Here is a 59567-nt window from a genome sequence, read left to right as displayed (position 1 = left end):
AGTGACGTGAAGAGTCTCTGGACCGGCAGAAGTGACGTGATCAGTTTCTGGACCGTCGTGGCTGACGTGAAGCTCTGGCTCGGCAGGCGTGACGTGAAAAGACTCAGGGTTACTGTGGGTTTGTGTTGTTCCTCTTCAGTAAAACCCACAGTAAAATTTGAGCCACTTAACACAAGAGCATAGTCAATGTATTCCTCTAGGGAAAAATGAATTTACCCCCCAGGCAGTTTATAGCACAACGGTTCATTTAATCCATGACGGAAAATGTTGTTTAACGCTACTTCATTAAAGTCCACTTGGTTGGAGATTTCCAGAAATTCAAAAACATAGTTCTCAATAGTTCTGTTACCTTGACGTAGACAAAGTAGGGTAACTGCCAGGTTCATAGTTGCGGGTCAAGTATTCTGTGAAGGATCCACTGGAGACAAGTGTAGATGAGAACCCAAGTGCAGTTTATTCAAAATAACAAGTAACAAGATCAAAACATAAACGATGGCATGGCCATACACTTACACAACTAGTGGTTACAGGAAACAATACTTGACAGAGACACATGGCAAACATGAGGGTTTAAATAGACAGACTAATGACAAGACAAGACAGGACACCTGTAAACAATGAACAGACAATTAACCAATGACAAGACACTTGGCAGGATCACATGACAAACAGGTAATCACATGACAGACATGAAACATGACATGAACAAACCAAAACATGACAGAGACAAGACTAAATTGTGACAACTCCACACCACATCTATAACAATAAAGGGAAAGAGAAACAAAATTGGACTCACTTTCAGAACGATTTTATTTCCAACTGATAAACAATATAAACATTGACAGCTAATCAGAATTCATCCTTCCGAGGGGTTGCTTGAATGATCAAAGTGATTAGGGTGGTGCTAGATGGCTGCTGGAATGTTCCCACGGTTGCTAGGGTGAAGCTTGGTCGTTTCGTGAATGTGCAGAGTGGTTGCTAGGGTAATTGCTAGTTGGTTGCTAGAATGTTCAGGGGTGCGTTTCCCATACAACAACGTAACTTGATGCTTCATAAACATAGTACGATGCATCGTTGAAGAAATCAACTAGCTAGTCACGACTGTTTCCCGAAACCATACTGTCGCAAAGTGGTGTTTAACCACATTGGTTGATGACGTCACACACGTGGTGGAGTAATGACTTATTTTAATGAAAGTGTTTAAGATCAAATTAATGCTAATGTTTTGATATAAATTACAGACATGTCATCAGAGGAATATTTAAAAATTTTCTCATGAGGTGTTTTTTAAGGCAAGTTGAAAGAGGAATATTTAGCAAAATTGCATTGGAAACTATTTTTGTGCATTTACAGGTCACCTGCTGTAGATGGTGCGGTATGTTTAGACAGAAGACTAGACAAAGTTCTTCATTAAACTCATAAAAGACATTTATGAGATTTATTACAGGAATACTAGAATCTAAACAACAAAGAAATGGAAAAATGTTTTTTCCCTTGCCATAAATGCTTGGATAACATGTCTCCTTCGATTAAAAATAATAGCTGGTGCGGTGGCTGCGATATACATAAACCTACCAACGTCAACGTTGCCATGGTTTTTGGAAGGACTTCCGTCCAAAATTCCGTTTTAGTCATACAACATCGGTTAATGGAAACGCTGTCATTTCGACATTTAGAAAATATCACAAAAGTTTTGCGCAAATCTGTAATGGAAACCTAGCTATTGAAATATCACGCCCTTGAAAATTCATAGTTTAGAAGTTTAAAAATTCATTCCTGTCTGAAAATTTTGTCCTTACCATATCCCTACCCCTAAACCTAATTTAAACCCTAAACCTACCCCTACCCATGACTAGGGTTGGGAACCGAGAACCGGTTCTTTTCCAGAACCGGTTGTGTTTTTGAAAAAATACCGGAACCGTGCAAAATTCCTAAGTTTCGGTTCCGAAAACGGTTCTGATGCCGATGCGATATCATCATGTGGGCGAAGTGCTGGGAGTAGAAGACGCCGTCTTATTCCTAAATGACAAAAACTTCACCACTAAAGTTGCGATTTGCTCTCACACGCGCTGCATTTGTCACACACACACACGCACGCTGCGCGCGCCGACCGCCGAGTCACTCTCTAGCCTACATTCAAATCTGTTTGCGCTGAGAGAGAGAGAGAGTTGTCGATATGAAACTGCTTTACAATCACACAGTCTCAATATTTATTTGTTTCACATATTCAAATGATTTCCGTTACAGAATTAGTGAGATTATAGTTTGAGTAAACATTGACGGTAGTGGTCAAAACAGATGCAGTCCGTATATTTTTTGTGTTCAGAATTTACAAAATATATACAATGAGCGAGTGCATCATAATGTTTTTTTTTTCAAACCGTGTTTTTGTCTTATCTTGAATCACTACGTAAAGCCTGTAATAAGCGTTAATACTCGGACTTCTTTAGACTGGCCGGCGGATCGCAGCTGCTGCTGAGTAGCCCAATGCCTGCGTGACTCGTCATGGACATAAACAGAGAGAAGTAGCTCCGGCAACAATGTTCTTCCGCAAGACGCATGCAGTTCTGTTTATTAACTGCTAGAGCGCCGATTTATCCAGTAATGAAATAAGTAAAGTCTTTATGAATCAATCATTCAAACCGTTTTAAAAAATAATCTGTTCTACACACATATGTGTGTTAAAGCATATACTATTTCTTCTGAGAGGGTATTCTTCACTGTTGGAGATACAATAAAGGAGAGGTCTAAATTATTATAGAGAATGCAGAATTTTTTAATTTCCTTTATATATAATTTTTTTTTTTTTGCAAAGATTGCTTAATAATATTTTGAGTTTGTTTACATTACCAGTCTGTTAAACTAATTTGTCATGTACTATAAGAAATAAACACAAAAAGGATTGTGGATTTTTCTCTTACTAATATTTTTAATTGAATGGGAACCGGAACCGGAATCGTTTGGCGGAACCGGAATCGGAACCGGAACCGGAAAATTTCTCACGATTCCCAACCCTACCCATGACCTATCCCTAAAATCAGAAGGAAATGATATCAATGAGGGAGAAGCAGTAAATGATTGCAAGCCTAAAACTGACAAATGTTGTTCCAGGAACATGCTGTGCATGGTGAAATCATGTTCACCAAAATGTCAGTATCAACTTCTTGTTTTCAGATCCCTTGATTTACTGAATCACCGTCAACATGAGAGTTCACACTTGTCTGAGGTGTTGTAAGTCAGCGTTTTCATGATGCGACAGTTAGATAGTGTGTAGTGTAGCGTGTCACTCTGTCCATGAGCAGCGAGAGAACTGGGAATGAGCGCTGATGTGTGTACGTTGAGGACTTGAGGTTCCATGTGCGGGGGTGAGGAAAGCCTGTCCCCTGGCGCTGCGGCTCTACGTGATTGATTTGAGGAGATGTGCAGGTCCACTGCAAGCGGTCGCAAGCATCAAGCCGAGTGTGACCTCTCTCTTAGAAAACAGTGTTGTGAATGTTGCATAACACCAGTCATGATGCCTGAGTCCATGCATCAGAGTTCTTTGGTGTGTGTGTGTGTGTGTGTGTGTGTGTGTGTGTGTGTGTGTGTGTGTGTGTGTACATGCACTTTTTATCCCCAAGTGAGAAAAAAAAAATTACATCTTGGAGGTAGGCTATATGTTTCTTTTTCATTCTAAGAATTCAGTTGTGCATGTTAATCTGTATTATTTTGTATAGGTTATATGAATGTCTCCATTAGATATTAGAAAATAAACCTGTGTATGTGATTCAGATTTAGATGTATTTTACACTGAATGTTACCAAATATTCCCACAAGGACAGTAAAACTTTACAATTAGCTACACTGTGTTGAGCAGCCAACGGTCCTTATGAGGAAACTCCTAAATAAACATATAAATAATGGAAATGTAAAAATGCAGACAGTTTTAGAGCGCAAGGACTAGTTATAGAACATATTAAAATCAATACATTTAAAAACCATAGTCTCTATCACAACTGCAAACTGTGTGTATGTAAACATACTGTATGAATGAAAGAATGTCCATACTGTTTTATGAATGACAAAACTCCCAAGTTTTAATGCTTATCTTTGAGATTTGCTAGAAAAATAATATTTCTTCTTGCCAATATTTACTTAATTCTAATGACCAACTGTTTAAACAGCTCTCACAGCCGCGTAAGAGTCACTTTTCATGAGCCAAATTAATATTTGCCCAACTCTGCCCAACAGAAAGCCGGTGTTTTGTAATATTCTGCGTGCTATTTGCATAATTCATGTTGGTTTTTAGTGTCGCTAATGCTGCTTTTGTGTGAGGCAAATTTAAATGGACTGTAATAACGGGAATGATCTGAATCATTCTCTTATTTTTCCATCCTCAGAATTGAAATTGAGTAATTAGTGTCCAGACCCATCTGTCTCTACCGCTCTCACTATTTTCATGAACTGGGTCATGTAAAAAGATTTCTGTGCTCTCTCTGCATTCCTTCAACTGGTGGTTTCCTATTTTTTAACGCAGATGCTCGGTTTATAGTTTGCAGTATTTATGCTGTGCATGTTAAGAATGAAATACAGGCATTAAGATAAATGTTTTAAACAGTACCATGCTACATTATAATATCCATCCATTCATTCATCAATCATGTAACCTATTTGCCTTTTAAATTCAGGAATCAAATTGGAATTCAAAAATGTAAATTGCATTTTCAATTAAACTCTTTGTCGCACATCCCTGTAACAGACGAGAGTCGTGATATTGCTTTGATATTAAACACAATAATATATAGTATCTTACATTTTAGATAATGCTGGCAGTTATGTCATCTATTTTTTCTTTTGGAATAGTTCCAAACAACGTCAAATCAGAATCAATGCAGTGAACAGTGAAGCGTCCCAGTACATACAGTAATAATGGTATAAATCAGATTTTGATTGAGGCTAATTGTTTTTTCTCTTTTTTTTAAATCTTAAAATTTGATTAAAAAAAACTGTAAAAACTGTTTAGCGTATAACGCTAGTAATGGGGGCATTTAATAAGTAAAAATAAATCGCTAGTTTATACCACTAACAAGACTCAAAATAGCCCCACACTAATACAGAATTGTAATGAGGGTCCCTACATGCAAAACCAAGCATTGAGAACTCTGTAAGTGTACAGATCGTTTAATAAGAAGCTATTTCATGAATACAGACAGGAGCCATCTTGGAAAACAGTCTTAACTAGTCAAACCACAAACGCCATTCATACAGTTCAGAAGTTCACTGAGCTTCATACAGTTCAGCTCACTTAACACGTCGTTCGTGGTTTTTGAGCTAATGCAGATGAGCTAATCAATGGTTAACATGGTAACTGAAAAATGGCGGGAAAACAAGACGTGACTGAGAAAGAAAACAAACTGAAGATCTAAACAGAAACACAAAGAGATATTTCCTCCCCGTTGGCCAGGCAAATCAACAGAAGCTCTGTGGCCGATGACATTTCGACCACGCCTTCTGCTTTTGGTCAGGTTGAAGCCAGCCTCATCCACATATACTGTATACTGTATGGAGTTGTGAGATGGTTCACTCTTCTCCAATTCCATTATACGCTGTATCCCAGAACAAAAATATGAATTTCATGAATTACATCTATTTTCATTTTGGACAAGATACAGTTACCTATTGCATGTATTTTTGTTCTTCTGCCATAAATGTGTACAGGTCATGCTTACATACTGTACTGGATAATATCACAAAAATGTTGCTGTAGTTAGTGTATTTACATAGATATTTTACCTGTACATACTGGTAGCTCCTTTACTCTGCCATTATGCCTTTCGAGTTTAGAAAATGTAATTTCTGATTTGAGAAATGCACCAAAGCAACTGAGACAAACTGTAACTTGTTGTTGGGTGTGTTTTGTTGCTTGGAAGCCATTTGAAACTCATTTTTGTGCTCAGGGATAAAGACATCACCACAGTGATGCTGCGTTAATTTCTTCTTAATAAAATGTCACCTGGATTGTAAAGAGTTGAGTGGGTTATTTCCACCTGGCTTAGGGGGGAAGATAGTCTGTCTGACAAACACACTGAAGGTCGACTGATTGATCGGGAACTAAGTATAAACATTGATTAAAAGCGCTGAAAATCTCTGATCTCTTTCCCCACAGGCTCAGAGAGGAGCTATCGGAAACCCGGCCTCATTTGTCCTGCTATGGATGCACTTTCCTCATCCAGGAGTCTGTCTGTCTGTCTGTCTGTCTATTTCCCTTATAATTTTTAAATCTGGAATCTGAATTACTTTTACACAAACACAAGGCAGTTTAAAATTTCTCGACCTGTCCTCGTTTATCTTGAGAGACTTTCTATCGCTATGTTTCCATTATTCCATGAGTTTGTTTTTTTACTTCTGAAAAAAACAATTCTCGGAACTGAACGAGTGAAAATCTTTGGTGAAAATCTGGCCGCAGCGAGATTTGAACACCGTCGTTTTCCTAGGGCTAGGACGACTTCGGGGCCTCGGGCTTGATCTCGATCTTTGGCCGGGGCCCGCGCGGAGGGGGGTGGTAGCGGTGGAGGCGGCCAGTAGAGCAAGAGCGCGGCCTCTGATCCCGGGCCTGTTGGCTCTGTGCAGCGTTGGTGGCTGTGGCTGTGAGCTGCGAGCAGACAGCTGTTTGGTGTGGTCTGCTACGGAGCTATAGCGGTCGGCCTGAAGTATCTGCAGGATGGCCATAGAGTGCAGAGCCGACATAGCTTGCCCAGCAGCGTTGTAAGCGCGGGTGTGCATAGCTGATGACGTTCGACAAGCCTTTGAAGGTAGTGCTAACTTAGCATGCCATCCGGCAGTTCACCGCGGCCTGTGAGAGTAGATGCATCAGTTCCGACTCGATGCTGGCTCTCTTACCAACTGACTCAGAAACAGTGGGGGGAAGGTCCAGAGAGCTTGCCCTGGCCTCCCCTGCAGATCCAGCGGGCTCGTCGTCATCAATGACAAAATCGGCGGCGGGCGGCCGTCGTTGACCGTCAGTGAGCGAGCCGAGAGAAGCTGGCAAAGCTAGCGGGCGAACTGGCGAGCTTTCTCGAGTTTGAGGATGCTCAGGACCCACTGAGTTAGGGTTGCCACCCGTCCCTTAAAATACGGAATCGTCCCGTATTTGTGAAGTAAACAGCGCGTCCCGTTTTGAATCAATACGGGACGCGGTTTGTCCCGTATTTCCGAATGCATGATCCCATGCAAATCATGCCACCCGCATTCTGTGAAGACGCGTCCTATTCTACCCTTGATTGGGTAATACTCGCTGCCATTGTTGGTTTGATTGGTTTGTTTAATATACCATCAGGTTCAGGGCCAATCAGAGTCAGAAGAGGGCGGGTCTTGCCTATGCGTCCACCTCTGAAACGAAAGTGTGTGCAAAAGTACCGACGAGAGTGGGAGGAAACCAATACTTGGCTGGAAAGTGTCAGTGGCAATGAGTAGCCTAAATAAGTTATAATAAGAAATAAGAGAGAGATATATTTAATACATATTTAATAATAAAAATGTACATGTTGTGGAGAAAATAACTTATGCTTAACAAACCTAGAGAATTTTATCCTTTAATAGGCTACTATGTCTGAATACATAAATAAATACATAAATAGATTTTCTTACCAATAATACGAATAGTCATATCAACGGACATAATTTTACATAGACCCACACATAGTTGAATAAATAAATGAGGATTTTACAGTAGCCTATAGATAATACTAATAGTAATTATAATAAAATCAATTTCAAAAGAAGTAGAGTAGTCAATTTGCGCAAGAATGCATTTTAGTGTCTTTTTTTCCATAGTGACGAGTCTAGAGAACATGCGGTATAGGCCTATTGTTTTGTTGTTGTTGTTGTTTTTTTCTTTGAAAAATAAATATATAATATTAATATATATTCCATACATTTGTCAGAGCTTGGTAGAAAGGTAACTATATTTGTTAATGTTATTAAACAGATTAATAAATACATTATAATTGGTATTATTAAATATTAATCATATATGCATACTAAATTATGGTCATATCTGTAATACACACTTTATGGCAATTAAAAGAAAGTTTTAAAAGTGCAATTTTTTAAAAAAAAAAATTAGACAAACAATTACATAATAAATTCAAAATCAATTTGAGTAAATAAAGTAAAATAATAAAATATAAAATAATAATATAAAATGTTTTTTGTTGCAAGCTCACATACTTGATGTCATGTTTTCTCGTGGTTTATTGTTGAGCTGTCAAGTCGTCATGTTGAAATAACCAGTTCCATACCCTTGACACATTTTTTATTTATTTAATTTAATTATTTATTTATCTCGTGTATGGGTGTCCCTTATTTTGCCTCACTGAAGGTGGCAACCCTACACTGAGTACCCTGTTTTTTTCGGCGCGGCATTGCAGCGGGCGATGTTGCGGACTCGGAGAAGAAAGCCAGGCAAGTCCTCAGAGTCACTAGAGGCAATAGCTTGTAGTTGCGGCAGCCGCCGTCAGCAAGCACGAGTGCTGCATGATCCTCTCCCAGGCAGGAAACACAGACGAGGGAACGCAGCCGGTTTTCTCCTAGCGTAAGATATTACACAGTACGAGAGAACCTCTCATAAGAAAACTCAAAGTTTCAGCTCCCTCCACAGATTTTCTTTAGGATTAAAGTCTGGAGACTGGCTAGGCCACTCCAAAACCTTTATGTTATTCTTCTTGAGCCACTCCTTTGTTGCCTTAGAGATATGTTTTGGGTCATTGTCATGCTAGAAGTCCCATCCACGACCCATTTTCAATGTTCTGCCTGAAGGAAGGAGGTTCTCGTCCAAGATTTTACGGTACATGGCCCTGTCCATTAGCCCCTTAATACGGTGAAGTCACCCTGTACTCTTATAAAGGGTACAGGCGAACTTCCAAAATCAGCAGGGGATCAAATAATTATTTCCCCCACTGTACATAACATGTTAGCAAAAAGTTGTTGTTTTTGTTTATTTTTTAAGTACACAGGTAGGACCAGTTAATCTTCTAGTAATGAAATATTGAGTAATGGAATTGTTGAGGAAACTAAATCATTTAATTGGAATCAGATCCTAAATCATTACCTCTCTTCTCACAATACATATTCCTATTAGTTTGCTGCCTTAGTAGACACCTTAATGTCGACAGCACAGGTTTTGTAACAGAGTAACACACACTAACAGACTGCAGTAAGTGGAACACGCATGCACTCACACATACTCCAGGGCAGATGGTCCATCTCTACTGTCTTCATGCACTGTGTGTCTGTGATCCAGTGTTGATTAATTACACGGATTGGTGTGACGCCATGGCAGGAAACTCACCGCAACACAAGCCACGAGAAACTGCGGTAACACACATAACTGGCCAGTTGCTGCTCGTATACACACACACACACACACACATTCATTATATAGAACAGCGTTTCATCTCTGCTTGGCTCTCGAGGTGCAAAAGAAGAGAAGAGATGTGGAACAGTGTACAGTTATTACCTGGGGGCTTCGCATTAGTGCTGCTGGAGCTTGACGCCTCATTATAGAGTGAACTGAGTCTCAAGAGCTTTGGCAGTATGACCATGCCTTATGTGTGTTGGTTCACAGCATTCGAGTACTATGTTAGACCTCAAACATCCTCTTTGCTAATATATGAATTTATGAAAGCTTGCTTTTTACCTATAAATGCATTTCAATTCGTGTCAGGCTTGTTTTAATCTGTATAAGTGGCAAATATTTGTTTTGACACCATGATAATCAGAAATCTTTGCTTTCTATTTTTCTCTTTTGTATAGCTACCTGAATTTGGTGGAATTTGGTGACATTTGGTTTAATATCACAGACATTTTGATTTCAATTAAATGTCATGTAAATGCTTTTACAGTCCAACTTTCCAACTAACAGATCTGGATAGTAGAGATAAAGCAAACAAAAAGATCAAGTCAAGTCAAGTCACCTGTATTAGATAGCGCTTTTTACAATACAGACTGTTTCAAATAAGCTTTAGAATGATAACAGGAAACAACAAAGTTTATTTGGGCTGTACAGCAGTCTAAGGCCTGCCCAATCGGCCCAACAAGTTTCCGATGAGTGAAGGATTCCTGCGCATTCTGTTTTTTCAGTGTGTGCCAAAGTTTAATTCCAATTTACTTTTAACTGACTCCATTTTACCGCGACCTCGAATTTAGGTTGGGATGCCAATTGGTTATTGGTTATTTATATGATACTTTATATAGACATTTGATTATTCTATTCAACTCTTTATATTTTACTCATTCATTAAGAATCTATGACAGAGAGCCTCACGCAGGCCGTTTAATGCTTGTCTCATGATCACAAACTCATCAGTCTTAGTCACTAGACAGAGGTAATTTACTATACTGTTTAGAAGGCCGCCTTCATGCTTGCTCTATCTAAAAGTATTTTGTTTAGTCCCCATAGATCTGTATACACTTGAATTAAAGTAACACTATCTCTAGTCAGAGGTCATTAACACCATAGATGTTATATAGAGACTAGATGCCCTATTGGCCGCTGGGCACTGAGAAATCCAGCCGCCATCTTGAACCGGTCGTATTCCTATTGTGTTGCATAGCAGCAGTAGATGCCAGAGCACTGTGCAGCATATTCCTGCTCAAATCGGTGGACTATGGCTCGGGAATTACTTTTCACAAGTAAGATTTAACATTACCGTACTATTGTTTGTATTTTGTGAATAAAATATTCCATTTGTCCTGTATCATAGCTACATGTATGACCTTATCATAGCTACATGTATGAATTAGTTTGGTATTCAGTGAGATATGATTAATTAAATGCGCTGACAGCTCATATCACCTGCCAAACAGATTACACTGAGTACAGCGGATGAGCGGTTTAAGATGGCGGCCCCACGGCTTGTCCGAGCCAATAGGCAGTAGCGGTCGATAGGGCATCTATCTATATGATGTTTATGATTACCACTACTACAAATATACATGCACCTAATGATTATTAGGAGCACCTGTTCAATTTCTCATTAATGCAATTATCTAATCAGTCAATCCCATGGCAGTTGCTTCAATGTATTTAGGTGTGTGGTCCAACTCCAAACGGAATGTCAGAATGGGAAAGAAGGGTGATTTAAGCAACTTTGAGTGTGACATGGTTGTTGGTGCCAGACAGGCCGGTCTGAGTATTTCACAATCTGCTCATTTTCACTCACAACCATTTCTAGGGTTTACAAAGAATGGAGTGAAACAGAGACTGTTAATGCTAGAGGCCTTGTTAATCCTAGAGGTCAGAGGAGAATGGGCTGAATTCAAGCTGATAGAAGAGCAACTTTGACTGAAATAAGCACTTGTTACAACCGAGGTATTGCAGCAAAGCATTTGTGAAGCCACAACACACGACCTTGAGGCGGATGGGCTATAACATCAGAAAACCCCACTGAGTACCACTTATTTCCACTACAAACAGGAAAAAGAGGCTACAATTTGCAAGAGCTTACCAAAATTGGACAGTTGATGACTGCAAAAATGTTGTCTGGTCTGATGAGTCTCGATTTCTGTTGAGACATTCAGATGGTAGAGCCAGAATTTCAGTGAACAGAATGAGAACATGGATCCATCATGCCTTGTTATCACTGTGCAGGCTGGTGGTGGAACTGTAATTGAGTGGGGGATGTTTTCTTGGCACACTTACTTTAGGCCTCTTAGTGCCAATTGGGCATTGTTTAAAGGGGGGGGGGGGGTTGATTGCGATTTAAGTTTTTCATTTTAAATAGTGTGTAATGTTGCTGTTGGTGCATGAACAGTATCTGCAAAGTTGCAGCACTGAAAGTTCAGTGTAAGCAGAGATATCGTCTTTTAATAATCAGGAAGTATATTGCCTACAAAAACGACTCGATTGGGACTACAGTCGGGTTTTAGACGTCACTAACCCACACATTTGTATCAACCCCTCCCTCTGGAAAATACAGAAAAGGGCATGCGCATATTTCTGCGGCTCGTCGAGTGTGTTTTGTTCACCAGCTGTCAGGTCATCTGTGTTCGAGCTTCCCAAGGACGCTGTACTTCGTGAACAATGGATACAATTTATGTTTGATTATGTTCCTGAAAATGACGATCGTAATTTAGCTCTCTGTGCTGCGCATTTTACAGAAGACAGCTTCCAGAATCTCCACAAATTCAATGTCGGATTCAACAAGAAACTGTTACTAAAACATGAAGCGGTTCCAACTTTAAAACCAGAGGCAGCAGTTGTTGGGCCACAACCTGTAAGTAGGCTAAGACTTAATCATTTAAAATGTATTAGCATGTATAATTCCAGATGTAGCCTTGTGTTTTTTTCAAATGCCAGCGATGGCTTTATAGCCACTAGGCTACTGGTTATGCTATTTTGTGTCTACGACAAACGCGTACAAACATTATGGACCTGAATTTTGTATAAGTACTAATGTTTTAAACGTATTTTTCTTGTATATATGCTTTATGACATTATTTTCGATTTGATCAACAACGTAAACTAATGCCAACGCTGTTTGAGTATAACATTAGTAGCCAGTCAGTTGCTATTGTTGCCAGTCAGATGCTATTGTGTTAAATAGACAGCTAAGGTGTTAATAACGTGATGCAGATTCGCAGTAGCATAAGCCTTCACTTAATCTACTTAATCTACTACCTCTGACACTTATACTACAGCCAGAACTCAACTTGTGTACAACCGTTACTGGAAGCCTGCGATTATGGCTTATAAAGTTATAACTATGGATATTTTTTTTTACAAAACTGCGCAAACCTCCATCTGGGAACAAGGACTACACTAGTAAAGGCAGGCATACACTGTGCGATTTTCATCCGATTTTGAGCCGAATTCTGACTCGTGCGACTCTTTTTCCTGTCGGACCGATTTTCAGCTTTGTCGTGCGTCGTTTGTCGTGCAATGTTCGTGCAGTGTACAGGGAGAAACGAGAGGCGATTAGCCTCTCACGATCGACAATCGGATGGTCGGATGAATTTCTGGCATGTCAGAAATTTTGGCCGCTCCTCGTGACTATATCGCACAGTTGAAGCTGTCACGGGGGTGGGTGCAGGCTGAAGAGGACGAGGAGTCAGGATTCAAATAACAATAATATTTATTCCAAATACAAGACGGAAGACAGGTTTCAGGAACACGCAGGGTAACATTCAACATCGACCGACAAAGACTGACTAAAACAGAGGGAACTAAATACACAGAAGAATCAAACATAATGAGGTGAAGACAGGTGAAACAGATGAACAGGACGCTGAACGGGAGGCTGATGAGGGAGTGAGTTCAGGTGTGCAGACAAGAGGATCATGGAAAGTGTAGTGCTGGAGACGCAGACAGGATGGTGCAGACGAAGGGCTGTGACAGAACTCCCCCCTCCCGGGAGGCGTGACCTCACGCCGCATAACAGAGGAAGGAGGGGGGACGAACTGGGGGCTGGGCGGGGCGTGGCCAGGGCGGAGCAGGCTGAGGGTGTGGCCAGGGCAGAGCAGGCTGAGGGCGTGGCCAGGGCGGAGCAGGCTGAGGGCGAGACCCGGGCGGAGCAGGCTGAGGGCGAGACCAGGGCGGAGCAGGCTGAGGGCGAGACCAGGGCGGAGCAGGCTGAGGGCGAGACCAGGGCGGAGCAGGCTGAGGGCGAGACCAGGGCGGAGCAGGCTGAGGGCGAGACCAGGGCGGATCAGGCTGAGGGCGAGACCAGGACGGAGCAGGCTGAGGGTGAGACCAGGGCGGAGCAGGCTGAGGGCGAGACGGAGCAGGCTGAAGGCGTGGCCAGGGCGGAGCAGACCCTTCAGACGGCCACGGCGGTGAAGAGCCTTCCGGCGGCCACGGCGGAGATGACGGAGGGAGGAGCCATGGAGGGGGCAGGACTGACGACTCCAGGGAGCCGACTGATGGAGGCGGAGCAGGTGATCGAGGAGACCCGGGTGAGGCCATCGAGCCAGCGAGACCGGGCGATGTAGACGGGCTGGCGGGACATGGCGACACCAACGGCTCCGGCGACTGAGGCCGAGACGAGGATCCTGAAGACCGCGGCGCAGCCAGAGCGACCGAGGACCAAGGTGGACCCGGAGGGAGAGAAGAGCCCAACTGAACCAGAAGGACGCAGCGACGAGGCGAAGCAAGAGGAGGGTAGTCCCAGGGTGAGGGCGGGTCGATGAAGGACCAAGGGGAAACCGGGGGGACGAGGAAGCCTGGAGGAGCTGGTGGGCTGAAGGGCCACGGCGGAGGTGAGGGAGGTAAGAGCCATGGTGGAGGTAATGGACCAGAGGGCTGCGGCAGAGACCAGGTCGAGGAGGTTCGAGGAGGAGACCGGGGATCCCCTGACCCAGATGGAGTTGGTGGCCGGCAGACCCACGACGATTCTACCTCCTCGAAGCACTCCGGGGAAGCAGTGGGGCTGCCAAGCAGTGGTGGAGAGACGGTGAAAACATGATGGATAGGAGGAGGTGGGAGAGGGAGGCTGGGTGGGATCACGGTCTCGGGCTCTGGCTGGACGGTCTCGGGCTCTGGCTGGACGGTCTCGGGCTCTGGCTGGACGGTCTCGGGCTCTGGCTGGACGGTCTCGGGCTCTGGCTGGACGGTCTCGGGCTCAGGCTGGACGGTCTCGGGCTCAGGCTGGACGGTCTCGGGCTCAGGCTGGACGGTCTCGGGCTCAGGCTGGACGGTCTCGGGCTCAGGCTGGACGGTCTCGGGCTCAGGCTGGACGGTCTCGGGCTCTGGCTGGACGGTCTCGGGCTCTGGCTGGACGGTCTCGGGCTCTGGCTGGACGGTCTCTGACGCAGGCTGGACGGTCTCTGGCGCAGGCTGGACGGGGCTGGACGGGACCAGCGAAGAAGAGAGATCGGGCGTTGGAGTGGGGCTGGTGCCGTCATCGATGGTGAAAGGTGATCCGCAGGACACCAGCACCCACTCAACATACGCCGCAAGGCTCCCCTGGGGACCGTTCCCGGACAACTGCTCTCTGGTGGCGGTGTTTAGGCCAGCATATAGGAAGCTGCAGAGGCTGTCGTCCGGGAAGGTTGTGGCTGGAACAAGGGAGAGGAAGTCCATGAGGTGATCCTCCAGAGACCGGTCCGTTTGCTCTAAACAGAGCAATTGGACCCCTACGAAAGGGTCCATATTTTTTCCCTTTTTTGATGGTCGGTCGATCTGTCACGGGCGTGGGTGCAGGCTGAAGAGGACGAGGAGTCAGGATTCAAATAACAATAATATTTATTCCAAATACAAGACGGAAGACAGGTTTCAGGAACACGCAGGGTAACATTCAACATCGACCGACAAAGACTGACTAAAACAGAGGGAACTAAATACACAGAAGAATCAAACATAATGAGGTGAAGACAGGTGAAACAGATGAACAGGACGCTGAACGGGAGGCTGATGAGGGAGTGAGTTCAGGTGTGCAGACAAGAGGATCATGGGAAGTGTAGTGCTGGAGACGCAGACAGGATGGTGCAGACGAAGGGCTGTGACAGAAGCAAAGCTACGAACCGATTGCCCTAAACTCAGTGTTTTTTCCCTCACTGCACCTGCGCGAAAACAGAAGTTTAACCATTTCATCTGCAGCAAAAATAAAATTAAAATAAAAACGAAAAGAGGGAGATCTTTAAGTTCTGTAGTTCAAACTAGCTACAAATTACTGTTGCTTACCTCCGTTCGTGCTGCAAAATGGATAATATTTCCCACTGTCTTCCAAGCCACCTGCGATGTAACGCCTCTTTTATTAGTTTGTCAAACAATGTTTTTGAAATAAACCTGTTTTTAATTTTCATTGATGATTAATTATGTCAATGTTCGGACATATTATAGACTGTTAATAGTTATTTTATATGCCTATAATTCATTGTAATCGACCTAAATGTTTTAGACCATTTTTAATGAGGAGTAAGATTATGTAATATTTTATTATCCTCACAGCACGTTGTGCTGTGAAAATATTGCGTGGCAAATTAATTATAATAGCGGATCAATTTAATAGTAAAATTAGCCTATAGGCCTCCCCTAATAATGATAATACAATAATACCAATAATAATTAAATGTATACATTGAAAATGCTAAATCATTTTGATACTAGCAGATGCTTGTTTTGACAATATCCCTGGGTACATACACGTAAATAGGCGCAATCCAGGGGGTTATCGCAGATATTACACGTATAGTGTGAGCAGTGAAGTCGCAGCTCGACGATCGGACCGTACAGTGTGAGCACATAAATCCTGAACTTTGGCTTTGCATCGCATGCGATTTACTCGTTCAGTGTGAGTAGGTACCTTGCTGAAATCGCACAGACATCGCACAGTGTATGCCCGCCTTAACCGAGACGTTTCCTTTCTGGTCGCTGTAGGTTAGAACATTGCATGTGAATTCTTGCGCTTGCAATGTAATGTAAGAATGATGCTGTTTGAGTCGTAATCTGATAACAATATCAATCAGCAGGCCTCACAAATTCTTAGGCCTATGCATATTGTATGGATGAGTATTGAGTTTGAATCTTATGAGTGTAATTGAGTGCATGAGTTTGTTTGTACTGTAAAAATGATGCTGTTTGAGTCGTAATACAGTACCTGTGAGTGATATACGGGTGCACATGCTTTAAAGCTAGTAAATACTTATCACAGTTGTCTTCTGTAATTTCTCACGAGATGCAAGATGATGATAAAAAATGAGCAAATGGTTTGAAGTGAAGTCCAGATGACCCAATGTTATATATGTTTTTTTACTAATTGACCAAAACCTCAATTAAAATATCTGCATGCAGTGCAGCTTTATATCCTTTGAGGCAGTTTGGATCTGCATGCTGTGTTTCTAGACAATAAAGTCTTCCAGCCATTTAAAGCAGATAATAAACTCCATCCTCGGCCCTCTGTCCAGCAAAACCTAAAGAAGCCCCCAGAATCTAAAGCAATTAAAGTTGTGATGTGTTCTTGGACCATAACAAAATCATATTCATAGTTCCAATAAAAACACAGCATAAAACCCCCAGTGGAACATGATCTGGTCTGAAGGGTCCAAGGCCTTGGTTGCAGCGTGTTCGTTCAGCCTGAGCCATCTGAAGCTTTTATCTTTAAGACTCACTCGAGCTGAGGATATGGCATGCTTTTCATTTAGACATGTTCTGGGGCTTTGGATTTCTAGCCATCTGTCTTTGGCTGAAAGATTAATTCTTCCAACTTGATCATTTTGGGGAACTGATAAAACAGGTTTGGAATAGTTGATGTGGTTTACAGTAACATTTTTATTTTTTTTTTTTTACCAAGAAATGAAAATAGTCATCATATACACTCCTTTATGCTGTTGCATTAGGCGATTAGCAGACTTTTATATAGAACCTTAAAGGGTTCCTTTCAGGCGCTTCATATACAAAAACCTTTTAGGTGTTCCCAACCTGGGATCATTTTATGGATTTAGTGATCCTGTATAAAATGTGATCCTGAATTTATTTTTGTACTTTACCTTATTTTCCCTTATTATTTATCATTTGTATTCATTTTAGCTTTTATTTATGTTTATTTTTTCATTTATTTTTATATTTAATAATTTCAACATGGATTTTTTCCGAATGTATATTTATGTTTATTTTTAATTTCTGCAGGTTTGGTCATCCATAAACATAAACATACTTTTTAATTAGAAAACCCATTTTTAATTAGATGTAACCCATTATTCATTTACTGTAAGTATTATGCAATCGTTAATACATTTCTCCTTATATAGAACCTTTTTGGCATTAAGGTTCTTTAAAAGTCAAGAATCCTATGGATTTATGTAGAACTTTTTTTCTGAGAGTGATACAGTAACCATGTGCAATCAAGCTCCAAAAAACACCATAAAAAAGATTTGGTGAAAAAAGAAATTGCCTTGTGTGCCTTATTCACAAGTCATACTAAATGATAAATCAAGGTTTGGCATTGAAGTTGATATTCACGGTGTAAAGGCCATTGCACACCGAGCACGAAATATTCGTATGCGTATTTTCGTGTTCGTCAGCTTAAAAATTCGTCACGCATAGAAACCTTGCACACCGAGTCCGTTGCGTATTTCTTAAACCTTTGCGGGAAAAAACGCAAAAATACCAAATGGATTCGTCAAGCAGTGAGGATGATTTTTGCCCTCTCTCTTATTGAAAAGGGAAGAAAGAGAAAATATTACGTCCATCCAATCCTGAAATTGCGCCGAGAGGAAGGAGAGTTCCTTATCAAGGAGTTGCGAATTTATCCTGAGCGATTCAAAATTTACCTCAGAATGTCAGTGGGACAGTTCGATGCTTTGCTAGCGATTCTGGAGCCACATATTAAAAACAAGACCACCAATTTCCGTGAACCAATCGATTCTGAACGGAGACTGGCAGTGTGTCTGAAATGGACCAGGTATGGACACACACACACGGACAAACACACACCCGCGCGCGGCCCGTTGGAAGTGCTGGGCAGACAGAACAGCTGTTATTGTGTGTTGTGCCCAAATAATACATTAGTTATCGAATAGGCTGCTCAATCACACCTTATTGGATCCTAAATTTCAATCCGATTGAAAGGGGAGGTTTATTAATTTCATAATCCAATATAGAGAAGAGAACATAACTTGATCGAATTGAAAGCCGAAACTGAAAGCACGGCGCATATGTGCAATGATTTGAGGACGAGCTCCCCCCGGCCCTGAATTGTCAAAAGACCTCTCAAAATGCTGGCTCTGGATGCGAAAAACGCAGAAAATCGAACCCGATCCGATTAATTTTATGACTGACGAAAGTTCCGGAGGCGGTGTGCAAGCGTGACTGACATAACGTGAGGTCGAATTTTTTTTTTAACGTGCGAAAATTTCGGATGCGAATTTCGGACTCGGTGTGCAATGGCCTTAACCCCTCACACCCGGGTCCCACTCAACCCGCTCCGAGCAGGCCTCGAACCCGGGTCTCCGGCATGAGAGTCAGGCGCGCTAACAAGGAGGCTAAAGACTGCAGCCTCTAGCATCTGTCACTAGAGCGCCTATTGAGATTGGGAAGTGAGGTTTACTCGCACAGCAACTACTAGCTGGCCTCCGTTACACTCACCCCCCTAAACCTCACTCTCATCCGGGTCACGGCACCAATGTAACCTCTCACACCAGGGTCCAACTCGACCCGCTTCGAGCGGGCCTCGAACCCGAGTCTCCGGCAGGAGAGTCAGGCGCGCTAACAAGGAGGCTAAAGACTGCAGCCTCTAGCGTCTGTCGCTAGAGCGCCTATTGAGATCGGGAAGTGAGGTTTACTCGCACAGCAACTACTAGCTGGCCTCCGTTACAACGGCATGTGCATGAATATTATTGTTTCTTATGAGTCACATGACCAATTTTCTTTTCTTATACTGCATCCCTGTGTTTTAGGCCTCTTCTTCCACCATATTCATCCTAGGTTTCCACTGTCAAACATATAACACACAAACACACTAATGGGTCATCATCAAATGAACACTATTAAACAGAAAGGAAGAGAAAGATGAAGGATGATGTTGATGGAGGAAGTGGATTGTAGAGAGAGCTGCATCACTGTATATATTATACAAGATCTTCAACCCCCTATTTTTATGAAAATCATAGACTGTCGGCCTCAGTGATTGACACGATATTAATGATGTATATTTGGATAACCTTTTGAAGTCTTTAAGTTTACCCAAGAGAGATGCAAGTTGTTTATTGATGCCATTGTTAATAGCAGCGTGTCTTTCTTTAATCTACCACATGATTCCCAAGAGATCTGTATTTTTTTTTTAAATCTTATTATAAATTAAATACATGACATGCACGTCAGTGCTTAGTGTTTCATGTCGATGTCATAGATGGTCACTAATCTGAGCTCAACAACATTTTACTTGATGTACCAACCATTTTCAATGGAAATTTTAATTTTTAGCAATGAATTTTTATACTAAGTATTTATATTTTATATTCAATTTTAAGTTTTGTTTGCAAAAAAATTTTTTTGTGTGTGTTTCAGTTTTGTGCAGGAAATCTAGTTGTTGTTTAGTTTTTAAAAGAAGGTGCTTTCACTGAAAGACCTTCACTGAAGAACAATGTAAATCTCTGGTGCTTTGATATCGTGAGACTCAGTAAACTTCAACTCCGTGATTGGAATAGCAATGATTGTCTGTGTTTCTCTTGCTGATCTCACTTCAAAGCACCACAGAGTCATGTTACTATATTGTTTGGCATCGCAGGCCTCGTCCCAAAGACGTGTGTGATTATTATGGATTATTTAAAGGGATACTCCACCATTTTTTTCATAATAAACTATGTTATTCCCTTAACTAAGACGACTTGATACATACCTCTCTCATCTCAATGCATGCACTCAATTGCTCTGGCACACGAGAAACTTTGATTGCATTTAACTTAGCCCAGTTCATTTAAAGGAGAACTCCGGCGCAAAATGAACCTTTGGTCTAATTACACATTGTTACCTAGTCAACCGTTATCTGAGATTTGTTTTCATGATTGCCGGATGTAAATAGTTTTATCTCTAAAAACAGTTTAGCCTATAACGCTAGTATAATGTTAGTATATAGGGCATAGAGTAATGACAAATAAAAATCGCTTGTTATTACCACTAACAAGGCTCAAAATAGCCCCACAGTAACACATTAGCATAATAAGGGTCCCTACATTCAAACCGAAGCATTGAGAACTTTGTCAATGTCCAAACAGTTTAATAAGAAGATATTTTATACACACAATCAACTTCACGAATACAGGAAGAAGCCATCTTTGAAAAATAGTCTCTACCAGTCGATCTACGAACGCTGATCCAAGTGCCGGGACAGGATGTGTCGAATGGCCTCCGTCTGCTTCTGGGCGGCCGAGAACTGTTGACACACGGAGCTCCCGGAGGAGCTCTGGGTCGGGACCAGCCTCGTTCATGTCCATGAGCGCCTGGGCCTGGTGGACCTGCAGGAGCGCCATGGCATAAGGGTTGGAAGCAGCCTGTCCACAGGCCTTGTAAGCCCTCACCGCTAGAGAACTTACAGGCCTTGGATGGGAGGTATGGGTCACCCCACCAGGAGGAAGCGGACACCGGGCACAACTGCATCGCGACAGCCCGTTCCACTGGGGGGATCGCCACATACCCCTTAGCTGCTCCACCGTCGAGGGTGGCAAGGGGACTATACGGCGCCTCCGGAAAGAAAGGTACCGGGTAGAGATGCACGGTTGGCGGTTACAGCCGCAGAATCTGTGGATAAACCGCGGATTGGGTGGATTACGTGATTTAAAAATTATTTTAAATTAAATTCAGGCGGGTGGCAGGTGGTTGAACCAAATTATGTGCCAAAATGCATTTTCTATTAGGCTACAATGAAAATATTGTACAGTAGCCAATCAGATAAGGTCAGTGTGAAGAGGTTCAGTGTGTGTGGAAGGAAGAAGACAGGGTCGGCGTGACTAGGACTCGCGTTTATTCAGAAAAACAAAAAGAAACGAGGCGCAGAGTAGCGCATTCGACAAAATACGCAATCCAACACTTGCTTCTCAGTCTCGGTTGCAGTGCGAAGTCCCAGTCCAACTCTCTCTCTCGCTCTCTATTCCCGCCGGTTATATGCGGTCTCTCCACGCCAATTACTGCAATCAGACACAGGTGTTCATCATCTGCACTTGACCTACTTACTCACCGCACGGCTCCGTCCTTTCTCTCCCGCTACAGACTTCGCAAAATCACGCCCCCCTCCGGAGAAGGACCACTAATGGCTCTTTCAGACTGCACGATTTTCAAAGTAGTCAGGTCGCTGCTCTTTTCACACTGCATGACTATCTTGGCCAGCATTCAGTCACTGCTGTGTTCACACTGGACGATGGATCGGCGACAGAAGGTTTCATACTGCATGACTTTAGAAAAATCGCCGACAGACTCTGTCTAGCACGCTGCACGCAAACTACATTTCACAACAAACACGCGTGAGATATGACAAGGAAACAACGCGCGACACCACACGTGCAAGACCGGAGTTCTCACGTGAGACTTTTTTTTTCGACCCGGTTGTGGTACAGCTGGTGAAACAGACACGAGTGCTCCTGCCAAATTTCTACTAATTTTTCTTCCATTTATTGTGTCCAAATAGACCGAGAAGAAGCTTTTTTTGTTGAAACAATGCCATATCATGTTGATATGTGATCTATAACTCCTCCCCGAACTCCCTGCTGCTCTGTATCTTGCTCTCTCACTGGCTGCCGGTGATCGCCGATGTAGTTTTCAGTCAAAACACTTTTCACACAGCAGGATTTTGAATCGCCGACAGGTCCAGATATTTAGCATGCCAAATATCTCACGGGCGTCGGCGACTCGTCGGTGATTCTCTCAGTTCGCGTCTTTGTTCATTCACACTGCGTGATTGTCACTCGCGTGAACGAGCGCCGATTTGCCTGTGATTTCGGGCATTTGTCGGCGATTTCTCAAAACCTGTCGGCGAGCCAAAATCGTGGCTAAAATCATGCAGTCTGAACTCGGCATAAGGGGTGCTGATGGCAACAGCACTTGTGAGGCGTGAGGGGCCCATGGAGATTGCCTCGGCGGGGAAGCCCTCACGGTGACCCACACACAGAAATGACACACACAGACAATGCTGTGAGAAAAGCAGTTGCAGAAAAAAGCAGAAAAGAATACTCGAAGTTGATAGGGCTCCCTAAAGTGGTCCCCAAACGTTGTCATGTCGACGTCACGTCGAACATGAGTGACTGAAAGGGAACTTGAAGGTGTTTGCTTGCTTCTCTGCTTGGCCCCCAATGAATGAACTGGGCTAAATTAAGAGCGATCAAAGTTTCTCGCACGCCAGAGCGATTGAGTGCACGCACTGACACGAGAAAGGTATGCATCAACTCATCTTATTTAAGGGAATAAAATAGTTTAATATGAAAAAACGGTGGAGTATCCCTTTAAAAGTCAACCTATAGTTTTTTTAATATTTCTAGCTTTACTTTACAATAAGGTCGCATTTATTAACATTAGTTAATGCATTATGATCATGCTGCATGAACTTTCAATTAATATACAATATTTACATTATATTATATATTTTAATAAATAGCTCTTTAAAAATGCAACGGTTCATTTTGTTTCATGTTCATTCACATTTAATTATCTAATTTTAACAGATAGACAGTTAAAATAAATATTAAGATTAATAAATGCTGTGTCAATCTGTCATGATTCCTGTCTTGTGTTCCCCTTGTCTTGTGTGGGCTTTTGTTATTTCCTGTCCTGTGCCATGTTTTGTAGTCCCTTGTAGTTTTTCTTGTTGATTAGATTGTTCCCAGGTGTGTCTTGTTAGCCAATCTTCCCTTGAGTTTACAAATACCCAAGTGTTTCTAATGTTCTTTTTCTTGTGTCCTTCTATGGATATTAAGTGTGTGCTTGTTGTCAGTTTTTTTTGCCCTCCTTGCCCGTGTCTGCATTTATCAGTTTTGCCTGGATTTACTTTTATTATGCTTGTTTGAATAAATGTTTGCTGCATCTGGATCCCACTCTCGTCCCTCTGAAATAGCCACCATAGGGGATTATCACGCTTCCGGGTTTCATGGGCGGGATTTGTCAACTTTGTGCATGTCCACTTCCGACGCAGTTCAACAATGGCTGAGACGAAGGCTATATATGTCACTGCTCTGTTCCACTTTGTAAATCTAACCAACAACGCCAACCCTATGTAAGTTTTCATGGATTCCCGACTGAATTGAGTATAAGGAAGAACTGGATTAAAACTTTAAAATAAAATAAGGTAACAAGTTTGTTTGCAGCCGGCACTTTAGTGAATCAGACTAATTTACCAGGGATGCCTTATAAATAAACTTAGTGTAGTCCGTCATCAGTTCGCCAGCGAGATCGTAATTCAACGGAAGTGGCAGTGCACAAAGATCACTGAATCCGGAAGTCCTACGTATCAGCGTGATAATCCCCTATTACGCATTCATTATTAGTTCATGTTAACAAATAAAATGTAAGTGTTCCTTATATTTATCACTCAGCATTAAGAAGTTCGTTTGGATGAATAATTTTGTTGAATGTATTACTTTTCTTTTGAGTATTTCATTCCACTTTTGATAATTGTGTAAATTAAGTTTCATCTTGTTTGTTCACATCTTCCTGCTCCTTAAAAATATTTTATGCCCATTACATGAAGTGAATACTGAATAGCATCATGGTTTTGAAGCAGAAACGCCAATACGCTGCTGCAGCTTTCACATGCTGCAAATGCAAGTAGTGTTGAAACCGACTAAAAACTTAAGGCAGATTTAAACCAGTTAACATGAGACATTTAGGAGTGCTTTTCTTCCAAAACGAGATTTTCAAGGAACAGCACAGATAAATTCAGGAGTCTGTCATGGTAAAACAGCTCAGACTGTCAGAAGTTTTTGACTGGTAAAAGGATGTTTCCTGCGCATTAAAACATTGTCTTCTCCCTGTGGGAAAGCCCAGGTTTGGATTTTTGAGTCCGAGATGTTGGCGTGCTGCCATTCCTGGCAGTCTCCGCTCTGGGAGCTGCTTTCAGTGCGGAAAAAGCCCAGGAGGGCATATCGCTGGCAGAGGGAAAGGAGCAGAGCAGATTCTTGTTAGGCACACTCCTCTCTGACACTGTTCCTCTACCTCCAGGGAGGCCCGTATCAATCCCATCATGCTATGGCCCTGCTCTCTGAGGCGTGACCAGGTGCTGCTGACATTCGGCAGGATGAAACCTCGCCGTGGAATACTAATCATGTTCTCCACACACACTTTATGGCCTTTTGCCATCTTTCATTCTCTAATTCATTTTGGTGAGAAAGTATTTTCCAGTACGATAAAGAATAAATATAATTTTTAAAGCACTGGATTTCAAGTGGGACATTGCAGAACATCTTTTGAATGCTGTAATATTGTGTGTTTTTTTCTCACAGACAGATATTTTTTCTTGTTTTAAACAAAAATTCACTTAATTTTGAGGCTTTTTTCCCCCAAAAAAGCAAGACTTACTGACTGGTAATATCTTAAATCATTATACCTGTACGTCTCAAGTAAATGTATCTTGCTTTAAAGTGCCCTTATTTTGCTATTTTAAAGGTTCCTGACGTTGTTTTGGGGGTCTCCTACAACAAGTTTATGTGAATCCGAGGTCAAAAAAGCACTTTCCTTTTCTCATAATACACATTTAATTTCACTTCTCAAAGAGTCTGAAATGATTCATTCCATGCAGTTCGAAGATTGAAGGTGTGTTCGACATCGCCTGCGGCTGGATGCAACCGATCGGCGACAACAGCCGCGTGCAGGCGGGGAGGAGCTGCAAACGGAGACGTGAAGTCGGACAATTTCTGGTTCCCGTAGTGACGGCTCACGTGGTGTTTGCATGGTTATACCACAGCTGAAGTGAAATAAATGCAACATTTGCGAAATAAACAGATATTTCAGACTCATTTTCATTCAATACTTTACTGCTTCATACAGCATCTGTTTGAACTAGAATAAAGTTCAAAATAAGCCTATAATCAATGAAGTGGAGTCAACGTTTTTTAATCAGTTTTATTTTGATAAACATGACACAATATAACATTGCGACTACATGAAAAGAGTGTTTACTGTTATAAAATACTGATTTGTGAGCTTTAGTGGAACTAAAGGTGTGAGAATAAACACGAAACGCACGTGACCGTTGTCATGCGGTGAATCCGGCGAATCGTGGAACAGCTGTGACATCATCAGAGCTCGTGCAGCCGCTCTTGAGAAGCTGCGCTGGCTGAGTCCTCCGGCTTCTCTCGTATCGCTCTCGCGGTACTTTGATGGCATACAAATCAGGTATTCTAATCAGGTAAAGCAAGTAAAATTCTCTGTCTTTATATGTGTGTGTGTGTGTGTGTTTGTATGTATATATATTTTGCAGAGCCCTCACTGATGCAAGCGCTTCTCTTCGACAGTAAAAGCGGGGGTTAAGTTTTTGCACGTCTTGCAGAATAACCCTCTCTCTCTCTCTATATATGAAGAGTTCAGATGCAAAAGCCTCTAAATGCCATTTGAAATTTTCTTCTTTAATGATGATCAAACTTGTATATTTAAGTTTAGTAATTTCACTTAAATGACAATTAATAGGTAATCTTCATTGCCATTTAAGTGAAATCACTGAACTTAAATATACAAGCTTGATAAAAATGATCATTCTAGAAGAAAATTTCAAATGACACTTAGAGGCTTTTGCATCTGAACTCTTCATATATATATATATATATATATATATATACTTAAAAAACGGGGTTAAGTTTTTGCACATCGTGCAGAATAACCCTAAAGGCACCAGCCGGCGGCGATGCCACTTTTGCAAATTTCTTCACAATATTTTCTACAACTGCTTGCAGAGACAATCTAATGCATACAGGATGTCTTTATTTTGTCTGAATATAAAGTGACATGGTCAGTGCTAAATAGGCTGTTCTGAGTGACTGGCTGAGAGTGTGTTCCACCATTACACAGATGTTCTAGACCTGGATGAGATGAGAAACCCTTCTTGTAAAGAGACATGGACAAACCAGATGAGTGGATGTAGTCGATTAGAGAAGGCTGACTGGGCTGGACATTTGATTATGGTTGAGTGATGGTGGAATTGCACTGACCATCCTGAACTGAGACAGGGCTGCGGAGAAGTTTAGAAGAAGATAAGAGAACAGAGTGACACGCAGGATCAATAACAGGTGAGATAAACTTATATATTTTATTTTTCATTCCCCCTTCTCTGCCCAGCAGGCACACAACGTCATATGACGTTGATATTTGGTTTAATTTTGGTTGCGACGTCGGTGACCAAAATCCAACATCAACTCAACGTCTATGGCCAATGTTAAGTTGACGTCAAATAATGACGTCAGCTGACGTTGTTATTTTGTTGTTTTTAGGTTGTGTTGTTATGTTACCAAAATCCAACGTCTTTTTGACGTCATAATGGTAACGTCCACACAACGTCCAAATTCCAACATCATTAGATGTTGATATTTTGTTGGTTTTAGGTTGTGGTATTAACTAACCAAAATACAACGTCATGCCAACGTCTCCTGACAACGTCATATTTACGTCAAAAACTGACATTTAGTCGTGAGGTATGGTGACCAAAACCCAACATGTTCTTAACGTGATAATGCATCGTCCACACAACGTCAAATTCTAACATCATTAGACGTTGATATTTTGTTGGTTTCAGGTTGTGGTATTAACTTACCAAAATACAACGTCAAGCCAACGTCTCCTGAGAACGTCATATTCACGTCAAAAACTGACATTTAGTCGTGAGGTATGGTGTCCAAAACCCAACATGTTCTTAACGTCATAATGGTAACGTCCACACAACGTCAAATTTTAACATCATTAGACGTTGATATTTTGTTGGTTTTAGGTTTTGGTATTAACTAACCAAAATACAACGTCATGCCAACGTCTCCTGACAACGTCATATTTACGTCAAAAACTGACATTTAGTCGTGAGGTATGGTGACCAAAACCCAACATGTTCTTAACGTCATAATGGTAACGTCCACACAACGTCAAATTTTAACATCATTAGACGTTGATATTTTGTTGGTTTTAGGTTGTGGTATTAACTAACCAAAATACAACGTCATGCCAACGTCTCCTGACAACGTCATATTTACGTCAAAAACTGACATTTAGTCGTGAGGTATGGTGACCAAAACCCAACATGTTCTTAATGCATCGTCCACACAACGTCAAATTCTAACATCATTAGACGTTGATATTTTGTTGGTTTCAGGTTGTGGTATTAACTTACCAAAATACAACGTCAAGCCAACGTCTCCTGAGAACGTCATATTTACGTCAAAAACTGACATTTAGTCGTGAGGTATGGTGACCAAAACCCAACATGTTCTTAACGTCATAATGGTTACGTCCACACAACGTCAAATTTTAACATCATTAGACGTTGATATTTTGTTGGTTTTAGGTTGTGGTATTAACTAACCAAAATACAACGTCAAGCCAACGTCTCCTGACAACGTCATATTTACGTCAAAAACTGACATTTAGTCGTGAGGTATGGTGACCAAAACCCAACATGTTCTTAACGTCATAATGGTAACGTCCACACAACGTCAAATTTTAACATCATTAGACGTTGATATTTTGTTGGTTTCAGGTTGTGGTATTAACTTACCAAAATACAACGTCAAGCCAACGTCTCCTGAGAACGTCATATTTACGTCAAAAACTGACATTTAGTCGTGACGTATGGTGACCAAAACCCAACATGTTCTTAACGTCATAATGGTAACGTCCACACAACGTCAAATTTTAACATCATTAGACGTTGATATTTTGTTGGTTTTAGGTTGTGGTATTAACTAACCAAAATACAACGTCATGCCAACGTCTCCTGACAACGTCATATTTACGTCAAAAACTGACATTTAGTCGTGAGGTATGGTGACCAAAACCCAACATGTTCTTAATGCATCGTCCACACAACGTCAAATTCTAACATCATTAGACGTTGATATTTTGTTGGTTTCAGGTTGTGGTATTAACTTACCAAAATACAACGTCAAGCCAACGTCTCCTGAGAACGTCATATTTACGTCAAAAACTGACATTTAGTCGTGAGGTATGGTGACCAAAACCCAACATGTTCTTAACGTCATAATGGTTACGTCCACACAACGTCAAATTTTAACATCATTAGACGTTGATATTTTGTTGGTTTTAGGTTGTGGTATTAACTTACCAAAATACAACGTCAAGCCGTCTCCTGAGAACGTCATATTTACGTCAAAAACTGACATTTAGTCGTGAGGTATGGTGACCAAAACCCAACATGTTCTTAACGTCATAATGGTAACGTCCAAACAACGTCAAATTTTAACATCATTAGACGTTGATATTTTATTGGTTTCAGGTTGTGGTATTAACTTACCAAAATACAACGTTAAGCCAACATCTCCTGAGAACGTCATATTTACGTCAAAAACTGACATTTAGTCGTGAGGTATGGTGACCAAAACCCAACATGTTCTTAACGTGATAATGCATCGTCCACACAACGTCAAATTCTAATATCATTAGACGTTGATATTTTGTTGGTTTCAGGTTGTGGTATTAACTTACCAAAATACAACGTCAAGCCAACGTCTCCTGAGAACGTCATATTTACGTCAAAAACTGACATTTAGTCGTGACGTATGGTGACCCAAACCCAACATGTTCTTAACGTCATAATGGTAACGTCCACACAACGTCAAATTTTTAACATCATTAGACGTTGATATTTTGTTGGTTTCAGGTTGTGGTATTAACTAACCAAAATACAATGTCATGCCAACGTCTCCTAACAAAGTCATATTTATGTCAAAAACTGACATTTAGTCGTGAGGTATGGTGACCAAAACCCAACATGTTCTTAACGTGATAATGCATTGTCCACACAACGTCAAATTCTAACATCATTAGACGTTGATATTTTGTTGGATTCAGGTTGTGGTATTAACTAACCAAACTACAACGTCAAGCCAACGTCTCCTGACAACGTCATATTTACGTCAAAAACTGACATTTAGTCGTGAGGTATGGTGACCAAAACCCAACATGTTCTTAACGTCATAATGGTAACGTCCACACAACGTCAAATTTTAACATCATTAGACGTTGATATTTTGTTGGTTTCAGGCTGTGGTATTAACTAACCAAAATACAATGTCATGCCAACGTCTCCTGAGAACGTCATACGTCAAAAACTGACATTTAGTCGTGAGGTATGGTGACCAAAACCCAACATGTTCTTAATGCATCGTCCACACAACGTCAAATTCTAACATCATTAGACGTTGATATTTTGTTGGTTTCAGGTTGTGGTATTAACTTACCAAAATACAACGTCAAGCCAACGTCTCCTGAGAACGTCATATTTACGTCAAAAACTGACATTTAGTCGTGAGGTATGGTGACCAAAACCCAACATGTTCTTAACGTGATAATGCATCGTCCACACAACGTCAAATTTTAACATCATTAGACGTTGATATTTTGTTGGTTTCAGGCTGTGGTATTAACTAACCAAAATACAATGTCATGCCAACGTCTCCTGAGAACGTCATACGTCAAAAACTGACATTTAGTCGTGAGGTATGGTGACCAAAACCCAACATGTTCTTAATGCATCGTCCACACAACGTCAAATTTTAACATCATTAGACGTTGATATTTTGTTGGTTTCAGGTTGTGGTATTAACTTACCAAAATACAACGTCAAGCCAACGTCTCCTGAGAACGTCATATTTACGTCAAAAACTGACATTTAGTCGTGAGGTATGGTGACCAAAACCCAACATGTTCTTAACGTGATAATGCATCGTCCACACAACGTCAAATTCTAACATCATTAGACGTTGTTATTTTGTTAGTTTCAGGTTGTGGTATTTACTAACCAAAATACAACATCAAGCCAACGTCTCAACACAACGTCCTATGACAAACATTTATTTTTGATGTGTGGTGACCAAACCCCAACATCATGTTGACGTCATAATGTTGATGTCCGCACAATGTCAAATTCTGAAAACATTAGATGTTGTTATTTTATTGGTTTTAGGTTGTGGTATTAACTAACCAAAATACAACGTCAAGCCAACATCTTGAGACAATGTCATATTTACGTCAAACATTGACATTTAATCGTTAGGTATGGTGACCTTAAAAATCTTAAAAATCTCCTTAACGTCATAATGATAACTTCAACACAATGTCAAATTCTAACATCATTAGACGTTGATCTTTTGTTATTTTTAGGTTGTGTTGTAAAGTAACTAAAATCCAACGTTGAGCCAATGTTTCAAACCAATATCACATTGACGTCAAATACTGACATTTAGTGGTGAGGTATGGTGACCAAAATCAAACGCCACCTTGATGTCATTATGGTAACGTCCATATAACGTCAATTCTAACATCATTAGACGTTAATATTTTGTTGGTTTTAGGTTGTGATTTAACTAACCAAAATACAATATCAAACCAACATCTCCAGACAATGTCATATTTAAGTCAAACATTGACATTTAGTCGTTATGTATGGTGACCACAACCTAACATCTCCTTAACGTCATAACATCCACACAATGTCAAATTCTAACATCATTAGACGTTGATCTTTTATTATTTTAAGGTTGTGTTGTAAAGTAACTAAAATCCAATGTTGAGCCAACGTCTCAAACCAACATCATATTGTTGTCAAATACTGACATTTAGTCATGAGGTATAGTGACCAAAAATCCACGTCTCTTCAACGTCATTATGATAACGTTAAATTCTAACATCATTAGACGTTGTTCTTTTGTTATTTTTAGGTTGAGTTGTAAAGTATCTAAAATCCAACATTGAGCCAACGTTTCAAGCTAACGTCATAATGATGTCAAATACTATGTTTTGTTGGGTCACAATCTCACTTCTTAATTGTCATGAGGTACAGTATGGTGGTCTAAACCCAGCAATGTCACTATGTTAACATCTAGGCAACACAACATTCCATTATTAGATGTTTTTGTTTTGTTGACTGCACATCATGGTTAGCCTACTAAACAAAACACAAATGTCAGCATGCTAATGTACATATACATCTTAAATAGGATACATCAACATTAGACATATTTGGTATGATTTCAGTTGTGGTCTTGGGTAAGAGAAATTCAATGTCTAAAATACACTAACTTCATACTTATGAATAATTCAGACTGAAGTCTTTGTGACCTAAACGTCAAACTTACTGTAAGCATTGCTCTTTATTGGTGATAGTTTGGATTATCCATAGATTTTCTTGTTCATGCAAGTGTAATAGATCAAGTTGACCCAGTGTGTTCCCTGTCAGAAGAACAAGCTCTTCACCAGGAGTGTGCTGATCTAAAAATGAATGAAGTACTACATGCAAGCATGCAACTGAAAGACTGAAGGTGTGCCCAACACACATTGGTTTGGGATTTATTAATGGTTTATTCTTATGTCTACAATAATGAATCATGAACCACCCTGTGTTATTTTGCATATTTACAAAAAAAATCAGCTGGGTTGATGCTCAAAATTATGTTGTTTGCAGGTGTATACAGTACACTTTATTCAATTTGGAGAAGCACATTCCCGGCAAGATTTACATTCTCACAAGAGGGAAAGACTTTATGGTTCAAAATTGGATGATCTACATTATGGAACAGCAAATAAGTTGTGCATTTGGGTAATCAAAATCTCGGTAACACTTTACAATAAGGTTCATTAGTAACTACATACATTAACTAAGAATAAAAAATACTTCTTCAGCATTTGTTAATTTCAACATTTACTAATATTTTATTAAAATCTTGTTAACATTAGTTAGTGCACTGTGAACTAACATGAACAAGCAATGAACAACTGGATTTAAATGTATTGCTCATGGTTAGTTCATGTTAGTTAATACATTAACTAATGTTTAATAAATGAACCTTATTGTAAAGTGTTTCCAAAATCTCCAAAGTCACAATACAGCAGTTTATTGGAGACTAATGAATTCAGAATTCAGGCAGTGACAGGGTAACAGTATGAGTAATCATCTGTATAGCATATGTCCAACAACCTGACAGTTTTATCTTTTTAATTAGGGCTACTTATCAGGTGAGTTGGACCTCATGGACCTGAAATTTTAGTTATAGCGTATATAACACATATGGCCTTCATTTGGATTCCATGAGAAACAGACATACATTGCACCCAATTTCTTTATCAAGTTGTGCTTAACAGTGCAGCTGTCAGACAAACGCAGTAGTTATTTTTAATAATGATAATAATATGAATAACAATAATAATAAAATCAATTTAGCCTATTGAAGTGTGCAACAGTTTTTAGAATGTTGCAGGTAACCCAAGAAATTTTAAATGAATCCCTAACCAATCACAGTTAGGCATCAATTTGAAATTAATTCCTAACCAATCACAGTTAGGCATCAATTTCCTCCGCTCTACCCTCTTGTGGGAAAGACGAAGACCTCCCACCCGTTCCACTCCACTCCAGCAGCCATTATACTGTCTGCGCGGGCACTGGCCTGCACAACTTTCAACATCTGGATATACCTGCTGTGGAAGGTGAGTGAACAGAGGTAACGAAAATTTAAATAAATATTGGTGTTTATTAGTTTTATTTTATTTTATGTGGACTGGGCTGCGCGAGAATTTCTACCTGGCCTACTATTTAACTACCAAAGCAGTTACCTAGTTGATGTAGTTAAAAGTGACTTTTATATAATAACTAACTACTAGTACAAGTAGTGATATAGGAATGATCCCTCAGCGCACATTTGTCAGACTGAAATGCACGTGCGCCGGCTGTCCGGTTCGCTGGGGGTATGGCCGCTGTTGTTGGAGGAGTCGGGAAACGACTAGCATGTGAATGCATTAATTTATATTAATTTTACAGAGCCCTTCACATGACACGCAAAATATATACACAGTATATATTTTTTTACATAGTGGCTATAACGTTACTTGTCCTTATTTGTCGTGGATTCTAGATCACTGTTGTAAAATGTGCTTGTGGGACGTCAATGTAAGTTATAAGGATTTTCGACAGCCAATTTTAAAATACAAAGAAATAAGCTTAATAATGATATGATTAAATGTTTATTTATCTAGATGAATTGGCAGTAGCCTTAAAAAATGTCATGTGGTCCGAATGTGATTTATTTTATTTTATTTCCTGCTTAACCATTTTATTTTTTACAAGTTCTGGTAACGCTTTACAATACGGGTGCACTTAAGCATTAATTCATACTACTTAACTAATGCACAGATAATCACGAGTCAATGTATGACACAATTATACTGCATCTGCAACTAATAACGTCTATATTAATATTTTAAGTAATATATTAATTAATTGATTAAATGTGCCATAATGTATTAATTCATGAATAATATATTTTATTAACAGTGTAAATAAATGTGTAAATTACCACAATGTATGTACTTCAGTTGTTGGCTTTAATTAATCATTAGCTTATGATTTGCAAGGGTATCATTATTTAAATATTACTAATTGTTAAGTAATATGTCATAGTACAATAATGTGGAAGTCAAAACCAAAATGACATAGCCTATTGCAATTAGTTAATAGTCAATACATTACATATGGCATACATTATCTGTGCAATGTGCATTGTTACCACAGTTCTCCGAAATTAAAGTTTGCCTTTCTTTTGAGTTTTTGTAAATAATGATCTCATGTTTTTGTTTTATAAGGGCAGGCATCAACAGTTGAGGAAATGTCCTTGATAAATCTCTCAACTGCCTGGAGGAAAAGCAGATACCGGTAAGGACATACAGTCATATACTGTATAATGCAATTTTTATAATGTGCAGTGTTTCAATCCCCGTGCGACTTGCAACCGTCATGGGGATACACTGTTAACCTTTTTTGTGTTTAAACTAAAATACTGTTCCTCTAATTTCAGATTAATAGCTTGTCCAATGATGGAGAAATACATTTAAAGGACAATGGGAAAAGGATCATGGAGAAGTAAGTTTTTATATTAGCAGTTCTTGGCAGAATCATGTGTTATTTTATCTGGATGTTGTCACAGACAAGTTGATGAAGTTGACTATCCATCCGTCTGTCTGTTTAATTAGAGATGTGTGTGATGACTAATTTTAAAGTCATTTAAACAGAGGTTTAGTAAGCGACTAGGCTTGCTACGATAGTCGGTGTTGAGGCAGGCATACACGGTGCAAGTTCGGACACTCGTAATGGAGGTCGTAAGATATTGCATTTCAGGAGTCAGTTAACTTGATAATCACGTCAAAACAGCCGGTACACGGCACGACTGTCCTGCACAAATCTTATCTAATATTAATTTCTGTCACTGCTGTGAACTGACCACTGCATAGAATATGAAAAATATGAATATCTTCGTGAATCAGCTGTCAACAACAGGCCTAAACCAGCCATGGTACCAGCACAAAAACACAATCATTAAAATATCGAGACATATTTTTGTCAATATTGCGCACCCCTAATGTAAGGTATTTTTTTATTTTTTTTATTTCTTCAGGTCTTAACAATCCTTAAATTTGCCTTTTAAAAAAGTGTGCATAAACCCTACTGGTGAAAAACAGGCAGACTCCCCGAATTGTTTAAACATTTTTTAAAATTATCGGGAAGTGCTCGGCTTGGCTCGTAATTCCTCTCACACGTTGCGAACATGTGAGCACCATCGATATCCATGCGATCATCGGCGAGCGCGTAAATCTTGAGCCGAACAAGAGTCGACACACAGATCAGCAACATGAGTCAGTTTCTTTCATCACAAGAGTGAGGAGCTGACTGACAAGGTGACTGCGGAATAATGTGTCACAGCGAAATGTAAAAGCACCTATTTAAGTGAATTTGTCATTGCACTGTTTTGTTGTTGTGTAATTTAAAAATGAAACTAACATGTGCACGGCCACACGTGTCAACGTGCACGGACTGAGCAGAACAGAAATGTACAGAACTCCCTTTGACATGTGTGGCCGTGCACATGTTAGTTTTGTTTTCAAATTAGCACCAATTCACCTTTGGCTAAGCCCCGCCCCCCTAAGTTACTGTTGTTACATCTGTCAAACTTCATCTGCACTCTGCATGGCTTATGCTGTAACAGCTCTTCCTGCTGAAATGTTATCAAACTTTTATAAAGCAGCAAATAAAGTGTCCGATAAAAGTAGGCAAAAGGGGCTGCAATATGCGTTCAAAGGCTATATTCAAGACATACAGGTGAAATGCAAGAAACAACAAGGCATCCAAATACGTTTACATTTGCCTTTAAATTAGCTTTTTAAAAGCCCCGCCAGTGATACCGGTATTGCTGGTGTTGTCCACACGTTGATTAGCCGGTGGGAAAATATCCTCGCCGTCACATACCTATAACTGACTAGTCTAAAATTAACAAACCCGTGCAGTTAAAATAGGAACACTGTGTACATCTGATTCAATTAAAACACTCAATTTACCATTCCAATATGCAATATCCAAATGTGATATTAAATATTTAGATTTTTCTATATGTTTAAATCCTTCCTGACCTTTGGAATCAACACCAGGCCAACAGTGGAACCAGTGTGACATCTAGATATGACAAACTTACTAAACTATAACAATCGTTATATAATGTGTTGTATATAATTAATTATTTGGACATTTCAATTCTCTTCCTTTTGTATCCACAGGTTGATGACAAAGGAGGTAATGGCCAGTTTCAATATGAAGGGCGGGAAAGGAACATCTTTACAATGTTGTCACAGGTAAAAAAAACTATATATATATATATATATATATATATATACAGTATATATATATATTGACGATCATGTGTCCCCAGTGAAGCTGACTTTTAATTTTACGGGCGGCCCTGAGCACACAGCGCTCCTATTCTTCGTCTTCATTAGTTTATGCTCTCTGTTTAACAGTTTAATACGTTACTGGATATAACCTGTTGTTGGATAGAACAAAGAAATTAAACTGTATAAGAAGAAGTATTATAGTTTTTGCTTTTATATTATTAGTAACAAACAGGCAAACACTATTAATAGTTTCTCATATTCAGCAAATATACGCATTTATATAATTTAAACAAATCTTTGAATATTAAAAAAAAAACATTTAATTTCACAATCCTTGCAGACTTTGTCGAATCCAGCTGTCAGATATTCTGAAGTGTACACAGACGTTCAATCCCGGTCAGTCCGTGTGAATAAGTTCAGCTTCACTGGGGACACATGATCGACAAACTTTAAACCTTTGATTTCAAACTATGCTGGCGCTATATTCAGTTGCCCTCTGCCATATTCATGTCATTTACACTGTGTGCTAAATGTAAAATGAGTGTCACGTTGTCTTTATTTGAAAAAAAAAAAAATGTGGTTCCTAGTGCGCACAAACTTACTGAGTGCCAGGTTGATTGCATTATCTTTTTATTCATATTTTTTTCAAACAATTTCTTTATATGTGAAAAATACTGTAATAGCATATAATTACAGAATCAAGAAGTTACAGAATCAAGAAGTTACAATCTAAAATAAGGATGTTAAGGATGTTTAATTTATAGATGTTTTTAATTCATTTGCAGATTATTTATTTAAATATCAATTCATATCTTAGTATATCAGACATGTATCGTTCGTTGCCAGTCTTAATTTTCTTGATAGTGCAAGTGCATCTCAAAATTGGGAAGATCACGATTATGATCATGTATCGTGATTGTTTCTTAAAAGATTGTGATATGAAATTTTGGTAAGAATGCCCACACCTACTCTAACTGTTGTTTTTACATTCAATCTGATGTCTTTTAAATGTTCATTAAGCTTAAGATTAACATTTTTGCTTGGAATGTCTGATCGCCATTTGTGAACAGCATCAAAAGAAATATCTCTCTTTTGATGAGTTACAGCATGTACATGCAAGAATGTTACATGTGTATGGCCCTTAAAGCTAGGGTAGAATTTTTTTTCCAAAAACTTGTTGAAAGTGTGTTCCTATCCTGGTAGCTACTGTATATACATATATAGGATGTCCTACCTGTTTGTCAATATATATATTTGCATACCTCTACGCAACTTGTTTGCAAAGTGAAACGTCATCAACGTGTTCAATATATGCATAGAAATTGAGAATAGAAGCCAAACATTAGCGATTTCTCTTGAACCAACATTTGAAAAGGGTTTTATTTAAAAAAAAATAAAAATAATTATGAAATTGTATTTTTGCTAAATGTTTTTTTTTAACCTTTTTTTTTCATTATTCACATTCATTATTATTGTAATGTCTCACCAGTGAATGAGACACGAGTTAATCTAAAAGCATTGCACTCTCTTCCACCAACTCTTTGGTTATTTGGCTTTTGAGATGCTCTGAATCATATCGATTGCTTTCCAAGCTAGCTTGCTATTGCTAGCCCCTCTGAAATGTCCTACCCTAGCTTTAAGACTGTTTGGAATTCAATGTTTTAATGCTTAATGTAGTGCATCATATCTTATATTCCCTATAAATTTTATTTTTCAAATATTTCTTACAGAGTGTCTAGAGGACTTCAAAGGAGACGGAGGCAAACATTGGAGCGGCTGTCGCCGTATGTTTAAAATATGCCCCAGACAGGCAGGGGCGGAGGTTGCAGGAAAAAAAAATTGTACGATTTTAGAATAAGGATAATAATGTTAAGTATAAATGGTTGAAAACCTTCTGTTAAAATAATGTAAAAAAAAAAAAGAATAAAATAAAAGGTTATTTTATAATCCATTTAATTTCTTTGTCATTTATCTAATAAACATCATTTGTGGATTACAGTTCACTAAAAATTAAATTACTTTTCTGTTTGCTCTTGTCTTAAGATAAATACTTTTGGGTTGTCTTGCATTGGATCTTGACCTCTGTTCGAACCTTGTTGTTACATGAAGTTTCTTTTGATGAAACTTCATGTAGTTTTATGTCATGCCAACAAAATTACCATATATTTCTTTAAAGTTGGAATTTGACAGCTTAATGTTGTGTTTTGACAGATATCTGACATCAAAAATTCATTGTCTGTCCACGGTTGGACGTCAGCCCAACATGTGAGTTTGATGTTTAGCTTAACATTGGGGTCTGACACTTAAAACTGATTCATTTTCAACCAAAAGGCAATGTCCAACGATGGAGGTTTACCCAGCACCGGGTTGATAACTCAACATCAGACTGACGTTTATCGTCAATGTTGGACAGACGTTGCAATTTGGTTGAAAATGGAAATCGGGTTGATGTAAAAACCCAATGTCAGACTGACGTCAACATCCAATGTTGGACAGACGTTGCATTTTGGTTGAAAATGAAAATCGGGTTGACATCATAACCCAACGTCAGTTTGTCGTCAATATCCAACGTTGGACAGATGTTGCATTTTGGTTGGAAATGAAAATCAGGTTGACGTCATAACCCAACGTCAGTCTGTCGTCAACATCCAATGTTGGACAGACGTTGCATTTTGGTTGAAAATGAAAATCGGGTTGACGTCATAACCCAACGTCAGTCTGTCGTCAATATCCAACGTTGGACAGACGTTGCATTTTGATTGGATATGAAAATCGGGTTGACGTCATAACCCGACGTCATAACCCAACGTCAGTCTGTCGTCAATATCCAACGTTGGACAGACGTTGCATTTTGATTGGATATGAAAATCGGGTTGACGTCATAACCCGACGTCATAACCCAACGTCAGTCTGTCGTCAATATCCAACGTTGGACAGACGTTGCATTTTGATTGGATATGAAAATCGGGTTGACGTCATAACCCGACGTCATAACCCAACGTCAGTCTGTCGTCAATATCCAACGTTGGACAGACGTTGCATTTTGATTGGATATGAAAATCGGGTTGACGTCATAACCCGACGTCATAACCCAACGTCAGTCTGTCGTCAATATCCAACGTTGGACAGACGTTGCATTTTGATTGGATATGAAAATCGGGTTGACGTCATAACCCAACGTCAGTCTGTCGTCAATATCCAACGTTGGACAGACGTTGCATTTTAATTGGATATGACAATCGGGTTGACGTCATAACCCAACGTCAGAGTAACGTTGGATTCTGACGTCAACCCGATTTTCATATCCAATCAAATTGCAACGTCTACCCAACGTTAGGGTCCAACGTCAATATAACGTCATATTGACGTCCAGTGCCTGCTGGGTGATTTGTCCTGGCATCAATGCACCCTATTGTTTTGGCATCTTTAAGTGAGAACCAGAAATATAAAATTTAATTTGATGTTAATTCATTATTTTGATTATTTTATTCCAGGGATGAAAAACTGAATTTTCAGCATCATTACTCCAGTCTTGAGTGTCAAATGATCCTTCAGAAATCTTTTTGCTGCTCAAGAAACATTCCTTTTAATTATAAGTGTTTAAAAAAAAAAAAACAGTTGTGCTGCTTCATACTTTTGTGCTTTTTTGGAATGTTAAACTTGCAAGTTGATCACTAAATAAGATTTAACCCTGGGAAATCTACTGGCATAAATAAAGTTATTTAAGGTTTACAGAAATTAAAACAAGGTCAAAATTATGGTTTAAATGCAAACTGATGATGTTTTAAAAGTTTAATGAATTGGACTAAATTAATAGATAAAACTTAATTAGTAATTAACCATTTAGTTTTGTAAATAGTTATTATGTGTCACTGTATTGAATAAAGTCCACTGGAGGCAAGCTGGTTGAGAACCCAAATGCAACTTTACTTCAAAACATAATCAAACATAAAACAAAGGCATGGCAAGCAATGAAACCGAAACAAGAACAACAGGAAACTTGGAAACTTAAAACAAAACAAGAACCTGGACAAGAAACATTCAATACTAGACAAAGACACAGGGCAAACATGAGGGCTTAAATACACAGACTAATTACAAGACAAGGAACACCTGTGAACAATATCAGACAATTAACAAATGACAAGGCAGGACCACATGACAATCAGGGAATTACATGACAGACAAGAACAAGGAACAAGACACAAAACTCACAACTGCCCCTTTTCCACCAAAGCATTTTGAGAGCCGGTTCAGAGCCAGTGCCTACTGGCGAACCAGTTCTTTGAGTTTCGACAGCCACATTTGAAAATTGGTTCCAAAGCGGCACCAACTCTTTGCTGGACTAGAACCAGAGAACCGTTCTTTTACCACGTCACCCTTATGTCGCGCAATTCACCTTTGGCTAAGCCCCGCCTCCCTTAGTTACTGTTGCTACATCCATCAAACTTCATCTGCGCTCTGCATAACTTATGCTGTAACAGCTCTTCCCGCTGAAATGTTATCAAACTTTTATAAAGCAGCAAATAAAGTGTCTGATAGAAGTAGGCAAAAGGGGCTGCAATATGCATTCGAAGGCTATGTTCAAGACATACAGGTGAAACGCAATCAACAACAAGGCATCCAAAATAGAGGAAAAAGCATAACGTTAACGTTACCGGTCACAGTCAAAAAATGAACCACCGCATTTCCTACTAATTGAGACGGAGGCTGGGACTAACAATATCAGGGAGCAACACTGTTCATGCAAAGCTGGGTTGGTCTCTATTCACTTCTATAATCGTTATTACAAAGCAAACGGACTACACGAGTACTGTATAACGTTGTATTTATTAGCAGCGTGTGCTAGTGTATCAACAACCGGTATGAGAACCGAAATCATAACCTAAAACATTATAAAATGGTCTAACTAGTATAACTTCACACTCACAGCAAGGTTAGAAGTAAAAAAGATGTGCTTGTTGATCTTTGCTGGGTTTAGCTGACTGAGGACATCCATACAGTTTAATCCAAACACGACACTTGTCACTGTCAGGATTTTACTTCGGTTTTGGGAAGGGAAAAAATGGACACCCCCCTACAACCTCTCTGGGAAACGCGTATCTGTGTTACCATTGCCCGAGGCACAACGTTTAACCATATTTTGGATAAAACTACTGTACGACGGTAATAGCCTGCCGAGACCAAAAATATGAGACTCCTACACACACACACACACACACACACACACACACACACACACACACACTATTATTTATATATATATATATATATATATATATATAGTGTGTGTGTGTGTGTGTATGTATATATATATATATATATACTAGGGGTGGGAATCTCTAGGCACCTCACGATTCGATTACGATTCAGAGGGCTTGCGATTCGATGCGATTATCTGAATCTTTTTTTATGTGTGTGTGTGACTATAAATACTTTGCTTTAAAAGTAAAAAGTAATGACCCATGAAGAATTAATATAAAATGTATTTTATTAAAATTGCAAAGAACCAACAGGAAAATAAATGTGTGCTTATATATGAAGAGTTCAGATGCAAAAGCCTCTAAATGCCATTTGAAATTTTCTTCTTTAATGATGATTTTTATCAAACTTGTATATTTAAGTTCAGTAATTTCACTTAAATAACAATTAATAGGTAATTATCATTGCCATTTAAGTGAAATTACTGAACTTAAATATACAAGCTTGATAAAAATTATCATTAAAGAAGAAAATTTCAAATGGCATTTAGAGGCTTTTGCATCTGAACTCATCATATATAACAACGACCAGTACAGCCAAGTGTTTTTCCTCCTCTGGCTGAAAACGTGTCATATGGCTTCTCATATTTGTTGTGTTTCCGAAATATTTTACTTTTATTCTACAAAGCTTACAACTAGTGTGGCTCTTGTCCAGCTCCTTTCCAGCTTTCTTTCTTCTGTTGAAAATAAAAGTTATTTTGAATAATGTGTTAACCGAACAGTTGCTGGTCCCCAGTGTAGGCCTATAGTTTTTTTTTCTCTCTCTCCTGGAAGTTGATTGGGACCAGCAACTAACCACATTCAAAAAAGAAAATCTTCTTTTGTGTTCAGCACAAGAAAGAAATTAATACAGGTTTGGAACAACATTAGAATGAGTAAATAATGATTTTTTGTTGTTGTTGTGAACTATCCCTTTAAGAACGAGCGGCATGTAGTATTTACTCCTGTCGCTTTTAGACCAGCACGCGACGTGTTTAATATAGACGCATATTACACTATATTTTTTCTCAAATGTTTGCTTTCACTTTAGACATAGCCAATTCTGTTAATGTAAACATTGTGTGTATTTAACAGTATTAGCATAATAAGACATGAAAGATAACTTAGTCCAGTATTCAGGAGCTGTTTGACAGGCTTCTGGTGCCTGTGAGCGTCGGGGGTATGCGCTCAGGAAAGCGCACGTTAGAACAGCGCATCAGCACGTGAATTAAATGTTTAACTGGCAAGGCTTATGCAAATAATGAACTTTAATGAATTGCCGTGTCTCATACCTATTCATTAACGTGTGATGTGTAGGCTATGTCGCGTTGTACAGTTGAGACAGAGGCGACTGAACTGATAGAATGCACTGTAACACGATACTATGATATTTCTTCAAAAGCAGATCGTAGAGACATTTGAATCGTCCACGGTCAAAAATCATGATATCGCACACCCCTTCACACGTCAGCTTTTAATGAGGAGGGTGTATGGATTCGGTGCTCAGTCATCACGTCTGCGTCTCTGTTATGTTCACGCCACAGACGGGACCGTCCTGAAGAGGCTAAGGCTGGGCACTTGGATCGGCGTTCGTAGATCGATTGGTAGAGACTATTTTTCAAAGATGGCTTCTTCCTGTATTCGCGAAGTTGACTGTATGTATAAAATATCTTCTTATTAAACTGTATGGACACTGACAAAGTTCTCAATGCTTCGGTTTGAATGTAGGGACCCTTATTATGCTATCGTGTTACTGTGGGGCTATTTTGAGCCTTGTTAGTGGTAATAACAAGCGATTTTTATTTGTCATTACTCTATACCCTATATACTAGCGTTATACTAGCGTTATAGGCTAAACTGTTTTTAGAGATAAAACTATTTACATTCGGCAATCATGAAAACAAATCTCAGATAACGGTTGACTAGGTAGCAATGTGTAATTAGACCAAAGGTTCATTTTTTGCCGGAGTTGTCCTTTAACAGAGCATTACTGACAAAAGAAAGAAAGGTGGGAAGAACCACCTTTGGGAAGAAAGGTGCAGTAATGTCAAATATGTGAAAAAAAAAATCAGTCTCTATAAAGCCCCTCCTTCTGAAAAGCACAATTTGCTCTGACTGGTCAGCTGGACCAGTGTGATGTGATTGGTCAACTATTTCCAGTGTGTTTGGGAAATATCACGCCCCTTCAACACCAGTTTCAACACAGGTATAACGCAACTCAACTAGGCCTCCCCCATTTATTTTCCGTATGCCTTGGGTGGGAATTATTTAAATATGTTGTGACTTTTTCGGCATTCTGAAAAGTTGAGATGTTTTTCTTCATGCGGCGCTGACGCGCTTGGAAAAAAATGAGCACGTCGCTTCCATGAGCGCGCCTACATTTGAATTAACGAACCTGAGCGTGCAAAAGACTCAATATGTGAACAGGCCTAGACATTAATTAACCAACTCCATCCTTTGATGGCTTTGAACATTTCTGAAGGAAGAACATGTACAACGGACACTCAGTGATGCTTTTCCTTAACTTTCTGGTATGAATCACTCATTGCAAAAACTGCTTCCCTGTCTCTGTTTAGAGAGTTTTTCTTTTAGCGTGATTGATAGCAGGATCAGCACACACCACTGACCTCTACAGAAGGATCCCTAGAGACACGGCATGGACTGAGGAAGGACACACACATTTATTTACACACAAACACTGAGACACTCACTGTTACACACTCATGTAGAGAATCGAGGCGAATCAAACACAACTTAATCAAATTAATCTCTCATGGGATTAATTCACATGGATTCAACACTCCAAAAGTTCTGGAGCCCACATTCCAGAGTCACGGAACAGCACCAAGGGTCTGCTTTGGGGGGACAATAAACCCGAAGACTTTTTATGGTCCTGCAGATAGCAACAGAATGCCACAGGAAGAAACGTGTCAATATGTTAATGTTTTACCAAGACAAATCGGCTCAGGAATGATGGAACCAGAGGCCTGACCACCAAAAGCCTGACCACCTTTGACCTCCCTCAACATCATCTCTGTTGAGCGGGACAGAGACGTAACACAGACCCCTACTCCTTGAACATACCACGACCTCACTGTTGAGATCTCTCCAAGATCTCACGCAAAATCATATAAACTCACCACAGAACAATTCTGGGACGCATAATCAAACCTCACAATTCTTATTGCTTCCTGCAATTCATGTGTTGTGTTTGTTAATGCTTAGATTGCATATTAATCATGTAATTGTTGTTAACTATTAACTCTTGTAATTGTTATACAACCATTAGAAGTGTGAATGCCTCGTGTACTCTTAAACAAACCGTATTCTCGTAATTCAAAAGATGGCTTGATTGAAATCTGCGTAAAAGGTTTTGTTTTATGATTATAATAATCATAAGGTTTAAACTATGGTCTTTTGTCCATAGACAAGCTCACAGACCATGCATAAATTATGATAAGCAAGAAGTAGATCCACCTCTAAAATCATGCCATTACCCCATTGGCCTGAAGTTTCTAGGAGGTTGGACTAGAGTTTAAGTTAAAGATCCAAACAAAGGAACAAGACCTCATGTTATGTTCAGTCTCATGTTGTTTTCATGTTTATGTTTTGTGTTCAGTTCAGTTCGTTCAGTTCTGTAACTGTTAAGTTCGTGCCTCTCTCTAAAACCAGCAAGAGAGTGTTCTGTTCGTGCTTATCTCTGAAACAAAGAACATGTCCGCATGCTTCTACATCGACTAGACCAAATTCGACCAGCAGACGAATAACCCATCAAGATCAGGGTTACAATTCAGCTCAGTCAAGCCATCCGACTCGTCTTACTTTCATTTCTTTCCTTTATTTCCTTTTTGTAAAAGTCTCGTTTCAAAGTTAAGTTTGCTGCAAAGCTTCGTTTTGAACGGCTCTCCGCAACGCGCTTCGAAATCGTAAAGACTTTTCATTCGGCTGCTAGTCACACGTGACCGGCAAACTCAGGAACTTCCATCCCTGCACTTCAAAGACAACAAACCACGCAACGGACCCGGCCGGGAAACCCCCCTTCGACGCGACGCAGACAAAGGGAATTCCCTCAGCCACTACAAAGCGCAAGTACTCCAGGCTCTAACAGAACTGGTGCTTTAATGTTAATTGAATAACCTCTCTAAGAAATGAAGGTTCAAATTAATGCTTGGTGGTCCTTTCAGGTCATGTCTTACGTGCATATATAGAAAGTTGAAACTTTCTCTCACTCTTTCCAACACCCTTTTTTCTCTTTTGCGACTGTATGAATGTGTGTGTGTGTGTGCGTGATTATGTTTAGACCTTAGTTGTGTTTAGAATAGCTAATAAAGGCTTCCATATATTTGAAAAGATAATTGCCTTGTGTCGTGTTTGCACATTTAATGTCTTGTACTGTTCGATCTAAAGTTACCTTGCTAAGACATAGTGTTTCACTATAGATTTGGAATTTATATCCTTGCAAATTACGGCCCGTTCAAATGAACTCCAAACGAGTCATTTGCTCGGTTCAGTGATTTGGTTCCATAGATTCATTGCAAATCAATGAATCATTTCCCTTTGAGCTAAATTGGCCTTCGGCCCCTTTAATACATTTTATGTATATTATTATACAGTATGTTGCATTTGCTACACTCATATACTCGGGATAGCACATGCTGGATCCTCTAAATTAATTTTGAGATACTCAGGGACTTTAACATCTTGTGTTGGTCTTTTTCACAGGGTGTAGGCTAGCCTCAGACCTGTTGTATAACACACACTTATAAGCAGAATTTTAGCACCCATTGACCGATTGTACTATTGTAAAATTCACGCCCATATAGAAAATGCTGCTTACCAGAAGCAAACTAAGAACTTAGTGGATGAAGAAAACACATTGAAAGTGAAATATAAAACCTGTTTATTGCTGCTTAAGAATGGAGTGAACTACTCAAACTATTTTTGTTTAAAGGCACACTATGCAAGATTTGTACCTTAATATAACAGCTTTAAAGTCGTTTCGGTGGTAAACAAACTCATAGTAGGGCGAATCATTGTGGTAGTAAAGCTTTGGGGGACGCTGCCGGAAAAAACAGCAATGCAAGTTTGAGAGCAACAAATCTCAAAATGCTTTACGGCAACGACGCCTTACACATCAACAGCAACATATGAAGCCACTTGCGCTCATCCAAGAAAACTCGGTCAGACTCAGAAATGTCAAGAAAAAGGAAAAGAGAATCGGACCGTGCTAGAAACCGGACTTGTCCCACTCGGTTAAGCTTTCACTCGTTGGCACGAGCTTAAAAGCAGCACTGGATGCAGTAGCGATGCTGACCTGGCGATCTTGTTGATGGACTTGTAAGTAAATCTCTTATTTGTAAACTTGTTTGCGTTGCTGCAAACAAGTAGTCATTTGTAGTCATTTTTACGGTGCTGTTCATTCATCCATTGTTGATAATTTGACCAATTCAATAATTCCCACATATCAGGGATGTGATTTTTCCGGATTAATCCGGAATTCCGGATTTCCCGACCTGAAAACGTAACGTTTAAAAAAAAAGGTTTGACAACATAAGCCATTTAAATTGTAATCCATGTGCACTCTGCGCAAAAGTTCAGTTATACGAATTTTGGCCTAATAGTTCATTTAGCATACTTTTAAAACGTTGATGTAGCCTACTACAGTAGTGTTATGAACTGCTCTGAGGCTTGTAGATGAAGATCCAAATGCAGCTTTATTTAAGATTAGTCGTACAGGCAGGGTCAAGAATTAGCAGACAGGACAATGGAGGATACACAGTGGGAATCCGGGAAACAGGCAGAGGTCAGGGCAGGCAGCAATAATCAAAATCCAAAAAACAATCCAAAGTCAAAAACCAGAAACCAAACACGGAAAACGCTCAGAAATGCAGTGTAACACTTAAACAAGACTTCGCAAACACTGAACGTGAACACAAGGTATATATAGACACACTAACAGGATGAGACACAGGTGAATGCAATCAGTGAATGAGGTACAGGTGAATGTGATCAGTGATGATGAGTCCGGGCAGTGAGTTCTGGGAAATGTAGTTTGTGTGAAACATAGTCTTATCTGGAGTGCCCTCTGTTGGCTCAAGAGGGCACTCCAGCTGGTAACCGTTACAAGTAGGCCAATAGCCTGTATATTTTTATTTATATATAATTAGGCCCATTGATTCGTTTAATTTTACAGCATTTTTTTGGTACAATTGATAAGCATAATTTTATTTTCTTTGTGCGTGCTATGCAAAAGTTTAGTTAACAAAATGTTGGCCTAATAGTTAATTTACTTTTTAAGTTTACTTTTAAAATGTTTATGTAGGCCTTTATTTATTTTTTTTTTACATTTTTGTTTATACACTTTTTTTAATCTTTATTTATATTATTAGGCCCATCTATTCGTTTAATTGTATAGCAGTTTGTGTGTACAATGGAGAGGCTATAAGCCAATTTAAATTTTAATCGTGCGCATTCCGCAAAAAATCATTTATCAAAATTCTGGCCTAATAGTTAATTTACTTTTAAAACTTTTATGTATATTTTTGTTTATTTAATTTTTATTCATGTCATTAGGTCAATTTATTCGTTTAATTTTACAGGACTTTCTGTATAGGCTATTTCCACTGCCACTGGACATGTTGTAAAGTCAGATCTATGTTTTTATTCACGTGTCACGTGATTCATTCATTTACACACATGTCCCACCCACTTTTTAAAACAAAGTTACGCCACTGCTTCTAGTTATAGGAATAATGTCGTTTTAATCACGGAAAGGCGTCAAACTCGGTACACTCCATTTTTCATGTTCAAATTCTCCCATGTTAATCTATCTACTAACTCTCCTGACTGCTCTGTCGGACAAAATGACGGATGGCGAGGAGAAATATGATTCCTCCGATCACCTGTCAATCAAGCTCCCTGCGAAGGGTCGAGTTCACTGCAGCGCAGTGTGTACCTCAGTCGCTCTTGCGCTACAGAGGAATCATTGACAGTTGACAAGAAGATTGCCGGATTGGATGATCTGGGTATGTATTATTGCTTGTGTGACTATATATAACCCATAAATTACTAATTTGACTTTGTTGTCGATTGATAGATGATCGATTTTGATTGATTTTCCACTATGGCAGAATGTTTAAGCTGCATTACCATTACTTGTATTTGCTAGCTATATAATAAGATAGCTAACGTAGAAAGTTTTTATATTTTCCATGTCTGTGCTGTCATTAAACATATTTGATCCACGGGGTCACTGGAACAAACTAGCACAAATGTGCTGCACGAGTAAACAAGACTCTGTGGCTAATAGTGGTATAACAGTATTTTTTTCTTTACAGCTATAGAAACATTTTCATATATTCTTGAAATAATTTAGTCTATTAATACATATAGGCTCATAATACACAGAGACACTTTTAGGGCAGTGTGCTGGGCAATGTTGCTGTCAAAGGTAATGAGTAAAGATTACTAATACTCTTCACCAACCAATCATTAGCGCACAAATTGGAGGCGCCCATGCCATTGGATGTGCAGTTGCCGCAGCACAGCCAATGAGTGAGCCAGACACTCACTGTCCTTGTGCAGCTGCAAAATTCGTTTTATATTTGTTTTAAGCTTCAGAATTTTGCCACTCACAAAGCAGACAGCCGCGTCTCTGCTACAGCGGGCGTTTTTCCCCCACATTTGAATATTAATTATTTTCACCTTTGAAATTCAGTTTTTTAAAAACTATTCGAATTTAGAACATGAGGTAATGTTAGATAAGAACGACCCCGACAGATCCAAGCAGTCTGAAACGCATAAAAACCCTGTCACAACCATTCATAAGACATTAATTTATAGGTTGCCAAAATCTTGAAAACGACTCATACATCATCCAACGATTCATACAGCAAAGTTTTAAGGGTGGCAAATAAGTTTTATTTCACTCTGCGCTCGCACATCTCTGGTCCAGTTTTAAACCTTTCTGAAAAGACAGATAGTCAAACATGTAAATACTGTATATGTTTTTATGGATCACTTCATGTCATTATAGCACTAGAAATATGTTATCCTGCTTTTCTTTGTCAGACCAATTGGAAGGAATGTACTATTCTTACATTCTAATGAAAATTTTCCATTATTCTTGATTTCCAGGATACACAGACTTATGGCCAAGCTACCACTGAACAGCCCTGAGTTAAATTCAATCGATGAGGGGGTCAAAAATCGGTTCAAATGGAGCTGGTTGCTGGAGACCCTCCAAGTTGAGGGAACCACTTTGTCACTCAATTGCTTTAGCAAAATTAAACAACCAGGCAAAGCTATTTGCAACATTTGCAACCATGTTATTAATTATGGAACAAGTGGGAAGATTGCACTGAGGAAACATATGATGCATCCTAAACATTTGAAACTTTGGAAGATCCAACAGCAAAACATGCAGATTGAGATCACAAAAGCTGATAGCATCATTGTTGCGTCTCCGCACAACAACTCAGCACAACCTAGAGCAATTCCTCCTTTATGCAACCGTGTTGCTCAGGATCAAGTAAGTGTTCTCTAATTTTGTAGTAACTCCTTTTCAGTCAACTCTTCTTTTCCTTTTTACAGTGTTTAAAACAGGTGTTTATTAACTTAGACATAACTAGAGATGGTCTGAATTCAAACAAATCTACCAGTTTGCTATCAAAACCAGCATAAGTTTGCTTCCAAAGGCGAGAATACTCAAAAACAAAAACTTCTAGTACTCCTTTAATATAATGGTTTTGACTGCATTATAATCAGTGAAGATGATATTATAAACCTGTTAATTTAATTATTAAAAATGATTTTATTTAGGATGTATGGTGTTTAATCAAATTCTGTTATTCAGGCACTCATTCTTGGATTTATTGCTGAGAATTCTCTTCCCCTGTCAGTCATGTCTGGGATTATTGAATTGGCTCAAGCGTTGGCCAAAGATCCAAAAGCGCTTGCTGAACTGTCAATGGACAGGACATCTGCCTCTTACAAGCTCACCCATGGTGTGAAGAAGACTATCCTGGATGAAGTACTTGAGGAAATCAGAAGTGTCCCCTTCTCCCTCAAACATTGATGAGGCCACAAGCAAGACAAACAAAAGAGTATTAGGTGTGCTTGTTAGCTACTGGTCTGAGAAACATGAGAAGATGGTTGTCCAACACCTTGCAGCTTTGGAGCTCATATCTGTAACGGCAGAATCTCTCTTCGGTGCACTGGATGGGCTTTTTGAAAGGATGAATCTCCAATGGGATAATCTGGTGTCAATTCTCATGGACTCCTGTGCTGTTATGAGGGGCTCTAAAAATGGCTTGGAAAAGAAGATCAGAGACCGCCGTGCCCCTCATCTCCTCGACATCGATGGTGACTCATGTCACCACCTTCATAATGCCAGCAAGAAATTGTGCAGTCCTTTTGAGCGTTGGGTTGAGTCTTTGCTGTCAGACCTGCACACAGACCACAAATGGTCAGCTGACATGAAAGATGGCCTCAGAGAAATTTGCAGCATATTTGGAATCCATTTCTCACAACCAGAGTGCTATATTCCACACCGGTGGCTCTCAGTCTTGGATGTCAGTCTGAAAACATTGAGAATGTGGGATGCACTTGTCCTGTTTTACTATGCCTTGCTGAGCAATGAAGATAAGTGTACATACAAAGACGTCGTCAGTGCCATTCTACAGAAGCGTGAAGTACAGGAAACAGGCAGGGCCCGAATTAAGGAGTTGTGGAAGGAGTTGGGGAACAGGTCCAAGAACTTCACAAATGAGGGGAAGATGAGGAAGGTCAGGATTTGCAAGAAAGTGAGAAACATGCCCTAGACTTAAGCTGAAGCTGTATTGGTGGTGTGTGGGGGGTGGGGGCTACATTTTTGCTAAAATTGAGCAAAATTAAAATTAATTACAAATTAACAAAATTAATTAAAACAAAATTTAAAAAATTAAACATTACATTTACTTATTGGTTATTATCATAATTATTAATAAGATTATTATTATAATGGAGAATTGTAGAGATGGAGCAGTGGATAAGACACTTGCCTTTGATTCCCATTGCGACACGTCCACCAATGTGTCCCTGAGCAAGACACTTAACCCCTAGTTGCTCCAGAGGTGTGCAACCTCTAAAGTAAATTTGCATAACAGCATCAGATTAATGTTTACATTACATTTAGCTGACTCTTTAATCCACAGTGATTTACTATTGCAATAGATGTCAGAGGTCGCACGCCTCTGGAGCAACTAGGGGTTAAGTGTCTTGCTCAGGAACACAATGGTGTCTCACAGTGGATTCAAACCTCGAATCTCTCACACCAAAGGCATTCACTGTGTCATCGCCACATTTAAAAGTAAATATTTATTTCAAGGTGCTTGTTAGATGTACAGTACATTGTGATTGGTGTTGAGCAGGGCCGTGCAGAGACCTCTGTAGGGGCAGGTGCTCAAAGTATAAAATGGGGCACATGGAAACAAGGCTTTATAGGGCTGTGCTCAAAATATCAATACAGTAATATAGCAATACAGATGATTCTGCATCGATACAGCAGCAAATGCATTGATGCAGTTTTGAAAAAGAACCAGAACAGAAAAGACAAATTTAAAGTTTAAAATTAAAGAAAATAATTGATGTGCTCTATATATAACTCTGGGATTAGAAACTGAAGCATCTTAAGTTGTTCCAACCTGATGGCTTTTTCTTCTCTGTTATACAGAATAATAAAGAACAGCTGTTATAGTGAACTGTATAGAACAAAATCAACGTGGCCCATGTTTCGTGCAGTACAGTATAGTTTTATTTAATGGCATATCAGCATCTGTGGCTATTTTCATGGCAAAAACTGATTTACAAAAATACAAGAGTTACATTTTATACAATGAAAATAAAAAAACAAAGCAAACAGAAACAGCAATTAATACTTTTTTTTTTTTAATTTTTAACATTAACGTGATGCCTGTTCTGGTAAATTCTTACTTAAGTCCTTAAGTGAGTTTGCTGCCTTTGCTGTTGATGTTGTTACTGCTGCTGCTGATACTGCTGGAGTTGATCTGAGACTGTAGACATTAAAATAAACAGAAATATAGGGTATTAGCTGAATAAACCATTTTTATGTGACCATGTCAAGATGTAAAGATTGCTGACAGTGTTTGGAACTGGCTCACTAGTTCACTGACCTGCTAAAGCTACAGATTCTACCCAGGCTGCTAAAGTATATAATACAATAATATTATATAATAGTAATGTTACTAGGGCAGATGTTCACAGAGGCTTCTGCACACAAAACATAAGATACTAACTGGTAAGACTATGTGATAACTTACCAGAGTTGTGATAATCATTTTTATGTGAAAATATTTTTTTTAATAAATACTGTAATAATAATAATAATAGTTTAAAGTAAAAATAATAGTTTTTAGTCAAATAACACCCCTCCACGCCCGTGAAACTTTTCTCCCTCAAACAGCAAGCTAACGTTACTTCTACAGCCTACACACAGCAATACAAACAACATCTCTCTGCATGCTCTCTTCACGTCGTTCTAGTAAAATAATAATAATAAGAAAACAAACATCAAAATCGCTTCGCTGAGAATAGAACACCACTTACCAGCAGCCGCAAGACTTGAAGATATCCTCTGGGAATGCGCGATTGCGCGTAGCCGCGCGAAATTATAAAATGCGCGTGCAGCGTGAGGAATCAGGTGAAAGGTCATCATGTGGGTCATTTTATTTACGGCTAAATTATTATTCATTCATTTTACTACTAGTTAGATGGGGCAGGCATCCACAAAAGTGCCTTTAAATACAAAAAAAGGAGAGGAAATTTTGTCTTGACAAAAGGGCACTTTGGGCACCAAGGGGCAAAAGGGCAGGTGCTCGAGCACCCAACGCCCCCCCCTCTGCACGTGCCTGGTGTTGAGAGAAATATGTTTCTATGTTTTATCAGGTGCTATTTGAGGACAAGAAAACCCTCCTCGAGCTCCACTTCTATTCAGCAGTCCTTCCCATGCTGAAACATTACGTCCTGCTTTTTCAGTCCAAGGACCCAATGGTTCATAAACTCCATGATGAGCAGGAGAAACTTGTCAGGGAGTTTTTATCTTGCTTCATCAAGCCAGAAGAATTGATTGACAGCAAAGGAAGGAATCTGTCTGGGCCAAAGATGAAGCTGCTTGACCTGACATCGACAGAGACCCATCTAGCAGCACCTTTTGTTGGCTCTGAGGCCTCATCCATCCTTGACCAACTAGGGAGAAAACACCCTTTAGTGAAGGCTTTCAAAACTAAGGTATTGTATGGTATTGGTTTTTTTTAGGTAAAAATTGAAACATGTCATCGTAACATGAGAATAGCCTGTGAAAGCGAATTAAACACTTATTTCCAACATGGTCCTCAATATTAGACACGACATAATGACATCACACCATAACAATACGCATTTAATTCATTTAAAAGTAAAGCACTTCCTAAGTAACATATCTTGGAGCAGGCTCCACATATACAGTATGTCTTTAATTGTTTCTTAAACTGTACTCTATTTATAAAGGTAATCCAAGCCTACACTAGCTGTGCAGGTGACCTTCAAACAAAGCTACCTCTTGACAGTCCAACTGTGACGTTGTGCTGAGAAATAGAGCTGAGGCTGGATCCAAACGCAGTGTAGCTTTAATAACAAACTTGAAACAGGAAACAAGACAAGAAGCAAGACTCGAGAATACCAAAAACACCAACGTTCACATACATAAATTCAACAACCAACAAAGACAAAGCAGAAACACAGGGCTTAAATAATCAAGGACAAACGAGCTAGACAAGATAACAAGGGGGCGTGAGAAATAAGAAACACCTGGGACAAATAATCGATGGGGAATCACTAATAACGAAAACACACAAAACCACATCATGACACCAACCCTAAGGACTCTATCATGCTTGGAACCAGATGCACGGGGAAGCCATCACATTCTTCCTCACCTCCAGAAGTTGCCGAACATGTTTCCAGCTGTAAAGCTTAATGAACTAGAGAGAGCTGGATTCCAACATGAAATACACAGGTGTATATAATTGTTAGAATGCCATTTACACCGATTCTTAATAAATCAAATATTTGATTATTTTGCTAGTAGCCTGTTGTTTGTAAAAAACTATTTCATTGTCAAATAATGAGCTTAGACTGTTGTTTCCAATCCTAGATATGCAAGTGACATGACACTACCTCAGATGACAGAGGAGGGAAGAGTTGATTATGGTGGAATGTTGTGAGAAAGACTCAGAGGTACCCAGCGCTCTGCAAGCTTGCACTCTCTGCACTATGCCCATTTCATGGTCCACAGGTGGAATCAGCATTCAGTGTAATGTCCAACATCCTGCAAGCCAAAGCTTCCAACCTAAGTGTTGAGACATATGAGTCCTATCAAGTAGTCAAATACAACCTGAAGGCCATGCAGGTGTCGGCCATTCAGCACTACTCCCGGAAGACAAAGGAGAGTCCTGTTAATGTACGGCTGTGCAAAAATGTGAAACTATCGAGCCAGAGGTACAGAGCTCTGCTCAGAGATAAAGAAGAACTGAACAAAAGGCCTCATCACTCTGAGAAGCCAACCACCGGCAAGAAAATGGCAAAAGATGCCATCTTGGCTGCAGCTGTGAGTGCCAGGTGCAAATTCCAAAAGAAACGTGTAGAGGCTCTAAAAAAGCTTGCTACAAAGGTTAAAGAGTCATATAAAAATTGAGGCCTCCTGTTGACATAAAATGTTGCACATTTAGCTGTTAAAGTTGGGTAAAAATGTAAAACAAAAATAAGTTGTTCTCATGTGTCATAATAAGTTGGATGTTACACATCTAGCTGAAAAGTAAAATAAATAAAAAAAATGTTTGTTCAAAATGAGTTACAACGGGTCCTGCTTTATGGTTGTGTGTGTGTTCATTTTCACAAATGAAATGATACAGTAGTCCTACACTATAGGCTATTTACTTGTCATTCAGCAGAAATCATAAAAACATTATAAGCCAGCAAACGCGATAGGCAACTTTATTATTATAAAGTAGTTTAACACTTGACATATAGTTATTATTAACATATTACCATCAGTTCAGTAGACTAAGCAGTAACAGGGGAGTTACGGTTATTTACAACAGTGCTAGGCTACCGTACAAAGGCAAAACGCCGTAACATCATGTTTGGTCAAAATTGAGTTTTTGTGGTATTTGAGACCTCCTTTATCATCTGTATAAATATTGTGATTCAATATGATTGTTTTAACGAGAAAATAAAGGGCTATGACAACCATAACTTCCAAAACCGAAAAACCAAGGCAGAACGCCGTATCAGCTGTTACGGCTTTTTGCCTTTGTTCCAGCCATGGTTCCAGCACGCTGATCGTTGAGTTAAGGTGTTCTGGCTTTGTTTAGCCTGGCATCAAGAGAGATGATACGGTGCCGCTGTGATGTTACTGTACTACTCTGGCTTTGTCATACTGTCAAATTGTTCCGCTCTTTAACTGTCACCAACCACGTAACATACACACGATACATCTTTGGTAAGAACATACCACAAAATTTTATTATAAACATGATACATTTTCGATTGCATTCTGCTTAATTCAGCTAAAGTTAGTTAGCGAGAACAACATACCACCAACTTTGCTGACTAGACAAACTGAAGTATGCAATCAGAAACAAAGCAAGGTGAACAAGCCATACTTAGATGGTATTCAAGCTAATAAATTGTCATAAATGTTGTTTTTCGTTCAGGACAATTGGTTCAGATCTGTCAGTGACAGCACGGAGCTAGCTAAATTTAATCTGTGTCACGTAAATTAGCGCTAACGTCCATGCCAAAAACGAAATTAAATGCGCACAGGCACCCTACCTTTCCACGCCATCCGATTTAAAGCAGAACTAAGTAACTTTTTACCTTAACTGAACAGCTTTGGAGTCATTGTAATGTTTATATTACTGATTTCGTGTTGAATGGTGATCGTCTCGCACCCCCCTGGTGCCTGTGAGCCGCAAAACCACCCTTGCAACTTTGGGCCGGCGACCCGCCGGCCTCAGTGTTAGGAAGTATCGTGAGATTTCAGGTCTCGCGAGGTAACGAATTGCTTTACGGCACTATACGCGCACACGCATACGTACACGCCCCCATCCATCCAGGAGCCGGCTAGCTATAAGAAAAAGGTAACGCTAGATATTGAATTCTTCAAGTTTTCGTGATGGCTGATGTAAAAGAAGAAGAAGAAAGCTCGGAAGTGTTTATCAGAGGAACAAAGAAAGAGAAAACGGACCGGCTTTTTCAGAATAGGGAGAACTGAAAGAAAGCGAAGCCTGCAAAACCGATGCTGACCTGGCCTTCTTGCTGTTGCACTTGTAAGTATCTTTATAATAAACTGTGTTTATTAAAAAAAATTCGTTTCGGATATTAATAAAAATATCAATGAGCCTGTTCCAGAAACAGCCATGCATGCCCAAGCCATGACATTACCTCCACAATGCTTCACAGATGAGCTTTTATGCTTCGGATCATAAGCAATTCCTTTCTTTCTCCACACTTTGGCCTTTCCATCACTTTAGTAGAGATTAATCTTGGTCTCATTAGTCCATAAGATTGTGTTCCAGAACTTTTGTGGCTCATCTCTGTACTTCTTTGCAGATTCCAATCTGGCCTTCTGATTCTTACTGCAGATGAGTGGTTTGCATCTTGTGGTGTGGCCTCTACTGTATATTTCTGCTCTCTGAGTCTTCTTCGAACAGTGGATTGTGATAGCTTCGCCCCTGCACTGTGGAGGTTGTTGGTGATGTCACTTACTGATGTTTTGGGGGTTTTCTTCACAGCTCTCGCGATACTTCTATCATTAACTGCTGGTGTTTTCCTCGGCCGACCTGTTCAATGTCTGTTACTCAGTACACCAGTAGTTTCTTTCTTTTTCAGGACATTCCAAATTGTTGTGCTTGCTATGCCTAATGTTTGTCCAATGACTCTGATCAACTTTCCATCTTTTCTAAGCTTGACAATGGCTTGCTTTTCTCCCATAGACAGCTCTCTGATCTTCATGTTGGTTTATCCTCTTTAACAGGAAATGCAGTCTTTATAGGTTTGAACCAAGGATGAAAACGTAAACTAGTCATGCAGAGCTATTTAATGTTTGGACAATCAACCTAAAAGGCAACACCTGGGCAACAAGAAACACATGTCAGTCACATGTTCCAATTCTTTTGCTCACTTGAAAAATGGGTGGGTTCAAACAAAGGGTGGTATGTCGTGAGTTGTTTAACACATCTGTCTTCATCGGGCCGACCTGACCAGCACCCGCCCCTCGAGACCCGCACCACCCTTGGGGAGCCTGACGGAGGACGGAGCAAGGATGACAGACAAGAGGAGAACAGTTAAAACCAGATTTTTATTAACAAAGATATAATGTCTAAAAGAATGCAGGGTCAGGGCAGCTCTATTGTCCGCTTCTCCGGTAGTCTCTCAGGGGGGAATTTAAAGCACTTATTAATTTCGGTTGCAGGCTGGAGGTTTCACTGCGAAGCAGACAGGTGAGTATACAGGCACGTCATCCTCTTCACTGCAGGCCCTACAGACACAGAGCTTACAGCGGAGGAACTTTACTGCAAAGCAGACAGGTGAGTATACTGGCACATAATCCTCTGGCATACGAACACACAATCCTCGTCTTGGCACATAATCCTCTTCTTCTCCCTGGACAGACAGAGAACTTACGGCTGGAGGTCTCCACTGCAAAGCGGTCAGGTGTGAGTATACAGGCACGTAGTCCTCTTCACTGCAAAGCAGTCGGTTACACATTCACTACGTGTCTCTTCACAGCGGGCTGCCAGATAAATACACTCAATGGTCTGTGGAGTACAACAGTGTTAGCCTCTTCTCATGCAGTCAGAATGTGACAGAAAACTCAGGTAAGAAATAGACATCCAGCGGGTTTAGTTGCACACTTCACACAGCAAGCAGTGCATCACATCACTTCATCTCAGCAATTCAGCACTCAGTGGGAAAATACACATATGTATGGCCGTTCTCCATCTTCTGATCTGGCTTTCACATCAAGGTGTCCCACAGACACAAGAGAGGAGGATGGAAATTGATTTGGAACAACTCACTTCTCTCACAAATGATCTTCAGCCAGCCCCATGTTTACTTCTTTCTCCCAACTCACAGCCCCACACCCATCTGTCGGCCCCACTTCATCTTCACCATGGCTCACTCTTCCCACAGGAACACTGTTCCAAAAAGCAACGCCCGTTTAGTCTCTACTTCCTCCTTTTATATTCATTTGTGACATGACATGTCCCAATCGCGAGGCTTTGTTCCCCATGTGCAGCTGCCAGCGATCTTCTCTGATTATCCCGTTCGAGGGGATTGTTTGCACCATAGACATCATATAGGTAGACGCCCTATCGACCACTACTGCCTATTGGCACGGACGAGAATTGGAGCCACCATCTTAAACCGGTCATCCGCTCCGCTCAGTGTAATCTGAATGGCAGGTGAAATGAGCTGTCAGCGCATTAAATTAATCATATCTTACTGAATACTGAACTGATTTTCACGCGTTTTTTTCATGCATGTCCACTTCCGACGCAGTTCAACAATGCCTGAGACGAATGCTATTTATTTCACTACTCTGTTCCACTTTGTAAATCTAACCAACAACGCCAACCCTACTTAAGTTTTCATGGATTCCCGACTGAATTGAGTATAAGGAAGAAGTGGATTAAAACTTAATTAAATAAAACAAGGTAGCACGTTTGTTTGCAGCCGGCAATTTAGTGAATCAGACTAATTTACCAGGGATGCTGTATAAATAAACTTAGTGTAGTCCTTCATCAGTTTGCCAGCGACATCTGTGATTCAACGGAAGTGGCAGTGCACAAAGATCACTGAATCCGGAAGTACTACGTATCAGCGTGATAATCCCCTATAGTAAGGTAATGAGGGCCAATCCCAATTCTACCCCTTACCCCATTCACTTTCCCCTTCCCCTCCGT

At 39.8% G+C, this 59567-nt stretch overlaps 1 long non-coding RNA gene and 1 pseudogene across 2 annotated transcripts; both read left to right on the top strand.

The window, feature by feature from the left end:
• Positions 1-31640: 31640 nt before the first annotated feature.
• LOC148977393 (uncharacterized) lies at positions 31641-38662 on the top strand. The gene is made up of 5 exons (XR_016169912.1): positions 31641-33094; positions 34247-34316; positions 34459-34523; positions 36209-36283; positions 38053-38662. It is a non-coding gene; the product is annotated as an uncharacterized LOC148977393 (long non-coding RNA).
• An 11049-nt stretch (positions 38663-49711) lies between these two features.
• Positions 49712-55438, top strand: LOC148977392 (uncharacterized; annotated as a pseudogene). The gene is made up of 6 exons (XR_016145442.1): positions 49712-50092; positions 50417-51365; positions 53506-53847; positions 54106-54176; positions 54479-54613; positions 54752-55438. The product of XR_016145442.1 is annotated as an uncharacterized LOC148977392 (transcript).
• Positions 55439-59567: the final 4129 nt, after the last annotated feature.

The sequence above is a fragment of the Pimephales promelas genome, chromosome 10 (genome assembly GCF_988280905.1).
Source record: "Pimephales promelas chromosome 10, fPimPro1.hap1.1, whole genome shotgun sequence".
Classification (NCBI taxonomy): Eukaryota; Metazoa; Chordata; class Actinopteri; order Cypriniformes; family Leuciscidae; genus Pimephales; species Pimephales promelas.
The sequence above is the reverse complement of the archived record's forward strand: the minus strand, read 5'-3'. Positions and strand labels throughout refer to the sequence as shown.